A 72,089-nucleotide genomic window follows, 5' to 3' on the forward strand; every position below is an offset into this window, starting at 1 on the left:
AACCCATTAACTCCAGAAAGATCAATATTAGGATTCTGCTGAAGTTTCCTCCCAATAGCAAGGCGATACTCGCCTATCAAAGCAGAATAAAAAGCCTTCGTATCCAGTAAACGGATGTGAAGACCTTCAAACTCCGACCTTAGCTTATCCCTCTCCCCACCAACAAGGGTATTGATTCGAATAAGCTCCTCAATCTCTTGACTCAAGTCATTGGTTTTCTTCTCGATCACTTTAACTTGGCGATCGTTAATCGCATCCTGCGCCTTGAGTTGCGCCAAAAGGGAATCATGCTCTTCCATAGATGCCTTCAACTTTGCCCTCTCAGACTCGGAAGTCGCCAAAAGAGAAGATAGACGCTCGACCTCCTCCTCAGCACACTGTCGGCGGTCATTCAATACCAAAACAGATTGAAGAGCCTACAACACCAAAAATAGATCAGTAAGGAAACAACAGAATCAAACAATATTATATTCAAGAAAGAAAACACTTACAGAAAAACCATGAAAATAAGCCAGATCAGAAAGCTCCTGACCCGGCCTAGAACAAAACCATGTGACATCATCAGGAATCGCCAAAGTTCGGATATATTCCGCCAACACTCTAGGATTCAGCAAACTAGCGGGATCCTGACCTTCGACCCACTGCACCAAATCCGGGGCAGAAGAAGAGCTTCCAGAAAGACTCTCTCTCGATGGAGAACCATCGCCAACTCGACGTCTCTTCCTAGACGGAGAATCCAGGTTTCAACCCAAGGAAATCTCTCCCGAATCAGCAACAACCAGCCCATCTGAATCCACATCCCCAGCTCCCCCCGAGACGGTAAATGATGCTAGAGGGGGAGGTAGCGATGGAACCGCCTCGTCACCTACTGGATCAGCCAAGTCATCATCATCATCTACAACAATAACCTCATCACCCACAGGCAACGCTATCTCGACGGGAGCGATGGGAACATCAGCAGGAGCTACATCCACATCAACGTCGTCAGGAATAATGTTGGCGATGTGAGCGTCAGGACCGCCCATCGGAACGTCCAAATCTACTTGAAATCCGGAAAGGAAATCGTCAGAAGAAGAAGACATCCTACAAAAGAAACATCAAAAAGAACTTAAGCAAATTAATATACCTTGAATAAAGGAGTAGCAAAGATCCGCCAAGCCTCGAGGAGGATCCTCCAAAGGAAACCATCGATGCCGAAGATGACTATTAACCATGACATCTAGAACGGGACGCTGAATAGCACCATAGAAAGATATGTCGAAAGCAAGTTTTGACTCGGATAAACTTAAAGGAGACGGACAACTCTGAACTTGGTGAGAAGAAAAACCATCCGAAAAATGAAGAAAAGCAAATTTATGGTAAACAATAAAGAAACGCCTTCGCCAGCGACCGGTTAGGCAAGGAAGATAAATACGAGATCGCCCTTCTCTGCCAAGGGCGAAAACGAAGCAACCATCGCACTTCCTAAAGTCTACGAAATAATACAACACGTTGAGAGAAGGGGCACAACCCCGAAGCCTACACGCCTCCGAAAAGGCGAGCACTACTTTAATCGTACCGGGATAAAGTTGTCCCAGAGCAACCTTTAAATCCCTGCACACTTCTACTAAAAACGAGTCTAAAGGAAACCTAAGACCAGCAGCAAACTGCTCCTCGAAAAGAACCGCCCTACAAGAAGAACCCGGAGAATCGGAGGCAGCCATATCGGCACCGGGTAATATTACCCTATAATCGAAAGGAAAGCTATACTTAAAATAGATATCTAAGACTTCACTCCTACGAAGCTTTGATCTGGTAAAAGCCATAGTAGCGCATGCATCTTCCACTCGACTAAGAGGCATCCTAGAACAGGAAATCACAAATATAAATATAAAATAAAGATCAAACAAGAAATATATTGAAGAACACATTGAAGAACACATCGAAGAACACCAAGAACAGAAAAAGAATTTCTAGAACAATGATCATGAAGAACATATACAAGTAAGAAAACCGTATTAACATCCAAGTAACAAAAGGGAACATACCTGAAGATCTGGATAAAACAAGTCACGAAGAACCAAATAATCAGACAAAGAACGAAGAGGAAATAGTTGCAGAAATAAGAACAAATTCGAAAATCAAGTGAGAGGGAAAAGAAGAAATGCAAAGAGATTAAATATGAAGAGTTTTGAATAAGTCATTAATCATTAAATCACTAAATATCGACACGTGGCAACGCAGAATCTTACTAAAGAAGAAACGCCACCTACAAACATATGAAACGACTCGCCCGGAATACAAAGTGACTCGCCCGTATAAGAGGACTCAGCTCCAAAAGAGCTAAAATCCACTAAGGCATGAATACCAATTACTTCCGCTCACTTGCGGGGGGCTAATGATGGATACCGAATCCTATAGTAAATATAATGGAGCCGAGTCACAGGAGATCCATTCTCATGTGATACCGGACTCCCCCTGAAGATCCGAAGATATGAAGGAGACGCCGAATCCCTTAAGATTCGGTGATATGCCAATAAAGACCAAATCCCTAGAGATTCGGAGATATGCCAATAAAGACCGAATCCCACATGATCCGCCCAAAGCGCGTTAGGACCGGGATTCGGGTAATCGACTAAGAATGGAAGTATTGTCCTATTCGGACACAAACACTATATATGGAAGGATAAGCTCTACTTTAGGAAGATAAGACTATTTAGGAAGACGTTCCTAAATAGGACTCTTATCAGATTAAGGTAGATCTCGACAAATCAGGAGAATCCCTATGATATTGCCGAATCCCTACAAAGTAGGATTCACCTGCCTAATACGACTCTACAAGGTATATTCGACTACTATAAAAGGAGCACGAGGTATGCCTAAAATCACAATTACATTCATATACACAAAACGCTGCTCAAAGCTCTAAACTGGCTTTAGCATCGGAGAGTTAATCGGACAACCACCGTCCGGTTAGCTTCTACCTTATTTTGCAGGTCTTACTCACCGGTTCAGAAGGCAGACTCCATCATAAATGAATAATTTTTGTCTATACGAATAAAATATTTTTACAATTTATATATATATATATATATATATATATATATATATATATATATATATATATATATATATAATATCGGTTCTTCTCGATTCGGGACGGTTCGGTACAGTTCTCGGTACAGAAATTTACCTAAGATCCAAAATCGTATCAATTAAATTTTCGGTTCGGTCCGGTTTAAGAAAAATCAATAGTCAACGGATATTTTTTAGTTCTGAATATTTTTGAATCGGTTTTCGGATCGGATTCGGGAATCTCCAAAACTGTGCATACCCCTATTGGCCAACTTGAGGACTTCTTGGATGAGATTGTTGAAGGAAGAATGAAGTTTTTGGGTTTGGAAGATTAAATAAGAATTTTGGAAAGACTCACAATAGTATTTATGTATTTTTAGGTGTATATTAAGTTGTTTTTTAAATATTTTTTAGTGTACTTTAATTTGTTGTTTAAGTATATTTTAAATATATTTTTCTTGTTTTTAATGTTTCTTAGTGTTTATATGTGTAAATTTAGTTTTTTTGATGTATTTCGGCATTGTTAATCCCAAAAAAATAAACTTATAATAAATCAAAAGTAAATTTGGACGTAGTTGGTCTAGTTTCGGTTCAATTTTAGTTTACCGAATGCAAATTGAAAGTAAACTAGTTAAGAATTTTTGTTCAAAATAACATAAACGAAAAGCAAATGAAAAACAAATCAGTTTATTTGGTTTATTTTAGGTTTTTGAATTATGTATTTTTGAATATATTTATTTTTAGTATTTCAGATTTTTTTTTTCGTTAGAGTATTTTTATAAATATTTAATTTAAAACTTGTAACATAAAAATATAAAATTGGATTATTAAACACCGCCCCTTTTTACTAGGAACCGCCCTTTCTTTTTTACCAAAATACCCTTTTACCTATTTCTAATTTAAAAACTTATATTCAAATCCTCTCAACTCGCATTCAAACACGAAGAACGAATAACAAAATTTCGAGTGAAAATGTCGGAATCCAACCGAAAAAGAAACGAAAATTCTCTCGTAAGTTTGCGTTTAATTTTTTAAATTTTTTTTGAATTTTTTTAACTGGGGACGTCCCCGGTTTTTGCCTCCCCTATGGGAAGACGTTTTCTGGAAACATTTCCCCATAGGGGAGATGCAATTTCTGGGGACGTTCCCGGTTAAAAATATTCAAAAAAAATTATTTTGAGAAAATTTTTGAAATTTTATTACCCGTTTTTCATTATAGTTAGGTTGTAATCGTAATCGGAATCGGCCATTGCAATTTTAAAATTGTAATGAGATTGAAAGAAAAAAAAAAGTATGTTTTCAATTAAAAGGGCAAGAAGGTAATTAAAAGGGGCGGTACCTAGTAAAAAGAGGCGGTATATACTAAAATCCAATATAAAAAAAAAAGAAGGAAAACACAAAAAAGTCACACACGCAACGTAATGGACGTGCGTAGATGAGAAAGAAAGAGGGGAAAGGAAAGCTGAGAGAGCTGTGAAGCGGAAGCGAGTGAGAAGAGCGAGTGAACCCTAATTTTGAATTTTCCCCCAAAAAAACTTCTCAGACGCGCCCCTTCGTGCACTCGCCTTCCATTTTTTCTAACTTCCAAATGAGGTTTCTCACTCCCTTCTTATCCATCTTTAATTTTCTGTTTGCTGTTTGGTTTCCCAGAAAATCTAAGAAAAGAAAATATTTAAGAATGTGAACGGAAACGAGAAATTGAAATTTTTCTCTGTTTCCTTTTTCTTTTACGGAGACAGAGAAATGTTAGGTCTGTTTAGGGATTCCAAATGTTTTATTTAATGTAATTGCAAATTGTAGAATTGCTGTTGCATTACGATTTGAATTTCATTTTTCTTTTATTCAATGTAATTACAAATAATTGATTTTTTTCTTGTATATAATTTTTTCTACATCCAATTTTTTTTGCATCTAGTTTAGTTTAAATATGCACGGAATTAACTTGTTTTGCTTCAATTTCTTGCCAATTGTTCACTGTAACATTGTGAAGAGTTTCTAAGGAGGCAATGCTGGCTAATCTGACAGAATTGCTTTTAGAATGTATCAGTTAACATGCTTAAGTTTGTCTACAGCTATCTCAGTTTATATCCATTAGAGCGTCTCCAATGGTACTCTTTAAAATAAAGAGTATCTAATGTATAAAGATTAATTTCTTTTATACAAATCCAACAAAATCTTTACTTTACAATTATTTATTTTGACATTTTCCATATACATTAACTTATTGGTTTTGGTCTTTTTATGTAAATTTCTCTTATTTTCTTATTTTGGAAAAGCAAATAAATTCTACTCTCCGAAGATAAATGATTAGTTCTTATTGAAAAGTGAAATATTAACTTCATATGGAATACATATGGATTAGAGAGTTAAGTTTGGCTCAACTAACTCTTCGTATTAAATTTGTATAATAACGAGTTTATTGGACTCTTAATTTATTGTTAAGAAGAGAGTTTAACTTTTTAAAGAGTCCAACTTGGAGGTGCTCTTACTTGTAATGTAAATCCTAAAAGTCCATCGCTGGCTGCTTCACCTAGTTGTAGTAACAAAAGACACTGAGAAAGCTGTAATGAACCATGGGAGGGATTTAATGAGTTTGGCAATAACTTTTGAGTATTTGGTTTATAGGGTAAGCCATGTACATATTTTTATATTTAGTTATGGTTTAATATTATCCTTACGCAATGTTATGCCTTAAGTTCTCCCATTCTATCAAGACTTGCAATTTTGATCACTTTTATGATCAATGTTTCTTCACCATACATATTAGTGTATGAATTGTCTATGCGCATGTACGTGGACACAAGTGATTGGGTGTGCGTGCATGTGCATACCCATATTTATGCGGATTGCGGATATGTTGGTATGCTTGTCGAACAAGCAAAATCATGAGTTTGTATCTACTTATAAGCTGCTTAATTGCCAAGTTATAGAATGAGCCTTGAACTCTTTCTACTATATGACTGTGGAGTGGAACATATATGAATGAGAATTTTAAGAGAAGTACAGACAATTATTTGGACCTGCAGAATAAAGAGAGAAAAGGCGACCAATTAGAATGGTCAGCGATCAATGTGTGCCTTGGAGGGTTCATACAGCACTTGAAATACACATTGTCTTTCATATGTCTGCAGCGCAAATATTTTCTTGCTGCTTTTTATTTTCTGCCATCAATATATTTAAAACTAGGGTATTCAACAAGTTTCTTGGAAGTGACGCTTTGCCTTTTCAGCTTTTCAGGTGGTTTAACTGAAAGCATTCTGTAAAGGGTGAAAGTCTCACAATGGATATTGATCTTAGGTTACCTTCTGGTGAACATTATAAAGACAATGATGAACCAAATGGAATTGACAATATGTTGAACGAAGAAAAGCTTCATATTGGAGACCTAGGGAGTGGAAATATTGTTGATGTTGCAGAAGAGGTTCACTCAATGGAAGGTGGGGGCATGACTTCATCAATGGTAGAATTCAAAGAAGAAACAAGTCTTGAGCCACTTTCTGGTATGGAATTTGAATCGCATGGGGCAGCATATTCATTTTATCAAGAATATGCTCGTTCTATGGGATTCAATACAGCAATACAAAACAGCCGACGTTCAAAAACATCAAGGGAGTTCATTGATGCAAAGTTTGCTTGTTCTAGATATGGAACAAAGCGAGAGTATGACAAGTCCTATAACCGACCACGTGCCAGACAAAATAAGCAAGACTCTGAAAATGGAACTGGTCGCCGGTCATGTTTAAAGACAGACTGCAAAGCAAGCATGCATGTTAAGAGAAGGCCAGATGGAAAATGGGTTATTCATAGTTTTGTGAAGGAGCACAACCATGAGCTTTTACCTGCCCAAGCTGTGAGCGAACAAACAAGAAAGATGTATGCTGCAATGGCTAGACAATTTGCTGAATATAAAAATGTTGTTGGCCTCAAGAATGACCCGAGAAACCCATTTGATAAGGGTCGGAATTTGGCACTGGAAGCTGCTGATGCTAAGATATTACTTGATTTTTGCACACAGATGCAGAATTTGAATTCCAATTTCTTCTACGCCATAGAAGTGGGTGAGGATCAACGTCTAAAGACTTTATTTTGGGTCGATGCCAAAAGTAGACTGGACTATGTTAATTTCTGTGATGTTGTCTCCTTTGATACTACCTATGTTAGGAACAAATATAAAATGCCTCTTGCGCTTTTTGTTGGAGTGAACCAACACTATCAGTTCATGTTACTTGGATGTGCTCTGCTATCAGATGAAAGTGGAATGACTTATTCTTGGCTAATGCAGACATGGCATAGAGCAATGGGTGGGCAATCTCCCAAAGTTATTATCTCCGATCAAGATAAAGCTTTAAAATCTGTTATATCAGATGTCTTTCCAAATGCTTATCATCGTTTCTTTTTGTGGAGCATCTTGGGAAAGGTAACTGAAAACTTGAGTCAAGTAATTAAACAGCATGAAAATTTTATGGCCAAATTTGAAAAATGCATCTTTAGGTCATGGACAAATGATGAGTTTATGAAAAGATGGTTGAAGATTCTTGATAGATTTGAACTCAGAGAGAATGAATTGATGCAATCATTGTATGAAGATCATGAATTGTGGGTACCAATCTACATGAAGGATGCTATTTTGGCTGGAATGTCAACTGCGCAGCGATCTGAGAGTATAAACTCTTACTTTGATAAGTATGTACATAAGAAGACCACTGTACAAGAGTTTCTGAAACAGTATGAATCAATTCTACAAGACAGGTACGAAGAGGAAGGGAAAGCAGATTCCGATACTTGGAACAAACAACCAGCATTAAAATCTCCATCCCCTTTAGAAAAGAGTGTCTCTGGGGAATACACACATGCAGTATTTAAGAAATTTCAAGTTGAGGTCTTGGGTGTAGTTGCTTGCCACCCAAAAATGGAATCCCAAAATGAGACAAGTGTTAGTTTTAGAGTTCAAGACTTGGAAAAGCAGCAAGATTTCACTGTTGTATGGAATCAAATAAGGCCAGAAATTAATTGCATATGTCGATTATTTGAGTACAAGGGTTATCTCTGTCGACATGCTCTGGTTGTACTTCAGATGTGTCAACAGTCTGCTATTCCATCCCAGTATGTTCTAAAGCGGTGGACAAAAGATGTGAAGAGCAGACATTTTCTGGGGGAAGAATCTGAACAGGTACAATCTAGGGTGCAAAGGTACAATGATTTGTGTAAACGGGCATTGAAATTGAGTGAAGAGGGATCATTGTCTCAAGAGAGTTACAATATTGCATTTCATGCTCTTGAAGAGGCTTTTGGAAATTGTATCAGTGCAAATAATTCTAGCAAGACTCTTGCAGAAGCGGGTACCTCGGCTGCTCATGGTTTGCTCTGCATTGAAGAAGATAATCAGAGTAGGAGTTTGAACAAGACAATTAAGAAAAAAAATCCAACTAAGAAAAGAAAGGTCAGTTGTTAATAATACCTGGTTCAGATTTTTATGTGGATCTGATTTGTAGTTCATTTTTATGACAATTTCTCAATATGCAGGTGAACTCAGAGCAGGAGGTTACAGCTGTTGGGGCAGAAGACAACTTGCAACAAATGGTTCGTGTAATTTGTAGGGTGTTTTTATTCAAAATAATTTTATGTATTCTTACGCAAATTGTTTTGCTTTTGTGGTTATTACTGTTGTCATGATGGTTCTAGTACCACTCATTTTTGGTATTGAAGAATGCATAACTGATGTTTTCTAACTAGTGGCATTTCACTTGTAGGAGAAATTGAACTCAAGAACAGTAACATTAGATAGCTATTATGGAGCGCAACAAAGCGTGCCAGGGATGGTAGGATTTCCTCTGAATTTAAGTTACGTGCCTATGGCAATGCAGAATGATTTTGCCGATCCATTTGGCGTTTCATGTCTTTGCAGGTGCAACTGAACCTGATGGCTCCAACACGAGATAATTACTATGGGACTCAACAGACCATGCAGGGGCTGGTATGTCAAACAAAAGATTTAGTTTGCTAATATAGTGATGCAGTTTCATATGGTTTGCTTATTATGAAAATTGGGTTTCATATTTATAGGGACAGTTGAATTCGATAGCACCAAGCCATGATGGCTACTATAATGCACAGCAAAGCATCCATGGATTGGTACTTTTATCTTGATTGTGGTTTATACTTTATAGTTTCTGAGTAGTGCTGCGTGCAGGGTTTGAAATGACAATGCTTTTATGGTTGCAGGGGCAAATGGATTTCTTCCGTACACCAACGGGTTTTGCTTATGGAATTAGGGTAAGTTTGCCGGACATGGTTTCAACTTTTCTGATGTCGAAACGTAGTTTTCTTATGGAAGGATTTTTGTTTCTTTCTTACAGCAGGATGAACCCAATGTAAGAACTGCACAGCTGCATGACAATGCATCGAGACATGCATGAAGAGAACCTTGATCACTATGAAGGTAGGTCACTATGATAATTACCACCATCTCCTGAATCTAGGTCAAAATTACCGTTTTTAACTTTAAAATTCCACACGGAAAACAGTAATTCCGATTCTATTGAAATCGTATACATATGAAATAGGGATGAAAATGTTTTGGTTTGATTGTAGATAAGGAGGAAGAAGATTTGTTTTTGTGGTGCAGACTGAAGTGAAGAAAGCTGCTTTAGTGTTTGTAAAATAAGATAGCATAGGACTCAGAGTTTCACCGTTTAGTGAAATCCCTGCTTATATTATTGTAATAGTAAAATATTTTAGATGAATTGGGTCCTTCCATTTTAGCTAAACCAAACCTTATTTATACTAAAAATGGAGTTCCACGATGTAGATAATCTGATTTTCCCATATTCTTTCTGCAACAATTTTAATTTATTAGGATCAAACTGTGACTAAACCCAAGTGCAAATCTGATAGCTTAACAGCGATATTTTTTAAAAAAAACTTTTCTGCTTCTCTCTGTCGCGAGGTAAAAATATTATGGTACTGTTTTGAAGATATCATTTTAGAAATTCCCGGTTTTGTGGTTCGCGTTTTTCTAAACCTCCGAATCCCCTTGAACCGTGCACACTAAATACTGCTTTCTATCTACATCCAGAAGTATGATAGTCGGGATGAAAGTAACTATTTTAAAACATAGAAGTCAAATTAAAATTCACAGAAGATCGTTGGGTTACTTTAGGGTTATTTCATTTTTACATAGTAAATATTACAAACACTTGTAATAGATAAATTATACTAAAAATAAATGTAAATGTACAAGATTCTTTTTTAATCATTGAATTACACAATGTCTTTAAAACCGGACTGGAAAGCGAACCGGCTTCATTAGGGGTTCATGGTTGACCGGTTCAACCGAGTTGAATAGGATTTTTTTAATTTTAATAAATATAAATGATTTAAATTAAAAATGCTTAGTTTTATAAATGAAAAAATGAAAAAAATATTTATATAATTTTTTTAATATTTTACTATAGAAAATACAATTATAATAATCAATGTTTAGAAATATATAAAATAGTTACTCTCTATGAGGAAAAAGAATGATTTTTTTCATTTTAATAATAATAATTATTAGATTTAAAATTATATAGTCAAAATTTATAAATAAAAAATATAATGGTACATTTAATTAAAAAAATAATTATTAAATATGTGAAGTGTAATTACAATTAATAAATATTTAAGTGTAAATAAAATAATTTTATTGTATAAAAAATTGAATTTTTTTTTATAAAACAATAATAATTACTTTCAGTGGTCAAATTCAATAAATAAAAATATAGTAATATATTTAAATTTAAAATATATATTAAATTTTATTGTGTGGAATTTATTAATAATAATAAATATTTTAAGAATATATAGAATAGTTCATGTGTATAAGAGAAAGAAATTGTGCGAGTAAGAGAGAGAAAATGTTGTGTAAGAAAAAAAAAGTGTTGTGTAAGAGAGAAATAAATGTGTTGAAAAATTGACATATATGTAGGGACAACATAAATTTGTTTAGGACAAAAGATGACTTTTCAACTCATTTTTTCAAAAATCCGGATTCATCCAGCTCCTAAAATAGAAGCAGTTGATTGCACTTGAACAGAAAAGTGACAAACCCATGACATTATGTTTGGTTATGGGCCGACTAGCTTTGCACAAGTTGATCATGTCGTATATCCTGATGTCGGCCCATATCTTGCCGAAGTGAGGTTTGAGTATGTTTACCCAGTTTTGATACCCATGATGTTCTATTGGCTAGGTCCTGAGGTGGTGTTAACCCAAATTGAGGAATGGTGAGGAAGAGAAAAGCGTGGTGGGGCTTCGTCATGAAAAAGGGAAGCCAATTTGCACAACTGACTAGGCGAGGTGAGAATGGGGCCGACACATAATTGGTTCTCGTCGGCATCGACAATTACCTTGAAGTCGGTGTTTGGAACAGCAGCACGTGCTTCGGCGATCTTGGCAGTGACTTGAGCAGCGAGTTGGTAGTTGGGAGCATTCATAGTAGCTTTAAGAAGAAAATCGCCCGATTAGCAAAAGGAAAATAAGAAAGACGAAGAATAGAAGGCGATTACTTACCACAATTTTTGAGATTGCAAAAAGTTGCAAGAGATTGGAGAGAGAAAAAGCTCATAAATTTGCAAGAAGTTTTAGTAATGAAAAAGTGACTTGTGATTTTTCTTAAAAAACGAGTTTGAGGGTAACTAAAGAGTTCATGGGTTAATGTTTGACATCGTGGTTTAGTGGAGTGAAATCTCACAATGCTGATGCGGCATTTGGGGGTATCGATAGGTCAATTGATGCGCACACCTTAGGCTAGAAAGGGACCGGGCCGACCGAAACAAGCCCAGAAACAATATTTCAAAATTTAGTGTGGGCATTGTTTACACCGGCCGATAAGAAAGCTAATTGGATTAGGATGAGCTTAATTAGAGAATAAAAGCCCAATTAAAGCCTTCTCCTGCAACCTTTTTAAGCGGAAAACTTGACTTTGAGAAAGAAAGGACTCAAATTATAATATTAGTAAAGGCGCGTTAGCCTATGATTTAATTATTTGATCGAGCTAGAGTTAAAAGTAGATTAGGACTTTTTCTCTTAGAAATAAGTGTTGGACTTATATTAGAACTTTATTTTTGTAGAGTTATAAATATCTCAGACCATTATTATGTAGAGGATCAATTAATCAAAAAACAAGTACCGGACTTTTTATCCCGCAATCCCCATATTGTTTTAATTTAGGATAATTCTGATATTAATCTCGCTTGAGTTTCTTAACTATCAGATTAATCCTATTAGTTTATTCGGTTAATTCCTTTAACCAAAAAGCCCTGTAAATATCTTTTTGAAATTTGTTAAAACATCAAATCTCAAACCGACCTCATTTATAAATTTAAAAATTCGAGTCAAAGAATATTTCTGGGCCAACAATGACATTATGAGGTGTGACGATATCTTGAGTTGGTTTTGGAAGTATATATGGGGACTTATTTTCTCGTTGAAACTAATTAAAGTTTACTAGAATATTTATTAATTAAAATAATTAAAATATTATTAATTGATATTTTATTATTAATTACTATCGATGAAATATACTAATAATCAAATTTATTAATATTCAACGTTTTGATTTTTCTATCAAAATTTTATAAATTTGTCTCTTTTGATATGTAAAATAAGGACATAGCTATTTGATCCGAAAATTTTTGGACACAGATACACCGAAAGTAAATATAGAATTAAGAATTGCATAGGGATAGTTTTTTGGAGTGTTGATTTCTCCTTAATTCACAGTTGACTAGTTTTTCTGTTTAATTTTTCAAATTTTATTTGAATAAATTGATAGGAAAAAGAATTGAGAAAATAACAAGAAAACCAGAATAATGACTCAATATTTCACATTATACAATATTAGTTAATTTGTTTACTTTATTATAATTTTCTTTCATTAAATATCAGCTCCCACTATTACTTTTCAACCAGCACCACCTTACTCTCAAGTCAACACGTGTCTACAAATCACACATGTACCTTGCCCCATTAATTTTCATCTCCTTTTATTCTTTTTAGCAGCACCATCGCCTCATTCTGATTTTATCACCTGTATTATCATTATCACCACCGTCGTCGTGGTTATTTTTGTTGATACCTCCGCAGCCGCCGCGAAAAGGTGATTTTTTATTGAAGCCGCATGAGTCATCTTTATCGTTAATTGAAGGAATGAATAAAGAGAGGAGAGGGCTGTGTTTATAACACCCCGTATTTTTCTAACTCGTTCCGTTGAGCCTAAACGGTACTTTGAGTCCGTTTGAGTGGTTCGACCACTTAGATTCGCGTTCCGAAGGTTCCAAACCTTTTAAAATGTGTTTTAAGATGTATTAGAAGTAGTCTCGGAGTTTGAAACTTTTTCGATTTCAATTTCAAAATCTCAAATTTTCATCAGAGGCAGTAGCATTTCGCGGGCGCGACATGCCTGAATCGCGGGCCCGATTCATGTATAGCGGGCGCGATGGAGGAGTAGCGGGCGCGACGCGTGCACTGTTCAGTTCGATAATTTCTATTTAAACTCACCTTAACTCGACCTAAATCAGATTTTAAACACCTTAACTCGACCTAAATCAGATTTTAACCCTAATTCGGCTGAGGCTCTATCTTAGGTTATTCCTCCATCCTTTCCCTTCAATTTTCACTCTTTGGTAAGTGTTCTAACATTGGTTTCATGATTAAATCCATTAGTTTATATTTCGTGCTCAATCCTTTCCACTTTCTCAATCTCTAGGTTGATTTCGGATCTATATTTTCTGGATTTTGTTCAATTGGTTATTCTTAATCTTTTCCAAAAGGTTAATGGCTCTAAACCCTTGTTATGGTTTGTAGAGATTGCTAGTTGATGGGTTAATTCAATACTTTGGGTGGCTTGGTTGTATTTTCTGTGTTGCTATGAATTATAAATTCTGGAAATCTTAATTTGATGTTATATTAGTCTCTTGGATTTCATTTTTACTTTGGGTGGTTTGGTTTTGATGTTACAATTGATAGACTTATCGAATTGCTAAAGATTTTGGGTTATAAAACTGTTTTTGATTGTTGTTTAAAAATCTGGAAATTTCTTAAAACCTAATCTTAGGCTGTTTAGGCATCAAACGTACTTTGGGTGTATTGGGGGGATCTTGTGAATGGATTTAAGTATCATTTGATTAATACTTTTGAGATAAAATTCTGTTTTGATTTCAAACTAAAATATGGAAATCCTCTTTTAAAGATAAAAAAGGTTGTTTGCTAACAATAATCACATTGAGTGATTGGAGATAGCTATTTAAGGATCGAACATATGTTAAACGTGGTTTAATTGAATTATATCGTTGTTTTAGAAAGAATCATGTTGCTAGAAATTTTTACAAAGAAAAGATTTTAGTATTTGAAAAGGTTACCTTGGTATTAATTGATTTAAATATTTGATCAATGTTTTGGTTTTGTAAATGCCTACCTAGGATGGTTTTGAGTATGCTACTAAGGGCTGGAAATTGTTTATAAGATGGTTTAAAACTTGTTAAAAGAATGTTAGTTTATCTTAGGTTGTGGTTTGACTTGAATAAGTAATATAAGGCATACAAGGTGTTATATGTCAGGTGGGGTTTCAGTTGAACTATTTTAGCTTTAAGTTGATACTTGAAAGATGTTGAATCTTATTAATTCTATTCGAGGTGATATAATAAAATGTACTTGGGGTGCTACTAGCTAAGTGTTAGCAAGCTTATTGTTATGGCATTATTAAGTTACGGTGTGAGTTCTTATTTAAAATAACTTTGATTTCATTTAAGGTTCGATTTAAGACTTTGGTTTTAAACTTGGTTTATGGTTGGGTCGGGTTAGACGTGGTCTCCCGAATGTTGTGTTGAGCTATACTGCAGTAAGGCTAACACACTACTTTGGGAACTGTAATTGTTTTAAAAGGACTATATAAGTATTTAAGTACTTTGGTTTCGTTTTAAAAGATAAGAACTCACCTAAGCTGAACTTGCCTTATTTGTTAATTGGTTGTATGGATAATTGATTGTACTTTGGTTACCTTGTTTGATTTTTTGGTTGCGTTGTGAAATGCTAGTCCTATGTGGAGTCTAGTATTCTTGGAGTTAGGGGTTGTTCGGATTTTGACTTATATAATGTTTTAGAGCCGTCGACTGCTCGTGTTACGGAGTCTACGCAGGGTTAGCTGTTTGCCAAGATTCACGTGGATAAGCAAGCAGTGAGTTTATAGTGTTATTTACCGCTTTATTAAGTACCGCAAGTTATTTTAGTATATCAAATGTTTATGAACTGTTTTAAGGATTATGAATTTAGAATGGAACGAGCTACTCGATAAGCTTGTATCGAGACTGTGTGCACCATTAACTACTTTGGGATTGGCTGACCAATGTTTGGCCTACTTTGGGAATCGATGATGATTTGTTCCCATCTACTTTGGGTTAAATACTTTGGGATTTCATTTCAATACTGTTTTCCATAATCAAATATATATCTTAGTATAAAAGGATTTGTTTTAAGGGTTTTAAACTTAATTAATGTAAATAGCATTATGAACTCATCTCAGTATATCTGACCCTGTTGTTTTCCAAATTTTCCAGGCTTACGATTTTGAGAGCGTTGGTCATCTCCGATCTTTTGATTCCTCGGAGGTCTTTTTATGATATCAGACTAGTCAACTGTTTTACTTCTTAGACCGTAGTAGAACTAGTTGTCTCTATTATTGTACTTTGGTTTGTCGTAGTGGTACGACTTTTATATTAATATACTTTGGCATGTTACATTGGATTATTTATATATGAGGCATGTTTCATAGTTTCGAATTGCTATCAAGTAATTATATTAGAACTGTTATATAAGTTGTTAAACTTAGGCTAAAGTCTCGGTTGCCCCCGAGTATTGGTTTTCTTGCAGGTTTATATTGAATATATGGTTTTCCGCGAGGTTTTCTACGGGTTTTGGTACGACCATACCCATACCCTAGCGCCGTCGCGATCCATGAAATTGGATCGGGACAAAGTTGGTATCAGAGCTTTAGTTTCGAACTAAGGCCAAATTTTTGCATGTTATGTGTTTATCGCTTTAAGGCATGTTAAGTGTTATTATTCTGTCATAAGATCTACTGCGGAAATAGGATTCAAGTCTTGTTCGGATTTTGACTTATATAATGTTTTAGACCTGTCGACTTCTCGTGCTACAGAGTCTACGCAGGGTTAGCTGTTTGCCAAGATTCACGTGGATAAGCAAGAAGTGAGTTTATAATGTTATTTACCGCTTTATTAAGTACCGCAAGTTATTTTAGTATATCAAATGTTTATGAACTGTTTTAAGGATTATGGATCTGGATTGGAACGAGCTACTCGATAAGCTTGTATCGAGACTGTATGCACCGGTAAGTACTTTGGGATTGGCTGACCAATGTCTGGCCTACTTTGGGAATCGATGAGGATTTGTTCCCATCTACTTTGAGTTAAATACTTTGGGATTTCATTTCAATATTGTTTTCCATAATCAAATATATATCTTAGTAGAAAAGGATCTGTTTTAAGGGTTTTAAACTTAATAAATGTAAATAGCATTATAAACTCATCTCAGTATATCTGACCCCGTTGTTTTCTAAATTTTCCAGGCTTACGATTTTGAGAGCGTTGGTCATCTCCGATCTTCTGATTCCTCGGAGGTCTTTTTATGATATCAGACTAGTCAACTGTTTTACTTCTTAGACCGTAGTAGAACTAGTTGTCTATATTATTGTACTTTGATTTGTCGTAGTGGTACGACTTTTATATATTATACTTTGGCATGTTACATTGGATTATTTATATATGAGGCATGTTTCATAGTTTCAAATTGCTATCAAGTAATTATATTAGAACTGCTATATAAGTTGCTAGACTTAAGCTGAAGTCTCGGTTGCCCCCGAGCATTGGATTTCCTGCAGGTTTATATTGAATATAAGGTTTTTCGCGAGATTTTTACGGGTTTTGGTACGACCATACCCATACCCTAGCGCCGGTCGCGATCCATGAAATTGGGTCGTGACAGTGTTGGTGGTGGCGGAGAGAAAGTGTCGGGGAGATAAAGGAAGATTGTAGCAATGGTGGGTACTTTAATATTTGTGTTTCAAGCAAATAAAATTGAGAAAATTTTGTTCTTTTTGCTTTTTTATTGTTTGGTTTTTTAATTTCTTATGGGAATTGTTTCATTGTTTTTTTAGGTGAAGTATTCCAGAGAACCTGATAAACCCACCAAATGTGAGTGCATAACATTGCTAAATTTTGAATTTTCTATATCTTTTAATTCTTTGAGATTTTACTTGATTGAAAAAAAATAAAAATTTATTTTGATGACGTTTATGTATTTTATCTTGCAAAGTACATGGATGTGATATGCGAGTTCATTTTAAGGTAAATTTTGCAATTGTTATTCATGTAAATAGTTTAAGTGATTGTCAAGTTGCTGTGATCAATAATTATATAAATAATTTTTTAATTTATATAGATAATTTTTTAATATTTCAAACCAATAATTAAATAAAAAAAATTTATTTAAAAAAAATATGTAGTGCTATGTAATTATTGCACTGTTATGAACAGTGCATAACAGTGCACTGTTCATAACAATGCATAGCTGACCACGTGATGTCAGCGTGCGTCAGGTGATGCACGTTGACATCATCAACATTGCATTAATGTTAAAAAGGCGGTGCTGATGTAAAACAATTGAAATATGTGGTAAAGCATGTAAATGGAAGGCTTTTTTGTGGTAATTTTGTTGTCTTCTCAAAAGAATTTGGATTTGTAACTAGTGAAAAATACAGACTTTAGATCCGTATTATGGGAAACTTATAATGCAATACTTGCGTGCTAAACAGATACATGTGCCATAAAATGGGGAAACCTCATAACCTGGCTGTAATGGAGCGAAGCCGAATTTAGAAACATTCATGTTCGATTCAAATTTTAAATACTGAATTCTAGTACAGTTTCTTTTAAATTTATAATGTGTATGATCGACTTGGATTCAATTTGTATTTGTTCATCTAAATATAAAACAAGTCAAGTTCGAGCTCATTCATTTAAATGCGAAATACGCGGAAATTAAACTAAACTTTGTTTAGCACTTGAATAAGCGAACCCGAATCGAGTTCAAGCTTGAGTACAATTTACAAATCTACTCGCAAACTCATAATTGAGCTCATATGAGGTTTGCGTGAACATAACCACTAATTTCAAGCTCGGCTCATGTAAAAATGGCCAAATGTGCAGATTGGACCCTCACGTTAGGTTCGGTTTTGAATTTGGACCTTAATGATTTTTTTTTTTGATGGAGGTCCTTAACGTTATAAAAAAATTTCACATCAGACCCTCCGAACCTAAAATGCCACTTTGTCCATTTATAGATGTCCAAGTCATTGCCATGTGTCAAATTTAAATAAAAAACAATAAAATTTGTCTACCTCAACACTGACGTGGCAAAAAAACTCTAAAAAAAATTAAAAAAAATCATAATTCTATATCAATTTCATTAAAAAAATTACTAAAAATTAAATTATAATTATTATTTATTAGTTTTTTATTTACGATAAAAATTAAAATAAAAACCCTAATGCTACCCAAAATACCTAAATTTTAAGAACCCTAAAATTAAAATAAACCTCCACCGCCACTCATCCCTCAACCTCTCCACCTCTGTTCAAGTATTTTCACCCTTCAACCTTCACCTTTCTCATCCACAGCCAGCAGCAACGGCCGAAGACCTCCTCATTTCCAGTGAACGACGTAGTAGCTGTTGTGAATTTTGTTTTTAAGTGTTATTCTAAAAGTTCACAATCCCACATTGAAAGTTTAAAGACAAAAATGTGTTTATATGTGAAAATCCTTTATGGGCTTATAAGTGTGCTGGAGGGAAGGGAATGGGCTTGCCCCCCCCTCTTCGGAGTTGGACTTGAGTGTTGGTGGATGTTGTAAATCAAGTGGGCTTAATCCGAGGCTTGATTAAATTTTTTGTTACCCGAAATTAAAAATTATATTTTTAATCATATGTTTAAGCCTTATATGAGAAGGCCCATATTTTGACTAAGTAAAAATCTGTTTTGGTTAATGCCTAAAAAATCGGAACAAACTTAGACTAAGCAATTACAACACGTTTAATTAGCTACTGATTTGTTTAAACCTCCATGATCTATACTCTCATATTTTTAGCAACTAAAAAAATTTCTATCTGTTATTTAAATTTAAACTTGCTGGATTGGGATTGATCAATTGATCAGATATTAAATACTGCATCTTCTGCTCCTACTTCATTACGTAGAAGAGCTGTTGTATCCTGGAGTATACTTCGATATACTTTAAGGGCAGCGACATCACGCCTCAAGCTTTAAACACTCTGTTCATTCGATTAATTATACAACAATCTAAAAGTATATTGCTATGTCTACTGAGACGATGAATACGGGTGTTACTGGTGCTGACAAGACCGACGCTCCACCTACGATCGCCGTTCCTACTGGTGTCGTTCTGCCGACCTTAATGGCTGCCGTTCCATAAGCCAAACCCTTTCTAGACATCTCAAAGATGCAAGTCTTTGACGGTGAAAACTTTCGGCGGGCAGGAGCGAATCTTTACTGTTCTCGACATGCACGACGTTGCCTCTGCATTAACCGAGGCAAAACCACTTCGTACTGCTGTCAAGGAATCTGAAACATGGCTTTATGCCAATAAGGTTTGTCGACACACAATAATCAGTACATTATCTAATGAACTTTTTGACGTTTATTGTGCGTACAAGGAAGCAAAACAGATATGGGAATCCATGATCAGCAAGTACACGGTTGAGGATGTTGGCAAACAGAAGTTTGTAATTGGAAACTTTTACAAATGGACGATGGCCGAGGACAAGGAAGTGATTGCTCAGATTAATGAATACCACAAACTGCTAGAGGATCTTAAAGGCGAATCGATTACACTCCCTGAGGAATTCGTTGCTGAAATTTTGATTGAGAAACTGTCTCAATCATGGAATGACTATAAGCAGAATCTGAAACATAAGCACAAACAGCTTACTTTGCAGGAACTGATAACCCACATCATCATTGAGGAGACGAACCGAAAGGAGATTAAAGCTGCCCGAAATAAGGCACTAACAGCAAGGGAAAAAGTGGTGCAAATCAAGGGGAACTTCAAGAGGTATGATCAAAAACCCCTGTAATTGTTAATTCCGATTACATGCCCAAGGTTGCTAACTCCACTGCTTTTAAGAAAAAGTGTACCTGTTTTGTGTGTGGAAAGCTAGGTCACTTTGCAGCTCAATGCAGGAAAAGAATGAGAAATGGCAATCCTCCTAAGCCAAATGCGAATTTGGTCGAAGGAGATGACATAGTTGCTGAGTCATTTCTGAACTGAATCTGGTGGCTGATGCGAGAAACTGGGTGGTAGACTCTGGTGCTACTAGGCATATCTGTGCAAGCAGAGATACTTTTTCCTCCTACAAACCAGTAGGGGATGTAGAAGAACATGTGTTCCTTGGTGATTCCCGAACAACCCCTGTTCTTGGAAAAGGAAAGGTTCTTCTCAAACTCACATCAGGGAAGACATTGGCTCTGAATGAAGTACTTCATGTACAAAATATTAGGGCTAATTTGTTGTCTGTTGCACTAATGGGTAAGGGTGGAGTTAAGGTGTCATTTGAGTTTGACTAGATTGTAATGACAAAAAATAATGTCTTTGTGGGAAGGGGTTATAGTAATCAGGGTTTGTTTGTTTTGAATGTTGCTGAAATAATGAAAGAGACTGCATCTTCTTTTGCTTATTTGATTGACTCTATTGATTTATGGCATGCTAGATTAGGACATGTGAATGCTAGCTATATAAAGAAAATGCAATCAATTGGAATAATTTCTGGCATTAATAAAACAAATTTGGATAAATGTCAAATATGTGCTAAAGCTAAATCAATAAAGAAAACCTGTCATTCTATTGTTAGAAAATCTGAACTACTTAGTTTAATACACACTGATTTAGGAGACCTAAAACAGACCATGACTAGAGTTGGTAAAAAATATTATGTGACCTTTATAGATGACTGTTCTAGGTATGCTAGAGTATATTTGCTAAGAAATAAAGATGAAGCATTTAATATGTTTTTAATTTATAAGGCTGAAGTTGAAAACCAACTTAATAAAAAGATAAAAAGAATTAGATCTGATAGAGGAGGTGAACACACAACATTTAATGACTATTGTGAAAAAGAAGGAATAATACATGAAGTAACCCCTTCACATTTCCCTGAATCTAATGGCGTAACAGAAAGGAAAAATAGAACCCTAAAAGAATTGATGAATGCACTTAGTTAGTTCTTCTACTAGTGATAACTTGTGGGGTGAAGCAATATTAACTGCCTGTCATTTACAGATTAGAATACCATATAAGAAAACTGGTAAAACACCTTATGAACTGTGGAAAGGTTATAAACCTAACCTGAAATATTTAAAAGTGTGGGGGTGTCTAGCTAAAGTAATGTTGCCTGACCCTAAAAAAAGAAAAATAGGTTCTAAAACCTCTGACTGTATGTTTATTGGGTATGCTGAACATAGTGCTGCATATAGGTTTCTTGTATTGAAAAGTGATGTTCTTGATTGCAATACAATTGTTGAAACTAAGAATGCTGAATTTTTTGAGAGTGTGTATCCACTAAAAACTGAGTCAATTTCTCATATGCCCACTGTTAATGAAAATGAAAATATAGCAGTGAACTCTACGGAGGAGTTAAGACGGAGCAAAAGACAAAGAATTGAAAATTCTTTTGCAAATGATTTTTATACATATTTGGTTGATAAAGAACCTTTAACTTTTAATGAAGCTGTTTCTTCTTCTGAGTCTGTTTTCTGGAAAGAAGCTATTAAAACCGAAATTGATTCAATTAATCAAAATAATACTTGGGTTTTAGTTGATTTGCCTCCTGGCGCAAAACCCATTGGCATTAAATGGATTTTCAAAAGAAAAATGAATTCTGATGGTTCAATTGAAAAATATAAAGCTAGATTGGTTGCAAAAGGCTTTTCTTAAAAACCAAATATTGATTATTTTGACACTTTTGTCCCTGTAACTAGAATTGCTTCAATTAGAGTTTTAATTGCCTTAGCTTCAATTCATAAACTTTTTATTCATCAAATGGATGTTAAAACTGCGTTTCTAATTGGTGAGTTAGAAGTAGAAATTTATATGACTCAACTAGAGGGTTGTGTTGTTTCAAAACAAAAGAACAAAGTTTGTAAACTTTTAAAATCATTATATGGTTTGAAACAAGCTCCCAAATAATGGCATGAGAAATTTGACCAAGTACTGATTAGTGATGGGTTTTCCTCTACTGATGTCGATAAATGTGTTTATACTAAAGTAATTGAAAATGAGTCTGTCATCATTTGATTGTATGTGGATGATATGCTTATCGTTGGTACATGACTTGGTATAATACATGAGACATAGTCTTTTCTTGCTTCTCAATTTGATATGAAAGATATGGGTGAAGCAAATGTGATTTTGGGTGTTAAAATCATAAAAAATGGTGATAGTATTATGCTATCATAATGGAATTATGTTGAAAAACTTCTTAAGAAGTTTGGACATTTTGATGTCACACCTGTGAATACTCCTTATGATGCTAACACTCAATTAATGAAAAATAGAGGAGATCATATGGCTCAAACTGAGTATGCTCAGGTTATTGGGAGTCTGATGCGTCTGATGAATTTCTCTCGACCTCACATAGCTTATGCTGTGTGCAGATTGAGTAGATATACTCATAATCCCAACCGTGATCATTGGAATAGCATTGTCAGACTAATGAAATATTTGAGAGGACCCATGAATTATGGTATCCTATACAGTGGATTTTCCGCTGTACTAGAAGGGTACAGTGATGCTAACTAGATCTCTTATTCAGATGAGAAAAAATCCACTAGTGGTTATGTGTTTACACTTGAAGGAGGAGCGATTGCTTGGTGATCATCTAAGAAAATGTTAATTGCCAAATCTACTATGGAGTCCGAGTTTATAGCTCTGGAATTAGCTGGCAATGAGGCTGAGTGGTTGAAAAACTTCTTAGTCAGTATTCCTTTTGGGAATAAAACCAACTCCTTCAGTGTCTATGCATTGTGATTGCCAAGCGGCAATTGCCATTGCGAAGAATAAAGCTTACAATGGTAAAAACTGACATTTATGTCTAAGACATGATGTGGTAAAGCAATTGCAAAAGGATGGAATTATGTCCGTTGACTATGTGAAGTCAGAGCTGAATTTGGCCGATCCTCTGACTAAACCTTTGGGAAGGAAAATGATCCTTGAAACATCGAGGGGAATGGGACTTGAGCCAATTTGAGTATTAACCGTGATGGTAGCCCGACTTCTGTGATTGGATATCCCATGAATTTGGTTCATACGGGTAATACTAGTATTAAATTTTGATTTAGTTTATTCCTATGGTGTGTGTTGTGTTGGAAGCAAATATTGTGAGGTTGATTTTGTAACTCTTAATGATTTCATAGTCCTTAAGGATAGTTTATATTTAGTTGCTATATAAACTTGATGAAATCACCTATATGAGTGTGGAGTGGGGCCGCTCCTATATAACTTGTGGCTAAGTCATTAGAGCACTCATGAATAAATAGGTACGCGCACGGCCTAAATGCGCACAACCGCGTTGAGTAACAGTTTGTGAAAGTATAATGTGATTGTTGAGAATTATAACTTACAAATGGAATTCATGGTTCATAGAAGTTTAAAACTTCACTAGGTTTACCGTTGGTTATACCTCTTCTTTCAGGTTTTGGTTCATAGTCCAAAAGACACCGAAACTGATGCATATATATTTAAATAGAGAATCTAGTCTAGCAATTTTTTTTTAAAATAAGTGGGGGATTGTTGTGAATTTTGTTTTTAAGTGTTATTTCAAAAGTGCACAATCCCACATTGGAAGTTTAAAGAGACAAAAATGTGTTTATATGTGAAAACCCTTTATGAGCTTATAAATGTGTTGGAGAGAAGGGAATGGGCTCGCGCTGCCCCCCCGTCCCCCCGCCTCGGAGTTGGACTTGGGTGTGGGTGGATGTTGCAAATCAAGTGGGCTTAATCCGAGACTTGATTAAATTTTTTGTTACCCGAAATTTAAAATTATATTTTTAATCATATTTTTAAGCCTTATAGGAGAAGGCCCATATTTTGATTAAGTAAAATGTGTTTTGGTTAATGCCTAAAAAATCGGAACAAACTTTGACTAAGCAATTACAACACGTTTAATTAGCTACTGATTTGTTTAAACCTCCATTATCTTTACTCTCATATTTTTAGAAACTAAAAAGATTTTATATCTGTTATTTAAATTTAAACTTGCTAGATTAGGGTTGATCAATTTATCAGATACTAAATACTGCTTCTCCTGCTCCTACTTCATTACGTAGAAGAGTTGTTGTATCCTGGAGTATACTTCGATATACTTTTAGGGCAGTGACATCACGCCTCAAGCTTTAAACACTCTGTTCATTCGATTAATTATACAACAATCTAAAAGTATATTGCTATGTCTACTGAGACGATGAATACGGGTGTTACTAGTGCTGACAAGACCGACGCTCCACCTACGGTCGCCGTTCCTACTGGTGTCGTTCTACCGACCTTAATGGCTGCCGTTCCATACGCCAAACCCTTTCCAGACATCTTAAAGATGCAAGTCTTTGACGGTGAAAACTTTCGGCGGGCAGGAGCGGATTTTTACTGTTCTCGACATGCACGACGTTGCCTCTGCATTAACCGAGGCAAAACCACTTCGTGCTCCTGTCAAGGAATCCGAAACATGGCTTTATGCCAATAAGGTTTGTCGACACACAATAATCAGTACATTATCTAATGAAATTTTTGACCTTTATTGTGCGTACAAGGAAGCAAAACAGATATAGGAGTCCATGATCAGCAAGTACACGGTTGAGGATGTTGGCAAACAGAAGTTTGTAATTGGAAACTTTTACAAATGAACGATGGCCGAGGACAAGGAAATGATTGCTCAGATTAATGAATACCACAAACTGCTAGAGGATATTAAAGGCGAATCGATTACGCTCCCTGAGGAATTCATTGCTGGAATTTTGATTGAGAAACTGCCTCAATCATGGAATGACTATAAGCAGAATCTAAAACATAAGCACAAACAACTTACTTTGCAGGAACTGATCACTCACATCATCATTGAGGAGACGAACCGAAAGGAGATTAAAGCTGCCCGAAATAAGGCACTAACACCAAGGGAAAACGTGGTGCAAAACAAGGGGAACTTCAAGAGGTATGATCAAAAACCCCTGTAATTGTTAATTCCGATTACATGCCCAAGGTTGCTAACTCCACTGCTTTTAAGAAAAAGTGTGCCTGTTTTGTGTATGGAAAGCCAGGTCACTTTGCAGCTCAATGCAGGAAAAGAATGAGAAATGGCAATCCTCCTAAGCCAAATGTGAATTCGGTCGAAGGAGATGACGTAGTTGCTGCAGTCATTTCTGAACTGAATCTGGTGGCTGATGCGAGAAACTGGGTGGTAGACTCTGGTGCTACTACGCATATCTGTGCAAGAAGAGATGCTTTTTCCTCCTACAAACCAGTAGGGGATGTAAAAGAACATGTGTTCCTTGGTGATTCCCGAACAATCCCTGTTCTTGGAAAAGGAAAGGTTCTTCTCAAACTCACATCAGGGAAGACATTGGCTCTGAATGAAGTACTTCATGTACCAAATATTAGAGCTAATTTTTTGTCTGTTGCACTAATGGGTAAGGGTGGAGTTAAAGTGTCATTTGAGTTTGACTAGATTGTAATGACAACAAATAATGTCTTTGTGGGAAGGGGTTATTGTAATCAGGGTTTGTTTGTTTTGAATGTTGCTGAAATAATGAAAGAGACTACATCTTCTTTTGCTTATTTGATTGACTCTATTGATTTATGGCATGCTAGATTAGGACATGTGAATGCTAGCTATATAAAGAAAATACAATCAATTGGAATAATTTCTGGCATTAATAAAACAAATTTGGATAAATGTCAAATATGTGCTGAAGCTAAATCAATAAAGAAAACCTGTCATTCTATTGTTAGAGAATCTGAACTACTTAATTTAATACACACTGATTTAGGAGACCTAAAACAGACCATGACTAGAGGTGGTAAAAAATATTATGTGACCTTTATAGATGACTGTTCTAGGTATGCTAGAGTATATTTGCTAAGAAATAAAGATGAAGCATTTAATATGTTTTTAATTTATAAGGCTGAAGTTGAAAACCAACTTAATAAAAAGATAAAAAGAATTAGATCTGATAGAGGAGGTGAACACACAACATTTAATGACTATTGTGAAAAAGAAGGAATAATACATGAAGTAACCCCTTCACATTTCCCTGAATCTAATGGCGTAACAGAAAGGAAAAATAGAACCCTAAAAGAAATGATGAATGCACTTAGTTAGTTCTTCTGCTAGTGATAACTTGTGGGGTGAAGCAATATTAACTGCCTGTCATTTACAGATTAGAATACCATATAAGAAAACTGGTAAAACACCTTATGAACTGTGGAAAGGTTATAAACCTAACCTGAAATATTTAAAAGTGTGGGGGTGTCTAGCTAAAGTAATGTTGCCTGACCCTAAAAAAAGAAAAATAGGTTCTAAAACCTCTGATTGTATGTTTATTGGGTATGCTGAACATAGTGCTGCATATAGGTTTCTTGTATTGAAAAGTGATGTTCTTGATTGCAATACAATTGTTGAAACTAAGAATGCTGAATTTTTTGAGAGTGTGTATCCACTAAAAACTGAGTCAATTTCTCATATGCCCACTGTTAATGAAAATGAAAATATTGCAGTGAACTCTACTGAGGAGTTAAGACGGAGCAAAAGACAAAGAATTGAAAATTCTTTTGGAAATGATTTTTATACATATTTGGTTGATAATGAACCTTTAACTTTTAATGAAGTTGTTTCTTCTTCTGAGTCTGTTTTCTGGAAAGAAGCTATTAAAACTGAAATTGATTCAATTAATCAAAATAATACTTGGGTTTTAGTTGATTTGCCTCCTGGCGCAAAACCCATTGGCATTAAATGGATTTTCAAAAGAAAAATGAATCCCGATGGTTCAATTGAAAAATATAAAACTAGATTGGTTGCAAAAGGCTTTTCTCAAAAACCAAACATTGATTATTTTGACACTTTTGTCCCTGTAACTAGAATTGCTTCAATTAGAGTTTTAATTGCCTTAGCTTCAATTCATAAACTTTTTATTCATCAAATGGATGTTAAAACTGCGTTTCTAAATGAGGAGTTAGAAGTAGAAATTTATATGACTCAACTAGAGGGTTGTGTTGTTTCAAAACAAAAGAACAAAGTTTGTAAACTTTTAAAATCATTATATGGTTTGAAACAAGCTCCTAAACAATGGCATGAGAAATTTGACCAAGTTCTGATTAATGATGGGTTTTCCTCTACTGATTTCGATAAATGTGTTTATACTAAAGTAATTGAAAGTGAGTCTGTCATCATTTGATTGTATGTGGATGATATGCTTATCTTTGGTACATGCCTTGGTATAATACATGAGACATAGTCTTTTCTTGCTTCTCAATTTGATATGAAAGATATGGGTGAAACAAATGTGATTTTGGGTGTTAAAATCATAAGAAATGGTGATAGTATTATGCTATCACAAGGGAATTATGTTGAGAAATTTCTTAAGAAGTTTGGACATTTTGATGTCACACCTGTGAATACTCCTTATGATGCTAACACTCAATTAATGAAAAATAGAGGAGATCATATGGCTCAAACTGAGTATGCTCAGGTTATTGGGAGTCTGATGCATCTGATGAATTTCTCTCGACCTCACATAGCTTATGTTGTGTGCAGATTGAAATTGTTTTAACACGGGGAATAAAAACATTTAAATACTAGAATCATGAGGTATTTTTGTTAATTTTTTCTTATTGAGGTAGAATTTATAAATATTTATTTATTAAAGTAAATATGTAGTCTTCTCATTTTATAATGTGTATGATCGGTTTGCATTCAATTTGTATTTGTTCATCTAAATATAAAAGGTTAAACTCATTTTAAGGTTCTTAAACTTTCATTTTTTGGTTCATTAAGTCGTTCAACTTTTTTTTTTGCTTTCTCAAATTCTTAAATTTCATTTTTTAGTTTATCAGGTCCCTCAACTTCTATTTGACTTTATCAGGCCCTTAAAACTTTTATTTTTTGGTTCATTAGGTCCTGAAACGAAAATTCATTTAAGGACCCAATGAACCAAAAAATAAACAATTAGGGACTTGAGAAATATAAATAAAAGTTGAAGGACCTGATGAACCAAAAAATGAAAATTTAAGGACCCAAAGAAGTCAAATAGAAGTTAAGGGACCTAATGAACCAAAAATGTATAGTTTAAGGACCTCAAAATAGGTTTAGCCAATATAAAACAAGTCAAGTTCTAGCTCATTCATTTAAGGCTTAATCACTCAAAAGACCCCATCTATAATTATTTTTTCAATTGCACCCAGATGTAGGAAAATCCTCTCAAAACCCCTCCACCTTTAGATTCTTTTTCAATTGTACTCCATAGTATTAAATTGACCTCTTTTGACATGAAAAAAATTTAAAATAATCTTTTATTTTAAATTTATATTCTAATTAAACACTAATATTATTAATAATGTAAAAACTCATTCTTTCTAAAATTATATCCATAATTTTTTAAAATCAAAACTATAAAAAATTTCAATTTAGGGTACAATTGAAAAAAAAAACTAAAGGTGGGGGGATTTTGAGAGGATTTTCCTATGTTAGGGTGCAATTGAAATGAAATATAAAGGTGGGAGGGTTTTGAGAGAGTTTTCCAACGTCAGGATGCAATTGAAAAAAAGTTTAAAGGTGGAGGGCTTTTAAGTGATTAGGCCTTCATTTATATACTAAATACGTACGCGGAACTCAAACTCAACTTGTTTAGCACTTGAATAAGCGAACCCTAATCAAGTTCAAGCTCGAGTACAATTTAGCATCTAAACGAACTAATACGAATTGAGCTAGGACTCGATTCATCTTTTAAAAATTAAAAATTTAAAAATCTACTTAAGAAAAAATATAAATAAATTAATAATTATAACTTATTAATTGATAAGTCAACTTATGAGCTAATAATTAAATTTATATACGAGCCAACTCGTGAACCTATAATTGAGCTTATATACGAATCCTATTTATCAAACTCTTATATGAACTTATTTGAGAAATAATATACATTAAATTAATACTAATTATTAATTAATAAGACATCTTATGACTTGAATCCTTAATCAAGCTTATATACGAGCTAACTCGTAAACATGTAATCGAATATATATATACAAATTCACTCGCAAACTCTTAATTGAGCTCATATATGAGGTTTTTGTGAGCATAACCACTAATTTCAAGCTCGGCTCGTTTAAAAATCTATTTTGTAAATGATGAAATCTATTAACATCTTTACAACAAAATATCTTTCTACAATCCCAATAATCACATTCTCAAGTTCTCTCACTCCAATGGTGATTGCTTAAGGAATAATAAGCAAACCATAAGCTAATGCCAACTTTCACAATGAAAACTAACTTTCTCCTTGGCTTCTTCTTCAACATCGACAATCATTAATGCCATGCTTCCTCCAACATAACAGGTCTCCTTCATTTTCCTCTCCAACTCCTTGAGCAAACTCACAACTTCATGTCCTATTTCACATGATAGATTGCCAGCATAGAACACATAACTTGAATCCTTAATCTCAACCCAGCTGCACCCAGGTTCCTTGCAAGCACCTGTTCGCTTCATTTCAGACCGAATACAACGAGAATTTTCCCACTTCCCGACTGATGCATAAGCATTTGACAATGTGACATATGCACCAGCTACTTGTTGATTAGATTCAATTAGCCACGTGCTAGCTTCAACAGCTATATCAACTCGTCCTTTAAGCCTACTCGCGGAAAGAAGTGTGCTCCACAATAGAGCACCTTCATTCAAGTTTACCCTAATAGATTTTGCTAACTGGTAAGCTTCGTCCAGACGTCCACATCGACTAAGCATGTCAACAATACAAGTGTAATGCTTTGCATCAGGCATTATCCCATGTTTCTCATGCATAGAGTTTAGGTGTTCTAGCCCTTGATCCACAAATCCTGAGTGGCTACATGCATGCAATACCCCAAGAAAAGTGACATTATTTGGTTTTATTCTTCTATCAAGCATCTCTTCAAAGAGCTGGAGTGATAATTTCCCAAGTCCATACTTTGCAGCACCCATAATAATTGATGTATATGAGATGACAGAAGGTTTCGGAATTCGCATAAAAACCTTATGCGAATAACTAAAACACCCACCATTAGCATACATGTCGACAAGTGCACTTGAAACAACATCATTTACCTCATACCTACGACGAATAACTGCTCCATGAGCAACTTTTCCTGAAACAAGCTTCCCCAAGCTTGCACAAGCATTGATCACGCTAGTCAACATGAAATGATTACTTCTTCCTTGCATGGATTTAGAACCAAATTCTCTAAAAACTTCTAGTGCTTCATGCCCTCTTGCATTCTGTGCATATGCCGCAATCATCGAAGTCCACGAAACAACATTTCTGCAACTCATCAAATCAAAGACCCGCCTAGCTCCATCGACATCATTGCATTTCCCATACATATCAACCAACGAAGAGCAGACCACAAGATTTCCTTGACAGCCAAAAATCTCCACATGGGCATGCATTTTCTTTCCAGTTTTGAGGTCTGCAAGCATCGAACACGCGTTAGTTACTGTTGCCAAAGTGAAATAATTTGGCAAAACAGAACTCTCAGGCATCCTATTGTATAACCAAATTGCAAATTTGGGTTGACCCATATCCACATATGCAGCCATGAGCGAAGTAAATGATACCACGTTTGGTTCAGACATTTCATCGAACAGCTTGTGGGCATACGAAGTATTTTGGAGTCTTTTGTAGGAATTGATGAGATGATTGGTGGTAAGAATATCATTTAAATGACCGGATTTTAACAAAGAGGCGTGCGTTGAAGTTGCAAAACTGGAACTGTTGCAGTTTCGAAGCTTTCCTGTTAAATTGGCATGGCTATGATAATTTGACCGTTTGTTTTGGCGGGATAGAAATAAAAGAAAGGACCTCCGTTGCATCAAAACTTTAAGTTATAATTCCATGATAAAATTTAAATATTTATTTTCTGAAAATAGCTAAAATTTATAAAAATATTATGAAATAGTTTATGAAAATGGTATAAAATTTTAAGATAATGTTATAAAAACTTTATGAAAATTTGATGAAAGTGTTATGATACATTTTCACTACAACAATTTCATATTCATGTCATGCAACTTCTATGAAAAAGAATATGTTATAATATTTTCATGAAACTGCTATGATAAATTTCTCGACAATTTATTTAATGAAATTTTTATGAAAACAAGTATGTCATTTTCTATGAAATTGTTATAAAAATTGCTAAAAACATCAATTATACAAATTTTTAAAACATTTCTATGATAGACGGTTTTGACACAAACTTTTTACAAAGTTTGTAACATCCATTTTCATTACAAGTCCATCACAAATTTGTGAAAGATGTAATCCGTCATAAATTTGTGACGGAAGCGTCCGTCAAAATTATGTGACAGAAATGGACACATCTGTCACAAATTTAATTTTTTCCAAAAATTATTCTTAAAAACAATTATTGAAATAGTTTTTTTTAAATTAGTCTTAATTAAATTGTTAAAATATTTTTTAACTTTATATTTTTGTTCAATTTTTAAAAAAAAAATAAAATACTTTTTTATTGTTTAAAATATTTTCTATAATTTACTTTCAAAAGAAATTAACATATATTTTTTTTTATAAATAACTTTCTAAATAAAATAAGTTTTGAAATTTTGATTTTTAAAATAATTATTTTTTTAAAAGTATTTTGAAAAGAATAGTTATTTTAAAACTAAATTTAAAAAGATTATAATTTTTTAAAAAATAAATTTATAAAAAATATTTATGGCGCCCGTTTAAAAATTATGATAATAGTAAATAATTATGGAAATTTCCTGAAATATATGTTTTGATAACTTATTTACACCTTTACCTGTCAAGTTTTGATTTTTCTTTTTTTTACCTGTTTTCATTTATGAAAAATACCTTTTTATTTTTTTAATTTCAAAAATACCTTTTTTTCGGTTTCCAATTTTGGTTTTTGGTTTTTTCGGTTTGGTCGATCAAACCGAACAAACCGACAGTTTTTTAATATAGTATAAGATTAGTGTAAGATTAGTATATATATAGTGTATATATAGTGTTAATTTTTAATTTTTATAGATTTTTTTCCTAAATATTTTTTATATAGTATAACAGTAATATATATATATATATAGTGTTTTTATGGTGTTTATATAGCGTAAGATTAGTGTATATATAGTGTATAAGTAGTGTATATATAGGGTATAAGTAGTGTATATATAGTGTATTTATAGCATTTTTTAGTGTTTTTTGTGGTTTACACCATGAAACACTGCAAATACACCATAAACACTGCAAATACACCATAGACACTGTAAATGCACCATAAATATACTAAAAAGGGGCAGAAATACACTATATATACACCAAAAATACACTAAAACGTAAATATATTATAAAATTACTACAAATGCACCATAAATCATTTTTTTTTTACAAAATCAGTAGTAATAAACAAATTTATGAATAAGAAAAGATAAAATAAATAATTATATGAATAATAAAACAATTTTATAAACAAAAAAATTATAGATTTACAATAATTTATTTACAAAATATTTAAATCATTATAAAAAATCTAAAAAATTACACAAATCTAAAAACGAGTTGAGAAATCCATAGTGCGAACGGATAAGACGAACGGACTAGCGCGAACGGAAAAGACGAACGGAAAACGAGCGGAAACGACGAGAAATCCATCGGAAGTAGACGAACGGAAGCACGACCGGAAAGACAAACGAAAAAGACGAACGGAAAAGTAATCGGAAGAGATAAGCTGAAAATCAAATGGAAAAAAAAGAAGAAAAGAAGAGAGAACTTTGAAAGAGAAGAGAGAGAATAGAGAGAAAAAAAAAGTGGCTATGTAAAAGTTTAACCTAAAATGAGATAAGCCTTCTTTATATAGTAGGTATTTTTGATAAATAAATTAGCTTATTAGGTAATGTAGGATAAGAGGAAAAGATATGCCAAAATGGTGTAAATAATTTACCAAAAACAGATATTTTGAAAATAATCCTTAAATAATTTGAATTATATATATATACTCTTTTTTAGTAGGATTTTTGCACTCCTTCTATTAATTTTCACACTCTAATATGTTTTATATAGACTATTTCATCCTCACATTTTCTTGCTTATTTCATCTTTCTCCAACCCAAATTATTTTTGAGAAAATTACGTGGTGTGCGCATTTTTTTCAAAAAATTGCATAATTACTCTCCCAACTTTTAGGTTTTCAAGTGTATTCTTTTTCTAACTTTTTCTTTTCATTTTTACGCTTTTTGTTCACGTCGTTCTCTCACCGTCTTCGTGCTCTTTTCTTCGCCTGATTATATTGTTTTTTTTCGCCTAACTAGTTTTTTCGACTGAATCTTCCTCTCTAAAATACGTGCTCTTATTTGTTCATTCAAAGTTTTGCTTCAATCTCTAATATAAAGGTAAAAAAAACAGAATTTAGGTATTTCAATTTGTTTTTTCAAATGTTTGTTTCTGGATTTTTCTTTTATTTGGGTATTTTAATTTATGGGTTCTCTTCGTGTTTCTTAATTATTGTGTAAAATCACTAAAAAGAACTAATTCTAATTAGTTTTCTATGTTCATAATTGAATAAAGGATCAATTTACCCTCTGAACTTAGCATGAAGTATCAAATAAGCCCCATCTCGCAAGACCAGATCAAATCACCCCAGAACTTTACAAAACCGGATCAAACACCTCCCTCAACCACTATTGCCTACTTTCACTCCTCGTTTCAAACACTCTCTCCATGGTTAAAAGTCTAAAATAATCTTTATCTCTTTTTTTTTTTTCAATTATTCAAATTAATATCTTAAGTTTTCCATTTTTATTAAAAAAAAATAAAATATAAAATAATTAACCTCCCACCGTATACCATCTACCCACCGAATAGGACCGACAACCTCCGCCCAAATGACCGATCACCTCCGCCGGAATTTTTTTCCGGCAGAAATTTCTTCTTCGTTCTTCGTTGAAGAACATATCACAGGGGGATCTGTTCAGTGAAGAACAGATCCCTAGGATCCCAAGGATCCCTGAGATCTAACCTTCGTCTTCTTCATGAAGACGAAGATCTGTTCATCGTCTTCTTCATGAAGACGATGAACAACTTTTGTTTATCTTCCATGGAAGACGAACAGAGGTTTGTTTTCAGGTAGATTTTGGTTCACCTGAAAACGAATCCCATTGGAACATAATTTTTTTATTTTTTGTTTTATTATAAAAATCACCTTTACATTAGATAAGATTTTTAGAATACTAACACAACCAGCCAGGATACATAATAACGCAGACACTGGCTGAAGATCAGTCATAATTAGTCGGACCACCTGGAGACAATCCAGCTCGACCAAAACCTTGCTACGTCGACGATCCTTAATCCATGACAACGCTTCCTTCAATGCTCAAGCTTCTACCACCACCGGGGCCAATTGCTCCTCCTTCGTGTTGGACATAGCCGTAATCCAATTACCCTTGTCATCTCTCTCAATAGCAGCACACCCCGTATTTGGGATTTTGGGGAAGCAGGCTGCATCGATATTGATCTTAGACCATCCTACCCGGGGCTTCTCCCAGCTGACTGAGCCTCCTTAAAAACTCTTCGCTTAAAACCCTGATCATAGGAGCTTTCTGGATATATTGCCATTGACGTAACACCTTGCCAGCTCTATTGACCATACACCTTGGGTACTCTTTTTTACCGTTCCACAACAACTTGTTTCTAGCCGTCCTAACACTCCAAATAATCATAATGCACAGAAAGCTCTTCTCCCCATTACCAACTCCCTCTAGCCACCCAAAAAAATCAATCAAGGAAGAGAACGGCCTCACAATTTGGGAGATACCAACAAACTGCCAACAACTGGAAATAAAAAGCACAGTAAATAAACAAGTGGGGAACAGACTCAAAGCCATTGTTGCACAATAAACACGCACTCGAGACATCACATCTTTTGGCTCTTAATCCATCCGTTGTAGGCAGCCAATTTTTCATAGCTCTCCACAAGAGCAATTTGCAGTTTCCTTGCACATTCAACCCTCAAAGCCATTTCCAAAACCTCTCATCGCCCCCTCCTACAACACAAAGATCCACTATAGCAATTTTATACGCATTTTTAACGCTGAAAGTACCTATCAACTTTGGTTCCCAGACCAATCTATCTTCAACATCATCTTTAATTAGTGGGACTTTATATATGAAGCTCATGTCTCTCTCGGAGAAGAGATGCTCCAGTTTTTCTTTATCCCACCGATGCTCCAGTTTTTCTTTATCCCACCTTTTTATACCGTTGGACCAGTCTAAAAGAGTGTTAACATGCACAAATTTGACCTCTTCCCTCAGCGTTGTTTCCACCATGCCCCTGTCTTCATTAGCAAGCCAAGGGTTTATGCCGATTTGGACCAAATTACCATTTCCAATATGTTATCTGGTCCATTTTCTCACAATATCTTGGGCTTCCATTAGACTTCTCCACGCATAGCTAGCCCCCAAGAAATCAGAATCGTGGAAGTACTTAACTTTAAAAATCTTACTAACAAGCGAATGGGGGGTATTTAAGGACCGCCACCCCTGCTTACTCAACATAGCCAAGTTGAAGTCCCTAAGATTCTTGAAACCCAAGCCGCCTAACATTTTTAGTACACACAAATTTTCCTAATCGCTCCGATTGATCCCTCTCCTGTCTTTGCTTCTCCTCGCACCCCCGCCAAAAGGAGTTGAGCATGCGCTCGGTTTCCTTGCAGACAGAGCTGGTAATAAGGAACACGTTAAAGTAATAATTAGGGATGGCTTGGAGAACCTTCTTTATAATCAAATCCCTTCTTGCCGAGGAAAGAAAGAGATGTTTCAAACTTTGAATGTGATTCCACATGCGGTTCTTAATCATACCAAACACTGCCCCCTTATTACGGCCAATCATAAACGGAAGCCCCAACTACAACCCTTCAGAATACATATCCTCCACTCCCAACTGAGACCTGATACCAGCTGCACAATCTGGGGCCACGTTTTTACTAAAGAAGATAGAAGATTTGCTGAAGTTAACAACCTGGCCTGAATATTCTTCATAAATCCTTAATGTCTCTTTAACATGGGCAGCCTCTTCCTCCTCTACCTTAAAAAATAACAGGCAATCATCCGCAAAGAAAAAGTGTGTAATAGTCTGGGCTCTTCTATAGATTTTGACTCCATGAATAGACTCCGCTCTCTCTTTTTCATGAAGCAGCTGACTAAGCCCTTGTGTGCATAAGATGAATAGATAAAGAGATACTGGATCTCCTTGTCTATTTTTACGGCTAGGCACAATCGGCCCCATCTCAATCCCCTCATGAACCACAACATACCGGATCGTGGATACACACCTCAAAATATTCTTCCACAAATATATCTTCAAAGCCAAACACACAGAACATTTTTCTCACAAAAGCCCACTTGATTATGTCGTACGCCTTTGATATATTAATTTTAAGCGCTACAAAGCCCTCTCTACCCTGAGACTTTTCTCTTCAGAAAATGCATAGTCTCGAACGCAATAAGAACATTATCATTTATAAGTCTATTAACGAATGCGCTTTGGATATCCGAGATAACTACTGGCAAGAACTTCTTTAATTTGTTTGCCATGATCTTCGACATTACTTTATAGAAAACGTTACACAAGGATATTGGGCGAAAGTTGCTCATCGTTGTTGGATTCCTCTTCTTAGGAATAAGGGTTATGATGGTATCGTTCATTCCTTCGTAGAGAATACCATCATGGAAAAACTTGTTAGCTGCCACCACCAAGTCCCCTTTATCTATAACCTAATAATTATGATAAAAGGTTGGAGTCAACCCATCCGGACTAGGGGCTCTGTCCCTTTGCATACTAAACACCGCACTCTGCACCCCTGCTTCTGTCACCGGGTCCATGAGATGATCCCCAAAGCTCACTTTGTTAACATTGGCTAGACAAGGGATGCTCATCTCCCGCTCAGTAGATGATTTAAACAGCTCTTGAAAGTATTCAATAACATGCTCCTCCAGCCCTTCACCCCACGATACCCAGTAATTCTCACTCTTTTGAAGCTTATCGATTTTATTAGATTTCCTCCTGTTAGATGCAACTTTATGGAAAAACCTGGTGTTCTATCGCCCGATTTGTGCCAAAAGTTTTTAGATCTCTGTCTCCAGTACATCCTCTCCTGGTCTTGCACTTGAATCAACTCCGTAACTGAACTTTTGAACTCTTAATCCCCATTTGTATCCGTCCTCCACCTTAAGCAATCTATTTTGCTTTTCAACGTTTTAATGCGCATATGAAAGTGTCTTGCTTTGTCTCTGCCCCACTGCTCCAACACTGAGTATACATTCTCAATATTACCTTTTAAACCAGTTGAGAAGCTGGAATTCCACCCCTCCTCCATCACAAACGTTCGGCTTCATTGACCCAAAGATCTTCAAACTTAAACCAATAGTTCCTTCTTCTCGCAATTGGATTAAAAAAATTCACCTTAATAGGAAGATGATCTGAAACTTCACAATTAATAACCGACACTTTAGCATCAGGGAAGTTTCGGCACCGCTGCTCGCAACCAAGAGACCTATTGAGTCTTTCCTGCACCTAGTTCGCCATTCCTCGCCCTCTCTCTCCCGGGTCCAAGGGTACCCATCCATCCCCAAATCAATCAAACTTGTGGCATTGATGGTATCACAAAAATCTTCTAGCAACTACCTCGGGTGCGGAACTCTACCACTCTTCTCTCTTGGGTCAATGAGGTCATTAAAATCTTAAAGACAACACCACGGGACCTGAGAATCAATAGCTAGAGATTTAAGGATTTGCCATGACTCTCTCTTCTTTCTTCTATCTGGATCACCGTAGTAACCCGCCAAACCTCCTTTCTTGAGCTCAACATAAACATCGATTAAAAACTTAAAAAACCCTCGCAGGTGAACCGATTTCATATCCTTCTATAACAACGCGAAGCCCCCACTATGGCCCACACAATCCACCACAGATGAACCGTTGAAATCCAATTATTTTTAATTACCTCCAACTTTGGCCTAGTACACTAGTCTCTACAAGGAACACCAATTAGGCCTAACTTCTCTATTTAGCCCAATAAGGGCTTGAACTGTTCGTGGATTGAGTTCCAAGCTAGTAAACTCATTGATATTAGCAGGCATGGTCCATACCGGAGCGCGCCCCACATACATTTTTTGGCATCCTTAAGAAAATTGAACTTCTCAAAAAAGAAAGTTTAACTCTACCTACTTGTAAACCTTTATAGCTTCTTACACGGAACAATCCTTCACCCTCGACAACTGCAAAGGCTCAAAGGATGCTTTGATTCACAACTGAGGAATCCTCGTCTTCTTCTAACAATTCTAAAAAAGATGAAGCTGGATTGAATCTCCCTTATCATTTATGATTGCTAGTATTTCACTATGCGCTATTATGAATCTCTTTAGTTATAACAATATTAATGAACTAACTCTTGCTACATATTCAAAATTAGAACTCTTCATTAAACATTTGTTAATGTGACTTACTTTATTTGTTGGCGCTGCTTTCCTTAAAAGAAAAAGAATGATTATCTCAAACGCGAGGTTTATAATATAAAACATGCAGTACGACTAGGACTATAAAGAACCGAGTGCTTGTTCGGCTCGATTTAATGAAATTTTTTAGTTAAATCTTTAATATTATTATTACTCTCTCCGTCCGCAATTGATAGGCTGATTTGAGTTTACACACAGATTAAGAATTTTAGTTATTTTAGTTAAAATTAGATTTATTTCCTAAACTACCCTTATTAAATAGACAGTTTATTTTTTGGTAATTCCCACAATCATTACCGAAACAAACAATTCCAGTGTTATTAAATACAAGACTCCCTAATTAAGGCATATGATTTTGACGTAATGTAAATTGCAGTAAAAAGGTGTCCATTTTGTTACTTATTTTGACTGTAAAATAATTGACAAAGACAATTAACTATGGCTCTTGAGATTGGAATAATCAACCATTATAATCAATGTTATCATCAAAATCTAAAATAAATTTTATTTAGTTGACTAAGTAATAATTTCAGTGAGGATATTTTAGACAATTACTAAGTTACCCAACTTGTAAAAAGGGAAATCAACCTATAATTTGGGACATCTAAAATAGAAAATCAGCTTATCAATTGCGGACGGAGGGAGTATTAATCATTTCAGTTCATCTGTGTTCGTATTCTAAACAACATAGCTCAAACTTCAATTTTCAATTCGTTTATTTAAACGAGCCGAACATAAACATAGTTGTGTTCTATTTTTTTGGTTCACAAATTACTCGTATATAAACTCGTTTAATTGTTCGTGAATAAGCTCGTATATAAAACAATTAAAAATTCATAATTGGCTCATATATAAGCTCAATAAACATTCACGAACCAGCATATATATTAACAATTCTCAAACAAGCTCGTAGTTAATTATATATAAAATATTCTACTCCCTCTGTCCCATTTAAAAAGGGACAAATGAGTTTTACACAAAAATTAATAAAATAAGACAATATTTTATTTTATCATGTCTATCCCTATTAATTAGTATAATTTTTCCTAATAATAGAATAAATGTATTGTAAATTAAGTTGCATTTAATGCATATTGAAATAACTAAAGGGATAAAAGTGGAAGTTCAATATAAATTGGCACAGAAAACACAATACGTCCTTTTTAGATGGGACAAATAAAAATAAAATATGTCCCTTTTTAAACGGGACAGAGGGAGTATTATTTTATTAAAACAACATTGGTATATAAAAAGAAAATGTTTAATTATTTGTGTTCGTTCATTTAATTACAAGCTCGTTTAAACAACACCGAGCATGACCTCATCTCAGCTCAGTTAGTTTACATCCCTAAGTTTACTAAATCAAAATTAATCCCTTTTGAAAGAATAAGATGAGACTAAATAAGGACAATAAAAAATAAAATACAATTGAAATAAATTAAAAGTAAAATGCTTTTAGTTTTTTAATAATGTGCAATTTTCTCTATATGGTCAGGTAGTCAATTTAAAAATTAACGGAAATCAAAATTCATAGAATCTGCACCTGCAATATTAACGATTTCAAGATATTGAATATCACAATGCGTAGCAAAATGCAATGGAAGGTGCAACTCAACTATTATTTATAGAGACAGCTTCACCTGTATTTTTTTTTTTTAGAATTTGTCTTGCAGTATTCTGATCTAACTAAATTTTTCTCCTATACCGACGCATTAAAGGGCAGAAAGAAACCATGAATTATTGATACAAAGCTGTTGCTTTACTTAAACCCTCAAAAGTGTAGATAAGATAAAATTGACAGAAAAGAATCATATTCAAGTTCCGAATTTATTGGTTCTTGAACAAGCTTGATGGAACCTGAAAGAAGAAATATCATAATAACAGCAAAATAAAATTTCAGGATTTGATTTATCAATATTATTAAAAAAAAGCTTAAAAGTTAATGAATGAATCCTCAAAAAGCTACCATTAAAATCGAACATTGAGCCGGTAAACTAAGAGGAGATTTTTCATCTAAGAAAAAGATTAGGACATACCTTTAGATGATGCGGCATGATCTTAATATCAAAGGGTGCATGGAGCCATGCTTCAGGTGGGTAAAGCAAAAAGTTCTCAGGCTTGCTAGTATAGACATCAGCATACTGGTGGATGTGATACGCAAAAGCAGATTCTTGACCTGTGTCTGTCAGGAAAGTGGCTCCAAACGATTTGTTAAACATTTCCTTCATCACCTGCCGTGCCTTGTGCCTCTCCACATTTAGCTCCTCAAAAAGCATGCGGTATCTTTTGCTTCCCTTACCGTCACCTACAGTTGAATGCAATTTTCCAAGCAGTTCTTGTATAATATGAAATTTTGCCTGCCCAGTGCACCCAAAAATGAAGTCATAATGCGAGTCAAATGTGAATTGTGAAGAAAGATGAATGAGATGACAAACCTGCTCAAAACGATAACTGTCGTCATTTTGTATACGTATTTCATTCTGCAGTACAAAATGCCCAGAGTAAGCAAACACTGAGAAAGGCTTCAATTTAAATACTTGTGACATAGGTGAGGTTTTGCATGTAGAGGAGAAATTGAGAAAAGTATCTTAGAGACACATTCATGGTCATAATCTTGCTAAAGAAATTCTATGAAGTATGTCTCTATTGGCTGATTGAATATTTATCTTCCCGAAAGAATTTTCAAGAGGAACATGCTCATTATCTGTTACTTTAATGTGATAATTATAGACTATATATAATTCTAACAGTGATATAGGTTACTATATAACATCTCATGCTAAGCTTATTTTTCGAAGTTGCTTCCACAGAGCACCGGAAACCTTATTTTAATGAACTGCGACAGTTACAGCAAAATTTTCAATTACTAATTTTATCCTCAAGTTATCTGAAATTCGCATGGGGTATAAATAGCTTCAGTTCGATCTTGCATAAGGAGATGTCCAAAATGATTATTGATAAAATCTAGGGAGAGTAATGAAAATACAGATTCAGAAATAGCAATGAAAACATTAGTTTTGTTCAAGTGGAGAGCATAATCAATGGCATGTTGAAGACGAAGCTATATGCTGAACTGAGATCCCACAAGCCAAGTGTATCAATAAGTTAAAGGGCTTTCTGAAAGCCACATTCGAGAGGTTTTAATTTAGGGTAAAGGGTCATCCCGATGCTTAAACTTATGGGCTGGCCTCATAAAAGTTAAACTCAGCCTATTTGTAAGACCAATTACATCCGCTCATGCATTTTCATAGTGCATGAAAAGCACCTGAAGATATTTTTGTTTAATATCTCATACCAATTTCAACATGAAAAACCTTATGTCAGTTCCAACATGTTTATAACTAATATCTTTACGGTTGCTTTTACAGGCTCTAATAATACATGAGTGGATGTAATGGGACTTATTTTGTATACTTATGACTAAATTGTCAAAATAGACCAAGTTTAATTTGTATGAACCCGTCCCATAAGTTCTAGAACCGGGATGACCCTTTACTCTTTTAATTTATGACCAATGCAAAATGTGGTGAATGAAAAGAAAAGAAAGAGAATATTAAACTCATTGCAAGAGATTTATATAATCTAAGCCTGGTCAACCTACAAGACATAAAATAACAGCACTAGTACTGGACTAAACGAGTTTCTAGCTCCAGTGAAGAATTAAAACCTAACTGAGGAAAGAGAGAAGCAAAAAGAGAGATGGATAAGCATCACATCCCCATTAGGGAGACGAACCGTTGCAATATTCATGAAATCTCTAAAATTTGGTTATTAAAAACTTTTATGGTGCTAAGTGATTCTAAATAAACAGTTTAGAGACAGTTTAAAAGCACTATGGTAAGACATACCTCTAGTTCATGGATGATAGCAGCAGTGCGCCAACCAGCCTTTGAAGGCCCCCTCAGGTCACTGAACAGGTGATCACCAAAGTATATCACCTGAATATATAATGAAGAAACAATACGCTCATCGATACAAACAAAAAGGCAATCTCCAAAGAAAAAAAAAACACAGGCATTTAAAAACATTCACATTTAATTGGATCAACTACCATGTAAAAGCTACATATATAACGTTACAGTGAAAGGCCGAAAGCTAATAAAAAAATATTAAGAAAAAGTATAATAGACCAATGCATTTTACCTTTACAACAAAATTGTGCATAGTTTTCGTTAGACCAGTAAGTTTCAAATATTTTCCAAAAGATATCCTTTTTGCAAGAGGAAAAAATTTATATAGTTTCCAATGGTTTCTCAAAGAGAGATCGGAGAAGAAGATTTAGCATTAAACTGATTTTCAGTGCATAACCTTAAATGTGGCATAATAGAAAAAGACATATTATTAGCCAAATGAACATTTTCTCATTCACTTAAAGTTTCAGGATATCTTTACCTTTAAACTATTTAATTTGTAAAATAAAATGCAAAATGTGTTTCATCAAAACTTTGCAACTAGCATTCCAAACAAACAAGATCATCAAAGAGAAAAATTATTTATTAAAAAAACATAGAAGTTATAGCGAAAAAACAATAGCTTCAAATTTATCTAGTTTTATTTAAAAAGATCAATCAGATAATCTATTATGTACATATACTGTGAAGATCAGCCCAAGAAAAAGACTTATATATCATAGGTATAAATTTATATAAGGGCACCCTTATCCTGAACAGGGAAACAACAAAATAAACAAGAAAATATGTGTACCTCTGGACCATTCCACTTTGTGATCTGAAGAAAGGATTTGAGGCATCCATGGTAATAAATTTTATTAGGAACAAACTCATCCACCTTCATAAATTCTAGGGTGTCCTTTTCTGTGTCATAACAGCTTCCAAAAGACAATCACCAAACTACATGTTAGTATAGAACATAATCCCTTGTAAAACAGCATAAGGACATGTTAGAAAAGACATGTAGTGGAAGTAAAAGGATTATTTTGGTTTAGATGAAGTATAAGAAAACTCTAACAATTTACTTATTTCTAAAACATCTCAATTCCAGCAAATGTGGCAACAGATACATTTATCTTAATTGATACAACATAAGGAAACAAATATCGTTCCTATTGTACAGTTCGTCAATGTAAATTCTAGAAACTTGAACTACAACTTAGATAATGGCTGGAAATCATACATTGCGTTGCACTAATAGTTGAATGTGCCAGTAATCTTAATACAGAATGCTTATATCAAATTATTCAATGACCTTACTAAGTAAAAGTATTCATAAGGTGGGTGACAACAAGAATGCCTAAAGGAAGAAAATAGTTGCGAAAAGATGATTCTTCTTCACAAGGAGCTTGGACCATGTCAAATAACCAATTCACTAAGAGCTCAAGATGTTGGGTGAGGCTCCAACAATAGTATTATCTTAACACACCCCGCACACAACTTTCCATTGGGCTTGAAGCATGAACAAACAAACACACAAGTCCAGCTCTTCTTGTACTCAAATATTTTTAATTGATCAAATGAGGGTTACCGATAATCAAACTTTAGACTTTTCGATCATAGAAACTTTGATACCATGTCAAATAACCAATTGATATTGAAACTTAGGCTGCAATTAAGAGCAGGGGTATAAACTTATCATATCTACCTGTTTAAACCTCGAATGATAAGAAGACTAAACAGGGCTCAAAATACAAATGAGAAATTCAGGACTCTAAACACAAACAGCAAATTTAGGACTCAAAATAACAATAAAAGATTTAGAAAGATCAAGTACTCTTACCCTTGTGATCATCATTATCAACCCAAGTGATCAACAATCACTAACAGACCTGAGCCACAATAACTTCCATTTCCTAGAACAAATTCCTAAAGGCATGATCTTCCTCCCCACCATACTTAAGGCTATAAAAGTTTGGTCAAAAAGCAATCATTTTCATGAAACCTGTTTTGTTTCTCTTCTTAGCTTTCCATGCAGATGCTACATACAGTCTGACCTATGGAAATAAATAGCCTGTAAATTAAATCTGCATGCCATATGTTTATGCAAACGAACTATCTAACTTCTCAACAATCCACAACCAATAGTCCATGATTGACATTAATATCATGGTGTGAAACAGTAAGTCAGCCACATTTCACCTATTCAAGCAAGCAATTGCTCTAAACACTTTGCATTCCTCAAAGAAAATTACTCCAATGCACTTCATTTGATTAAGCCAATCTTATTGATTTTATCAATCGCTTCACTATTCAAAATTCCGTACACTTAAAGTTTTCCATATTTGGGCTTAATAAGGTAATTTAATACAGGTGGGCCACCAATGAACAAGCTGTACCCTGCAGTTATATGAACTAGACAGCTTGTACAGCTGAAGCTGCATTCTTAACAGCCTGCAAAAAGAATTAGTTGGTCGACTAGAGGTACCACCCACATCTTTTTGTTTGTTATGGATGTCTTAATTAGCTAGTTTTAGCACCAATTATTCTTCGAACCCCCTAAATCAATAAGAAAATTATAAACATGAATTTGATTTATTCAAATCATTAATTAACAGTTACAGTAATCTATCTTTTAAAAAGGAAAGTCACTCATCATCTACGAAACACAACTAATGGCTAAATTTTAGTCACATAAAATAGATATTTTCACTTTTAGTTCCTGCATTTTTTTCTCTTTCACTCCAGAAATCTAGCACAAGTTTATTGAAGATAACAGTATCTCGTGATGTATGCCAATACAAAAATTGCTCGTAACCAATTTGATGGTTCTGATATTTTCATTTTTCAGGTCGAGTTTTTGTCCCTCTAACAAAGCCCTTAGAAGATACTGAAAGAAAAAGCAAAGAAGTGTATGAGGGCAATCCTTAGTATTGATCTTAGTAGCCGTAATCTAGCAAACACAAGAAATTTCATGGACTGAAGATACCAACCGGAATGGATGCTCAGATGTATAGAACTCTGGCTTATTGGCTTTAGCAATTACAACATCAAAAAGTTCCTTCCATGAGTCTCTGCAACCCACAGAATCCTAGAGAAAAAGACAAAAGAAGTTATAAAAATACCATATCAATTTAGAGACCTGGGATCAATTGTAAAAATGGGACTGTTTATAGGGCAATAGTCGCGAGCGGCAATAAATTAACAGAACAGACAGATAACCAACTAAATGACTTCCCACACCATTTCAAACTTCATAAATTTCTGAAATAGACCCTGCCATGAATGCAACGAAAAAAATATTAATCTAGAACATTTCCTCTCCATGTCTTTCTTGTGGATCATGGAATAATCTTAAACTGGTTTTCCTTTTCTCCATATGCATACAAAATGATGATCATCTTTGGACACACATCATTACATTCCCAAATATTCTATGAGTAAAATTAAGAGATTCTTCTGCAAGGGAAACTCAGAGAAAGTTTCCGTTGCAGAAACATGGAATAAGCACCCGACTGTCGAAATTGTAAGCCAAAATGCATGCACATAGGAATTAAAGAAAAATCACATGGTTGCATGCGCACAAGCACAGGGACAAAATCAGGAGGTATCCTTTTTTTTCTTTTTCTCTTCATTCAGTATCTTGTACCTTCTACATGCTGGTACAAATTGGCTACTTCTTAAAACAATTATGCCAACTCAATCCTTAAAAATTGCATATCACATACTTGCAAGATCCTCTTCAATAATTGTAAATTCGATCGATAACTACCTTCCCAATTAAGACGCGGGTAACACATATTTAACATAAAACAATAAACAAATTCATAGCTGAAAAATGTACAATTTAACTAAAACCGGTATTTACATGCATAACACATACTTGCATAACACATACTTGCAAGATCCTCTTCAATAATTGTAAATACAATTGATAACTACCTTCTCAATTAAGACGCGAGTAACACATATTTAACATAAAAAAATAAACAGATTCATAGCTGAAAAATGTACAATTTAACTAAAACCGGTAATTACATGCAGTTTTTCTTACAATAAATTGTATTTACAAGACAACTAGAAGTTAAAAGAAGAAAGTAACTTGAAAAGTATCTGATGCAACCAGTCCCATGTATCTAGGCATTCAATAAAAAAATTGGATTAACCTACCTCCAACAGAAATTGCATGCCGCCATTCACAAAATAAAATGGAGAGTTGGTCAACAAAAAAAGCTTCTTCCCTTTCTCTTTCAGGGTCCTAAGAAAGCGAAGTAATTGATCCTGATAATCCACCAACTTATCAGCTTAAGGATAGGTCAGAGACTGAGAGGAGAAAAACCAACTATACTTAGTTCTATAAATAAATAAACCAATTGCAAGCCATCAAACAGCTAGAATAAATGCTACATGAGTTTAATGCTTGAACAAAGAAAAAAATACAACTATTCTTTTAATATTTAATATTACAATTAACTAGTAAAATATATCAAAAAGTCATGATGTGAAATAAATGTACCTTTACATTGTCAAACTATGTTGCTCATTCATATAAATTATATCATAAACAAAGCAGACGGTTGGGCAAATTCATAAAAAAGTGAATCGCCAAAGAAGCTTTGAAGATCATGCTTAGTAGACAATTTGAGTTAAGTTTTAGTTTGAGTTAGTTCTAGCCTAGCGTTCAAGATTTTCATTTTGTTTTCAAAAATTGATTCTCTGTGCTTTTTATATCAATATTACATAGCAAAAAGTACCTAAATAAAAAAAATTGTATGCCAACTTTTGTGCAATGGAAGTTACTCATGGTGTTTTGGCAAGGGAAATCTGTTTGAAACGAAAAAAATTTATTGATTCAATCATCACCTTTTATTATTATATGATTTCCCAGCATGGGACATGAAATCAATATTCTAACCCCACTTTAGCAATAAATAAAATCATCAGTTGAATATCACAAAATATAAACAAATATACAAAATATAAAACCAGCATGCAATACAAATGAAAATAGGTAGCATGCAGTTAGAACGTACAATACAAATAAAAAAATTGCATGTAGTCAGAGCATACATTTTTTACAAGATATTTATGTGGATCGAGAAGAATTCCTCTGTGAGCCAACCCACTTCGATGAACATGCTGGATTGCAAGATTTACATCTTGATATATGTATGAGGCATCAAATTCCAGCTTAGCATCAACAAAATGCTGTACTACGTCTGCAATAAGGCATGCCTGCAAAAGCAAATTATATAATACAACCCAATTATTTATAGATCTAAGGAATATTGCAACTTATAGAGAAAGATTGTATGGAAGTTTGTTCCACCAAAAAAAAATCAAGTATCCAGTGTAAGGTAATGAACATAGTGTATTAAATGTCATCAAGGGATTGATTGCCATATTGCAATTGTTCTTTTATAGTTTTTTTCAACCAAGTTCCTAGAGTCCCACAATGCAAGTCAAAGCCTAATTTCTCATCATTATAAAAAAAAAACATAATAATAAAAAACATCTGAGTTTTACAAAAAATATTTGAAATCAATCATGAACTTTAGAATGTATCTATTTAGTAGAGATACTATAAAAATTTGTTAAGTTATATTTTGAATGGCATCTCGTGAGTTTTACTTTGGTGGCCTGTTGATACACCGACTGACATTTAATAACTAAGTGACCATTAATCCCTCACTTTCCTTTACATTGTCATCCACTTTCTTTTATAGTTTTTTTCCTTTACATTGTCATCCACTTTCTTTTAAGACAAGCATGCATCATATGATCATCGTCGTTATGGGCAGTTCTCTTGCAGCTATAGAACTTGAACTCCACATGCAAATGAAGTCTAAAGTACTTGATAGACAAAACTGCTTCTCAATATCTTGTAACCTATTCTTTTGACAAGAGATGCTATGATGCTATGAGAAATTTATGCTCATTAGATTGCCATTTACTAAACAAAGGGCCAACAACATCCTGGATTCATAACATCAAAAGCCTAACCTGGCCTATCAATAATTCATAGGACTCGCAGAGCTCCCTTGCCACAATCTTCTCCGCTAGAAAACTGTCTACCTCAATCACCTCCGATACGGTCTTCCAAGCATCCAATATTATGCCATCTTTTCTCCTCTAAAACAGTCACTGAATCCTAATCCCTACTGGCGAAGCAAAATCTAAAATTGGAAACCTATCAAATATTCTCTGCTCCTATCAGTTTCTGTATAATTAAAACCTTACGATGATGAAATCCATTCCGAATAAATATGCAGTTGATGTTAGATCTAGATTCTGTTACAACTACCATTAAGTTCGGATGTAGCATATGTTCACCTACCTAACCAACCCACCAAGTTAGCAACATAAGGGCCACGACCCCGCACCCCCCCTCTCCCTCCCTCCTTCCTCACAGACTTGCATCATGCAATTATAAAATGCTAGCAACTTCATTATCACGTGATAATTAAAATTGTTTTCCTACTTGTTGATGTCTAAAGTTGGTGCTGTCAATAAATTTGTATCTTAATGTATCATAGTGGGAAACGACATGTGGCAGGAAACAAATTTGAGAAACTAACCTCACTAAAGCAAAAGAAATCCATCAAACCAACAAGCCCACGTGCTTGGTCGCGACCAATATGTCGAGTGCCATATATCTGGTTTATTTCCTTCAGATTAAGCTGTGACAAGAACAATATAAAAAAATATTACTTTAATTAAACACATAAATAAAAAATTGTCAGCTAGACAACACAATATTACACTTCTGGTAAAAGGGTAAATGAGGTATGTAACATCCAAGGAAACGGCTAAAGTGAGGTATCAAAATCATAAAGTTTGATGTCAATAAAAAATAGTAACGATGGATGCTAGGGATAATCTTACAGTATGAAAATGTCACTATAAACAAGAAAGAAGTGGAACAGAACAGAATACCTTACGGCGGCCATAGTAGCATCCATCGAGCTCAATTGACCCGAAAAAATCCAACTTGAGAAGACAGCCATGCTTCCTGTCATAGTAGAGGCCTCTAATGGGAAAAGTTGGATCATATTGAAAATTGATACAAATTTCAGGATACCTAAACTGAAAGGAAACAAAAAGTTACGATTTGAACAGAACGAATAACAAATGAAGAACATAGGTAGGTTTGAAGTAACCTCATTAACCATATGCTCCTTCGCAAGATCATAAATCAAATTCTGTAAATGAGAGGAGTAGTGTGCCAGAGTATAGTCATAATCAAACCCATAAACCTGGATTGTATCCAGCCTCACGTTCTTATTAACATAAATACCTAATTCATTCAATAACAACAACAGTTATACAATAATAACTTGACAGAAACAATTCAAAGAAAAGATTTGAAGAACCTTCAGGATTCATTTTGGGCATTCCTTGGAGGGCATGGGGAACCTTGAGAAAATTCTGTTTGGCGGCATTGAATTCAAAGCGAATTCTGGATAACTCATCGCTATCCAAATCTGAGTTTCCATGACTGCCTTCTTCTTCTGATTTCAAGACTGCTGTGTCCGTTGAGGTGTGGAACGCAGCGTTAAAGCAACGAGAGGTTCGAGATGAGTTTACATGGAGGAATGAGCGCAGAGTTCGAGAGGGAAGCATTAGGGTTTTAAGTTGGATATGACTTCAATTCCAATAATCAAATTGGAAATTACTTGGAGTAGTGCTGCATTTGTGGCCATCAAAGTCCGCCAAAATCTTGATTGGCAAAATGTAAAAAGAAAAAAGTAAGGCATAATTCATTTAAAAGTCCCTATATTTTTTCGAATTTTGATTGTTTTAGGGCTTTTTACACAAACAACCTACTTTGCCAATTTCTTAGGGACGATGACAAAAGTACCTAATATTTTAAAAATATTTACAAAAGTACCTGTAAACTTTTTTTATTTACAAAAATATGACTGATTTAAAATTAATTACAAAAGTATCAAAAAATGAAAATTAATTACAAAAGTACGATTTGTATAATGTCGGTATAATTATGGTATAATTTTGGAATATTAAAACTATAAATCAGATAATTTAAAAAGAATATTTGGTTTATTATTGGTATAATTTCAGTATATTTTTGGTATATTGATTATAAATTTTTATATATATTTTCTAGTTGATAACATGTATTTTTTTTATGTGTATTTTTCACTATAGTTGGTAATGAACTAGAAAATTTGTATACTCTTGGTATAATTTTGGTATATTATTAATTTAATTTTCAGTATCCGATTTGATGTAATTTTGGTAAATTTTTATTTAATATTAATAAAATCTCAGTATGTATAATGTTGGTATAATTTTGGTACAATGTTGATATAATGTTAGTTTATTAGTATACTAACATTATACCCACAGTATACACCGTATGTTTGATATTTTTTTTTATTTTTTTATACTTTTGTAAATATTATTAATATTTTTGTAAATAAAAAAGTCAACATATACTTTTGTAATTATTTTCATTTTTTTTGGTAAATGGTGTAATTTCCTCAATTTCTTATCTTTTATACGGGTCCAAGTTTGCCTTTTCTAAACTACCATGTGCGCCCTATTTTATTACTTTCATACGGATTCTATATATTAAACCCTAATAGCATGAAAATCATAACTTAATTTATTTTCTCTCTCCTCATCATTAAATTCTCTCTTCCTCTCAGCTCATCTTTCTCTCTTCCTCTCAGCTCATCTTTCTCTCTTCCTCTCAGCTTATTGTTTCCCCTCAGCTCAGATTTAAACAAATTAATCTGTTAACATACATCGTTATTCTACCTCAGTTTCTGATCGCGAACTGATTTTGATAAACTTCATCAGCTATCTCCATCAATTCGGCATCTACATCTTCAAATTACGAAGAAGCAACACCTAGATCTTAATTTCAAGCGAAACAGTTAAGATAATTCAAGTTCAGATTTAATTTCTTGTTGTTGACTTTAATTTTCTTAAATTTACAGTTTAGTTAGATTACTCAACAGAATATCATTAATAAGTAAAAAATTTAGTATAAAAAAAATATATTGCAGTTTTCATGTTGATTTTGTTTTCATGTTGATTTTGTTTCAGGAATGGATAGTATTGCAGTTTTTGTTCAGTACAATGGTTTTTGGAATGATAAGCTGAAATACACAGATTTTGCTGTTAAAGGACTTCTAATTCCAACAGATTGTAGCATGCAACATCTTGAAGAATTACTAGCCAAACAGCTACAAATAGATTTAGAAGACACAAATATGCAAATCAAGTATCAGGTATTTTAATACTTATAAATTTACAAATACTTGTTAATATTTATATTGACAAAATATAATTAGTATAAAATTAATATATTTTGGTTGACATGTTGTTGACTTTCTGTTGATAAGTTGTTGACATCTTGTTGTTTTAATTGTACAAGAATTATAATAATTTTTTTCTAATGTTGACATCTTGTTGATGTGATGTTGATATGTTGTTGATTTTTTCATAAGCAATTCTTTTTTTTAAACTATTATCTAGGTCAAAGAAGACTATCCACCAATAATAATACAAGATGATGATGCTTTATATTTCTACTTTAAGATGAAAGGAAAATCAACAGATCCAACGCACTTCCCACTCTGCATTGAAATTAAACAAAAAATAAGAGATCTATCATTGTATGTATCATCGTCGAGATCAACACACCAGAATGTCAACAGAAACTCAACAGTCTGTGAACTCCAAGAGAATTCAACAAATGTTGATAATTCCAATTCAGTTTCAAATATATTTCAGTATGCAATGGACATGGGAAATCTGTTAGATGAGGATCAAGAAGTGCAGAGTCCTTACATAGAAAGTACGATCATTAATGAAATAAAGGCGACAGAAATTGAAGAAGGTCAGAAATACAAAGACAAGAACACACTAAAGACTATATTAAGCATTTACGCGATCAACAATCATTTTCAGTTCAGATCTTACAAGTCGTGCAAAATTGGGTACATAGCAATATGCAATGATTCTGGCTGTGAATGGAAATTGAGAGCGTCGAGAAATAAAAAATCAAGTGTATTCATTGTTCGAAAATTTAACAATGTACACACTTGCAAAGTTGGGGAAAGAATGGCCGATAAAAGGCAGGCAACATATGATTTGGTTGGAAACTTCATAAAGGATAAGTACTCAAACTTCAAGACTGTTTACACGCCTGCCGATATTATTAGAGATATGAAGAAGGAATATGGAGTCGAACTAAGCTACCAAACAGCATGGAGATCAAAAGAGAGGGGATTAGAGCTCACGAGAGGACATCCAGCTGATTCATACAAATTGCTGCCTTCTTATCTACACGCGCTGAAAACAACAAATCCCGGGTCTGTTGCTGAATTAGAAACAAGAGAAGACAGATTTCTTTATGTTTTCATATCGTTGAATGCATCAATTAAAGGATGGGGTTTTTGCAAGCCGATAATTGTAGTCGATGGCACGTTCCTCAAAGCAGCTTATGGAGGAACTCTTCTAACGGCAGCGACTCAAGATGCAGCAAATAAGATTTTTCCTCTTGCATTTTGTGTGGTAGATTCTGAAAACGATGCTTCGTGGGAATGGTTCTTTAATAAACTTAGAGAAACATTTGGCGTGAGGGAAGGAATGTGCATTATCTCGGATCGACATGACAGTATTAAAAAAGCAATTGAAAACGTATTCCCGGAAGCACATCATGGGATTTGTACATACCATCTTTTCAACAATGTCAAAGCAAGATATAGAAGAGCGAAAGGTGAAATCAGAGAACAATTTTTTGGGGCAGCCAAAGCTTACACGATTGAGCAGTTTGAAAAACACATGGCTGAACTTGACAAATTTGACCCCAAGATAAGGGAGTACCTCACTGAAGTGGGTTTCAAAAAATGGACGACAGTCCATTCCACCAGCAATAGGTATTCAACAATGACTTCAAACATTGCAGAATCTTTAAATGCAACAAATATAGCTGCAAGAGAACTGCCCATAACGACGATGCTCGAATTTCTACGTTCGCTTGTGCAAAAGTGGACTCATGCAAATAGAAACTGTGCAAGATCATCAAAAACAGATATGACAAAAGTGGCAGAGGATATATTGAATGAAAGCTACATTCGATCTCTGAATCTGACGGTAAACCCATTTTCAAAACTATTGTGTTGTTGACCTGTTGTTGATTTCCTGTTGCTTTCCTGTTGATGTGGATGACCAAAATCGGATTCCTAACTCAATTCTTTTTTCTCGTGTTGTTGACCTGTTGTTGATTTCCTGTTGCTTTCCTGTTGATGTGGATGACCAAAAATTAGATTCCTAACTCAATTCTTTTTTCTCGTGTTGTTGACCTGTTGTTGATTTCCTGTTGCTTTCCTGTTGATGTGGATGACCAAAAATTGGTTTTCTAACTCAATTCTTTTTTCTCAGGTAAGCCCTACAAATGACAATATATATACTATCACTAAAACAAAAACTCCCTTCTCGGTCAATTTGGACACACAGACATGCTGCTGCCGAAGATTTCAAACAGACAAAATACCGTGTCCGCACGCAGTTGCTGTAATCAGGAAATACAACAAAGATCCTTTGTTCTATTGTTCAAAGTACTACATGAAGGAGACGTATGTCAACACGTACATTCACACTGTGTATCCAATGACGAATAAGTCAACATGGAATACACCTCAAGAAGTAAAAGATAAAATCGTGCTGCCTCCAGAATCAAGAACAAAATCGGGGAGACCGAAGAAGAAACGCATAGTGGCAGGACATGAAAAAAGGTCAAAGAATACATGCACGGTTTGCAAGAAGAAGGGGTCACAATAAAAAAACATGCAAACGATCACTATAATTACAGACAGATTTATTTCTTTCAAATTAAATTGTTGTGTTTGAATTTCATATTATTTTTTTAATTAGGAATTTGACTAAAATTTTCTTTTTTATGTTGATATAATGTTGATATGTTGTTTACATGGTGTTGATGGAAAATTGATTTTTAAACTTTTTAAGAAAACGTTTAATTAGTGTTAAAATGCTGTGTTGATATCCTGATGACATTCTGTTGATTTGACTTCTATAAACTAATATTTCATTTTACGAATTTTATGGATAAGTGAGCATTCATTGTTGATATCATGTTGCCAACATGTTGATTTGGTGTTGATGAAAAGTTGCTATTGAAGCTTTTTTAGAAAAAATAAAATTAGTGTTAAAATGCTGTGTTGATAGACTGATGATATTCTGTTGATATGACTTTTATAAACTAATATTTACTTTAATGTTGATGTCATGTTGCCAAAATGTTGACTTCATGTTGATATCATGTTGATATGATTGTATTATTTATTTTAAAGAACACTAAAATTACAACAAAATTCAAAGTAACTGAATCAAATAAGAGAAATTATCAGTAAACTGTTCAAACAATATGAAAAAACAACAAGAATAATTCACATACCAAACATATTTAAAAACAAACAAAATAACTGAAAATAAACCAAAAGGCAAGAATTTCCAAAATATTAACACCAACTAAGAGACATTATTCCTCCTCAGTTCTCTTCGAAGCTGGACGGTTCCTTCAACGTCACTTTTATAATCAGTTTCTAGCTTCCACTTCGCATAAGAAATCAAGCCTTGACAAAGTCGATTCCGGTACCTTTCCATCTCATCCATTGAAAATGACGAAGTAATCGGCTTGCCATGAATTAGATACTCCGCGAACAAACAAGTAAAAGCACCACAATCACTGCAATATTTAAAAAGCAAACTTAACAAAACAGAAAAAAGATATTAAAATCAAATGAAAACATAAAGGAAAACATAATAGAAACAGTTACCTCTTAATTTGAACTGGCACTTCAGCAACATTTTCATAAGAGAAAGGAGAATATCTGCTGTCGAAACTAGAAGATAAGGCAAATGATACAGAATCATTCCTAGACGAATAGAAGTTCATTTGTTTCAAAAAAACAGGAAGATAGTGCGTAAAAGCTCCTATCATTTTTTCAATATTTGCTTCAATCTTCTCAGTCTTGTAGGAATTGTAGACATACACCTTGCATTCTTCAAAATTAACCCGCACGAGAAACCAATGATTCGGGTCTAAGATGATTACGGGACATAGAAGCTCATTCACCTCCAACCAACTCTTATTATATCGACAGCCTCCTCCCTTATAGTATTCAAGAATGGTGTTTCCAGACGTGACTTTGAATTCAGCACAACCAGACGCAACGTACGAAAAATATTCTGCTACTAAAATCTGACTGAAAATGGAATCTGTAGTACAAAACTTCATCTTGTTGTCAAACAGCAATTTAATCTTCTTCCTCAAGTAGTAAAAGATAACATCGATATGCTGTAACGTACAGAAAAAAGTATAAGAAAATAGTAAACAATAATAAATGTCAACATAAAATTAAAACACTTACAGAAGTAGATAGTTCTCCACCACAGAAATTCAAAGTGTGAAAAAAAATCTTTTTCGTAATTAAATCACCGCCAATATCGAAAGGAGGAGTAATTACAGCATATTTTCCAGTTAGCGAACTACAAAACATACAAAAAAAACAGTCAACAAATGTTGATGCAAATCTATAAAATAAGAAACAGCAATAATATAGTTTTATTACCAAGTTTTCTTATTCCATCCTTGCTCAATCCAGTTAAAAGTATCGAGGGCTCTAAATGCATCAAGTTCAGTGTACTCAATATCAAGCAAGGGACAAGGAGCTTCATTATAAGGCAATACAATCCTGTCTACAATAAATAAGGAAACAAAATAAAAAAAATAAAAACATATTCTAAATACAAACATACTAATGATCAATTTCATAATAATAAATGTATGCTTATGTTGACAAGATATTGATATCCTGTTGACATTAATGATTACAACTGTTTCACAAAAAGTTGATTTATGTTTGCATCATGTTGACATAATGTTGACATCTTGTTGACATCAATGATGCAGGATGATATCATCATCAACAAATTAATAAAAAATGACAATTTAACAATCACCTAAAGAATATCAATTCATCAAAAACACAAATTACATAAATATTTACCAGTATGACCAGATCCTTGACTTGAAGAAGCAAGATCACGGCTCCTACAATGAGACGCAACTTGTTCGTCCAACTGAGTTAACTGGGAATCCGTTAAAAAAACATCTTCTCCCTTCAATTTTTTTAACAAGTATAAACAGTTAAGGACAATAATATAGTACACATTAAATACAATGAAAAACCACAAATACCTCATTCATGTTCAAATTTGTATCAACATCAACCCCGGAAACATCGTCCGTAGCTTCTTCAATCTTCCTTTCACCACCTTTCACAGATTTATCTTCTTCTTTCTGATTAGCATTATCCAAAGCAGAAAGATTTTCAGCCTCATTAAGATCATTATCTTTATTCTGATTATCGTCATCATTTTCCGACGAAGAATCACTTTTATGACCACGATCATCCTTATCGTCAACACGCTAAAAACACAAAACATATATCAACACAACAATTTCAAAAATAAAAGAATGTATATAAACAAAATAAAGAAAGTTAAAAACTGTACCTCAATAATTTCCGACTTTTCAATATAACGGTCCATTTTGGTGACCAAATCTTTCAGAACAGCTTGTATTTCAATCATACCATTATCAATATCATCATGATAGGATTTCAGATCCTTCTTGATCTCAGACTGCTGAAGAATAACACTTTTCAGCTGCTTTTCAATATTCCCAACCCTCTTTGACAGACTGTTGATATGCTGTTGATTTTATGTTGATGCGGAAGACAAAGAATGGTCATTCGCATCATTAACAGCAGCAAGATCATCACCGTCAGCGGTATGAGCTTTCTGGATACTGCCCTTCTTCTTTTCAGAGGCAAAAAAGTCATTCAGCATTAAAACTCTTTTCTCATCCGCAGAAGGGACAATTCTTTCAAACTTAAGCTACATTTAATAACATAAAAAAAATCAACAAATATAAAAGAAAAAAAAACAAAAAACAATCAAAATACAAATAATAAAAACAAAAAAATACCTTTGATCCATGATTATAAAAATCAGTTTCCAAATCGATCACGGCAGGAGTTTTGCTTGAAGTCCAATTCAAGCATCTTGGCACTTTGTTACCAACAAGCATGCATATCTTACCGTCAATAGCAGGGAAACACTCGTAAAATAAATACTGCAAAATAATAGGAAACCCAAGCAATCTGCAATACCCTTCTTTTTTGGTCTTCTTCAAAAGGTCCTTGGTCTTCAAACTGTTAAGGGTATAAGAAAAGATTTCCTTACCCCACGGGTAACAATTATAGTCCTCAAAAGCAATTACATCCAAATGATGACCATCGACAAGATTAGAATCAAGCGCATACAGAAAATAAATCTCCAGCACATACAAAAAAGCAATTCTGACAGCATCTTCATCAGACTGCCATCGCTTCGACAGTAAACACTCAATGACAGACTGCCTATTAACCTTCGTCTTCCCGAAAAAATACTTATCAACAAACGAATTGCCTGAATCTTCAAAGCCAACCTTCTGAATTTCACCGGTACAATTCAGTCCCGTTAAAACTGCAAACTCTTCAATGCTGAATCTGACTTTATACTCACCAACACCAAACCACATCTCATTCTGTTTTGGATGAATAAGCTGCCTCGCTAACAGAGAATGTATAACCTGCCCTTGAAACAAACATGGGGGTATTTCCAAAACAAAGCCGAAACATGTTTGCTTGAACAATTCCAGCTGTCCTTCCGACAAATTGCTTCTCAACTGATCAACAACATTATACTTCAGACAATGGTCAACCCTTGTGGTAGGAATGTCTCCAAGTTTCCAACGAGAAGACCAAATCTATTGGAAAAAATAAAAATTAAATTAGACAAAATTTGTGAAAATATAAATTCAATCAATAAACATAATAACAACAGCCTAAAAATTTAAATATAGACTATATTAACATAAATGTCAACAGCACATAAACATGGAATCAACACCATGTCAACACAAGGTCAGCAAAAAACAGTAATGGCATAAACTTAATGAGTACAAGTTTCAAACAAAACAAACACAAGTGAAAATAATATAAAGAGCAAGTCTAAACATATATTTAAAATAAAATTTAAAATTATAACTTAGAGATATGAAGTTGAAATAAAATTTCAAAAAACACAAAAATACAGTACCTTGATGGAACCATCATCCAACACCTTTTCAGATTCAGTGGTTTCAGTATAAGATTTTTTCTTTGAAGAACCAGAGGTTGACCTAGTCTTAGGTGCCTGTTCAAGTCAACACAAATCAACACAATATAAACAACACATCAACAACAAATCAACACATCAACAAGAAATAAAATTTCAAAAAACACAAAAATGAAATACCTTGATGGAAACATCATCCACCACCTTTTCAGATTCAGAGGTTTCAGTAGAAATTTGTTTCTTTCCAGAACTAGAAGTTGCCCTAGTCTTATAAGCCTGTATATATCAATAATATGTCAACGTTATATCAACAACATGTCAACAGTAAAAATGCAAACATTTAAAAAAAACAAATGAACAGAAAACATAACTACAAGTTTTTAAAAATAACTATATAAAATACAATTAAATGAACAATACATTCATGGATTTTTCCTCCAGAACTTCTTCATTTTCAGAAGTTTCAATAGAAGCTTTTCTTTTCGTACTAGCGGCACTCATAACATTTTTCTTTTTTGTCGGTGATTTCTGCAAAAGACAGTTCATACACAATTACAAAAACACAATAAGGCAAAATTATATTCAACCAAAAACAAACAACAACAATAAAAAAATAAACATAAATTAATACCTCCACAGTTTTATCAGCCACACTTTCGTCGTTAATCGATTCAAATGACACTTTTCTTTTTGCACCACTTGTAGACTTCTTTATTACATTTTTCTCCGGAACAACAGATTCTGCAACACGGCTATCTTCTTTGCTTTTTTCAAATGAAACACGCTTCGTTGGTTTCTTAACATTGTACGATGCCTTCAATTTCGCGAGTTCAGCAGCAATAGAAGAATCTTCAGAAATCTTTGTACGTTTTGACAATCGAATAGCTGGCTTCAATGCAGTTTCATCTTTATCTTGTAAATCAGTTGCAGCGGCTTTCGGATCTTCACTATTTTTAACAGCAGCAGCAAGTTTAAGCCTACTTTCGATTATCATTGACTTCGTCAACGTAGGTTTCGGAGATCTTGAAAGCATGCTCAAACCTTCCTTTGTGATCTCCAACACGTTAGGCTGCTCTACAGTGTCCTTTTCTTCAACAACAGGAATTCCAATCGATGGAACCTCTTCCCTAATTTCAGCGGATTCTGTCACTTTCGACGACTCCACTGGTTGAGCCGTTTCAACAGAAGAAACATCCTCGACATGCCTAGATTCCGCTACTTCGACTTTATTATCATGATTCGAAGTTTCAGAATCAGTTTCAGCCGAAGAATGGCTTGAGTTCGGTCTATGGCGAACAGATTTAAGCCCCATATCAACAAATAATCAACACAAACCTGAATTTACAAATTCAAACACAATGAATCATTACAAAACTAAACAAAATATTTCAATAAAAGCAACAATCACATAAACATTAACATATCCAAAAAGAACTAAATCAATTTACAAACAAAATCACAATAAAAATTACAAAACTGAAACATAAATCAAACTAAAATTTCCAACACAAATCAACATGTACAAAGCCTAAATCGAATCAAAAACAAAAAAAATCAACACACAATCATCTGTTGACCTAATAAATTCAAAATTAAATTGAAAACCTAAAACATGTACAAAACCTAAATCAAGTTAAACACAAATAAATCAACACAAAATCAAAAGCAAAATCAAATTTCAAATTTCAAATATCAAATAAATATAACAAGAAGAACAGTAACAGAAATCGTGAAAATAAAAACAAAAAATGATATCAGATTAACATAAACAAAGTTAAAAACAACAAAAAATAACACAAAATCATAAGATAAATGAACTTTACAATGTTAAATCACACATGCATGTAAAGAATAACAACTGTAATTAAATTTTTTTTTTTTTAAAAGAAAGATAACTTACTATTATATAGGCAAGAGCGGTTGAGATAATGATGAAATACCGATGAAAAGGAGAGAAGTAAGAGAATTCGTGCAGTAATGGAGATAAGGAAGAGCAAAATCGTGGAGATGAGGAGCGAAAATGGCGGAGAAGAATGAAGAAACCGCCAAACTGAGAAAGAAAATGAAAAAACGTAAAAAAGAAAGAATTTTAAAATAAAAGGTTAGGTTTAATAAGAATGATGGTGTGAAAAGTAAATATATGGATTGGGCTGTATAAAAGTAAAGTCTAGCCCAAATCCTGTATTTTATATAAAAAGCCCATTGTTTTATGGCAAAACCCATGAAAAAGCCCTTCTACTTTACCGATTTTGTTCGAGAGGTCATTGTCCCAAAGTTTGTCACGTCTGGATCCTTATACTTGTCAATAATCCAATTTTTACGCCCTTGTTTGGACGAAATTTGGCAAGTGTATCTCACTTGCCGTTAACTAACCAAACTGTCGTTAATTTCAAAAAAATTGAGGAATTATTTTATATAAAAGTACTATCTAATAGAAAACAGTAAAATAAAAATAATTTTAATGGCAAAATACTTCCTCCTCTTTTAACAATCGATGTTTGTTTTTTCTGGGTATTCCTCACTACCACTTAAATGGTTGTTCGTTTTTTAGTTTGTTTTCTCTGAGTATTGTATTACAAGCAACAACAACTCCTCTCCACTATCCCAAAATTGTTAAGACAAGCTGAACCCGCTATTATTATGGCTACCGGTATCAGAACTACACCGGTGAACTTTTCAACTTTGAATGTTTCTTTAAGAAGCAGCGGATCTACCTTTTCTGCCCCGCCGTCAAAATCTGCTCCTCAATTGTTTCATAGGGCTTTGGATTAAGCTCATCGTCATCCTCCTCATTATGATCAAGAAGGGTTCGGTCACGACGATTTGTTTGGCTTTCATCATCATCAGCAACATCGACGTCTCTTAACAGTAGATCAAATAACGGAGGCGCTTATACTTAACATTCATTATGGGTTTCTGATTAGATGGTTTTTTTTTAGATTTTCAGTTCATATCATCAAAATAGACGTATGATTTTATTGCTCAGATATTATATTGGGTTGTTGTTCAGTTTGAAATTTAATTTATGCTGTTCTTGAAAGTTTCCTTGTTTTTGTTCAATTTTGTGTTGATGGTGCTTTGGTTAATTTGAATCATAGTCTCTGTTTTTATTTGATGATCATCTTTTTGGTTGGGTTTAATTTATGTTAGTTTCAAGATTCTGATTAAGTTTAAATTTCTGTTAATTGATTGTGGGTTTCAGATTTTTAATTGATTTAATTGTTCTTCTTGGTGAAAATGCGAGCAGCTGAGGGAGAATTGTTTCCCTGGAAGAAATTTCAAGTAAGAAAATTTTGCAGGTCTTGAGGTAGAAGATGATGTGAAAAATAGAGTTAAAGGTCCTTATAATTTATAAGTATTTTTATATTAATTATGAGTGTAAAAAGTTGAGAAGTTATTTTATATATTACTCATTTGTACTCTCTATAATGGCAAGTGAGATACATCTGTTAAATTCCGTCCATATAAGGGCATAAAAATTGAATTATTAGCAAGTACAGGGACATAGACATGACAAACTTTGAGACAAGGGCCTCTCGAATAAAATCAGTAAAGTAGAGGGGCACCCGCATGGGTTTTGCCTTGTTTTATCTCTAACCTACTTTCTTTCATTACTTGGCTCGTATACTTTAAAATCTGGCTATATTTAGTCCTCGATGGATGGAAGGTGGAGAGTAATGTTCAAACGTTAAGATAAGAAAGAGACGCAAATATAACTTTTTTCTCTCTCCTCCTTCCTCTGAATGCATGTTTTAGAAAACAGTTATCACTGTGCTAAAACTCACATTCTTGCTCGATGGCGAGGAAGAAGCCGCAGAAAAAGGTTCGTTCTCCGGCGAATCAAGCTCAGACAAAGTCTGATGAGATGGTTAATGGATTGGATTTTGATTTGGATCATAGTTCTAATGTTTCTCTTGAACAATTGGGATTTGTTCGAGGAAATGAGGAGAGCTTAGATTTTGATTCAAACCCTATCGCAATAGATAATGATGTGGAAGTGATTGAAGAAATGGCAACTAAGGTAGGGATTTCAACTAATGAGGTTCATGAGGAGGTTAATTCCATGGGGTACTAAAAATTGGAGCTCCCTGTTCACAGATAATAGGATCAGAACTGCGGGATGTGAATTGAAGTATATTCCTCCCTCTGTAAGGGATGGGGAGAGATTTGTCAGCTTCCATTCTAGAGAAACTGTTAATGAAGAGAGTAAATGGAAGAATGCTCTAGGTGGTTGCGTTTTGGGTATGTTTCCTAAATTTGAGAGGATACCCTCCTTTGTTAAGAACAGATGGGGTAACTCAGGCCTTCTCATTGTGATTAGGATCAATGCATCCATGTTCCTATTTGAGTTTAAAAGTGAAGATGATTGTAAGAGGATCTGAGGTTCAGGACCATGCATGTTTGATCAGAAACCTCTTTTGCTCAAAAAGTGGCATCCTAGAATGAGTATGACCCCTTTGAGATAAAATTTGTCCCAATTTGGATCCAACTCCCTGGTCTTCCTTGGGAATTCTGGTCCCCTGAAATTCTTAGCAGAATTGGCAGTTTCTGTGGATCTCCTTTGTTTTGTGACCAATGTACCATCAATAAGACAAGATTGGGATATGCTAGAATCTTGATTGAAATGGAAGTACTAGGTTTATTCCCAGATTCTGTAGACCCGATGGATGAGAATGGGAGGTGTTTCAAGCAGAGAATTGTGTATGAATGGAAGCCTTTGTTTTGTGAGAAGTGTAAAAGGATGGGTCATTCTAAAAAATTCTGTAGAGTGATCCAGGGGACAAATGGGAAAGTGGAAAATGAGAAAAAAGAAGGAAATGATAATGAAGACTCTGAGAATGAAGTTCTCATGAAGGACGCTGAGGTTACTGAGATCCAACATAGTGTTGCAAAAAAACAGAGAGAGCAGGAAAATTGAGGTATCCCTTAATCCCTATAATACTCTTGTGATTGGTAGTGAGAAAGTAGAGATTAATGATGTTAATAAAAGAAATAGTATGAACATCGCCGGTGGCATTTCTGAAAAAAGATTGAGGGATAGTGTGACTGGAGAGGGTAATATGAGGTCTGAAGTAATTGGTGATGGTAGTCTGAGGCTTGGAGTCATTGGTGAGGGTAGATTGAGGTCTGCTAAACCAACAAACAAAAAGTCTGGATGATAGGGTGCTGGAATATAAGAGGGGTTAACACAACCCTCAAACAATCAGAAGTTATAAATCTGATTAATAGTAATAAGTTATATGTGTGTGGTCTAATGGAAACTAGAGTCAGTAATAATAATTTTGAGAAAATTTGGAGTATTATGAAAAAGAGATTGCCTAGTTGGGATGTTGTCCATAATTACAATGTTTCTAATATGGGGAGGATGTGGATTTTATACAATAAGGAAGTAGTGTATATTACTTCTCTTATGAAGCACAATCAATTCACTCATTGCAAGTTATCCTTGGGTGATTTGAATGTGGATTGTACTGTGGTTTATGGCTCTTACATCTCTGAGCAGAGGTTGGAGCTTAAGGATAAGTTGAAGCCTATTGGTGAGACAATGACTGAGAAATGGGTCATAATGGGAGACTTTAATGCTATAATGTCAAATACAGATAGAATTGGTGGTATAGATATTGACACTTAGGCTGGTTTAGATTTTAAGAACTGGTCTGTGCAAGCTAATGTGATTGAGTTAAAGCATCAAGGTAATACCTTCACTTGGTATGATAATCAAAGAGGAGATAAGAGGATCTGGAGGAAACTAGATTGGTGTTTTGTGAATGAGTTTTGGATGAGTAACTGGATGAAGTCTTACTGTAAAGCAGTGGATGCATGTATCTCTGACCATTGCCCCTTAGTGATCATCTTGGGAATCTAGTTAATGATAGGAAAAGTCCTTTTAGATTTTTTTTAATTTTTGGTGTAATCATCCTGGATACCATGAGATTGTCAGCAGCTCCTGGAATGCTAGAAGAATGGATTCTAAAATGTATCAAGTGTATCAAAAGTTGAAATATCTCAGGACTGAATTGAGAAGTCTGAAACAAAAAGGATTTTAGTGAGATTACTGTCAAAGTTAATCAAACTAAAGTGTTACTTGGTGATCTTCAAGCTGAGTTGATCAAAGATCCTTTTAATGAAATCCTGCATGATGAGGAGAGAGCCATCAGTATCCATCTTCACAAGATCATGACTTGGGAAGAAAGCATCCTTAGGCAAGAATCAAGGGCTTTGTGGATCGAGTGGGGGGACCATAATTCAAGGTTTTTTCATAGGAGCTTGTTACAAAGACAATCAAGGAAGAAGATCCTTTCTCTTAAGTTGCGTGATGGGAGCTTTTGCACTGAAGCTGACAAAATTAAAGAGTTAATTGTAAAGCATTTTGAAGATTTAATTGGCTTAAAGAATCCTAATAGAGCCCTTGCATATGCTACCCTTATTGGAGAAGGTGTAATCTTGGATGATTTGGATACATCTGCTTTGGATTTGGAAGTGTCAGCTGAAGAGGTTAAGTCTGCTATCTTCTCCATTAATAATGACAAGGCCCCAGGTCCTGATAGGTTCAGCAGTGCCTTTTTTTAAGCATTCCTGGAATGTTGTGGGAGAAGATGTCAGCAATGCTATTCTTGAGTTTTTTTCCTCTGCTAAAATGCTTAAGCAAGCTAATTCAACTATAATCACTTTGATCCCCAAAGTTGACTGTCCTGAGACAATAGGAGACTACAGACCCATTGCATGCTGCAATGTTATATACAAAGGGATCTCAAAGATCATAGCCAGAAGAATTAGCAAAGTGCTTAAAAAAATCATTAACCCTTGTCAGTCTGCTTTTGTTGCAGGCAAGAATATAGCAGATAATATCCTTTTGGCTCATGAAGTGGTCAGGAATTACCATAGAGGCAAAGGAAACAATTGTGCCCTGAAAGTGGACATTCAGAAGGCTTATGATTCCCTTGAATGGGATTTTATTGAGGAGGTAATGAATGGGTTCAGATTTCCAACCAGATTTATTAAGCTCTATGGAGTGCATAAGGTCTTCTATGTTTTCAGGTCATGGTTAATGGAGAAATTCTGGGATATTTCCCTGGTGGGAGGGGTCTCAGACAGGGGGACCCAATCTCTCCCCTCTTATTTGTTATGTGCATGGAATATTTCACTAGGATGATGAAAAGGAATAATAGGGAGGGATCTGGTTTCAGTTATCATAAAGGCTGTAAAGTGATTGATTTGAACCACTTGTGCTTTGCTGATGACATGTTCATCTTCTGCCATGGAGATAGCAAGTCCATTCAGATTGTGGATGACACCCTGAAGACCTTCTCAAATGTCTCAGGTCTGGCTCATAACCACAACAAAAGTACTATTTTTTCCAATGGTGTCAGCTCAGCTAATAAGAATGATCTGCTTAGGATTATTAGGTTTCAGGAAGGCAATTTCCCAGTGAAATATCTAGGGTTACCTCTTATCTCCACTAGACTCTCAAAAACTCATTGTAATTCTCTCATTCAAAGAATAACAAACAAATTTAATAGCTGGTCTTCTAAGATTTTATCTTATGCTAGTCGTTTGCAGCTAATAAACTCTGTTCTTTTGAGTATGCAAAGTTATTGGTGTGCTATCTTCCTTCTTCCTAAAGCTGTGATTAAGGGTGTTGAAGCCATTTGTAGGAATTTCCTTTGGAGCAGTGGTAATAATAATAGGAAGCATGGTCTTGTGAACTGGAGCAATGTGTGTATTTATAAAAATGCTGGAGGGCTAGGCATTAAATCAGTGCTGATTTGGAATACTGCAGCCTTAGTTAAGCATATCTGGGGCCTGGTAACTGAGAAAGCTTCTCTGTGGGCCAAGTGGGTCTCAGCTAATAAGTTGAAGAGATTAAGTTTTTGGGGGATAGAGAAGCCTCATGACTGCTCTTGGATTTGGAGGAAAATTTTGATGATCAGAGATAAAGTAAAACACCTATTTTCTTATGTTTTTGGCAATGGGAATTCATTCTCCTTTTGGTTTGATTCTTGGGTGAATGGAATGTCTATTAAAGACAAATTTCCAGATGTCAACCTAGCTGATGCTGATATTCCTAAGAAGGCCAAAGTTTCAGATGTTTGAATAAATAACAAATGGGCTCTTCCTGACCCAATGGATGATCAAACTCAGCATGCTTGGGACTTCTTGACTAATAATTTCAAAGTAAGACCTCAGGTTACAGATGTGATTAATTGGAATGGGAAAAAGAGTGATAAATTCTCTATAAACAGTGCCTAGAAGAGTTTAAGTCCTGTGTAGAACAAGGTAACTTGGTATTCAGTTATCTGGTTCAATCCCTATGCATTCTTTTATTACTTGACTGACTTTAAAAGGGAGGTTAAATTCTAAGGATAAGTTGATGAAGTGGGGAGTCATTCAATCTAATATTTTTCCTCTGTGTAACACTCATCCTGAAGCTATAGATCACTTGTTCTTTGATTGTAGTTTCTCCTCGAGTGTGTGGGATAGAACTCTGATAAGATGAGCTGGAGAAAGGAGATCAGCTACCTCTCAAGAAGAGTTAGGGGTAGATCAGTTTTGGCTAAAGCTAGAAGGCTTTGGTTTAATGCAACAATGTATCATATTTGGAAGGCAAAGAATGATGTTGTCTTTAACAGCAAAGTGCAGAATATTGATCAAGTAATGTCCAGGATTAATTTTGATGTTAGAGCTAAACTCAATTGAGTGTTGTAGTCTGTAGTTTAGTTGTGCCCCTAGCTTGTGTGCAGGGTGTGTTTTGCTTAGGCCTGCTGGCTTGTTGAGCCTAATGGCTTCTGTTTTGCCCTTTTTGGTTGTATCTCTGGCCTTTTTTAGCCATAAATTTTCTGCTTTTGGTTGATTGACCAAAAAAAAATATTCAAACGTTGTTAGAGCTAACGCTACCAAATAAAAATAAAACATACAGTACAAATAGACCCTTGAACTCTTTAAGAAAGAATACTTACCTCTTAGACCATGTTTGATTCATGGAATTGAATAGCACGAAATGGAATAGTTATTCTATAACTTTTAAAGAGGAGTAGTTATGAGCGGAGCGGGATTCGGGGGCTGCTCCTTCAGATTTATGGCTGATTTCGGATCTGGTTAGGTTTTAACAAATGAAGCCGCCACCTATCTAAAATAGGAAATGCTTTTTCTACTGTAATACCCCGTACTTTTTAAAGTATTAAAGTTATTTTACGTGTCCTAATTTGGATAATTAAAGTTGAGAAGTTCAAATAAAATTAAAATATTAAGGACTAAGAACGAAGTGGGTATATTTTATTTATCACGAAATAATAATTAAATTTAAAAATTATTATTCATTAAAACAAGTACGAACAGGACTAAAAAAAACTTGTAAATTAAAATAAAATAATTTATATGTCCTGAGCAAATATTTTTAAGGTTAATATTTGCGAAGTAAATTTAAGAAGCTATCGTCAAAATTTCATGGAATTTGGACGTAGTTTATTTTATCAAGTAGAACTGAACGGGACCTTAAATATCGATAAGAATTTATATTAAATAAAGTGTAAGTCCCGATCTAGTAATTTTTATGTCAAAGTCCGCAAAATAATTTTAAAAATTTATCATCAAAGTTTCGTAAATTTATGAAACTGTTTTAAAATTGATTGCAGACGATAATTAAGAAATTGGGTTAAAGTACGTGATTGAACTGTTTGAGCCAAAGTGAAAATTGGCCAAGCTATATAAACCCTATTTGCATTAAGAATTTGATTATAGAACCAAAATCTTTATTTCTTTCATCTTCTCAACACGCCGAGGAGCAATACTAAGCTAGGGTTAGGATTTTCGATGTCTAATTTTTGTTTTTAACTTCGAATCCTTCGTTAAGCAGCGTATAATCAAGGACTAAGCTTGTATTTGAATTCGGCTATATACTTTTTGGCATATATATGTTTAAACTATACGATCTGTACCGTTTTATCGAATTCGATCTGTTTATAACGTTTTCTTTGCGTAATTGAAGTTATACCTAGATGTTTTGATGAATTTGAGTGTCAGAATGGTAAACTGGCTTGTTTCAGAGTCAGAATTAAGGTTTAGAGCGGCTGGGATCGTACCCTAGGTAAGGTTACGATGAGCCCAAGGGAGGCATGACATGCTCCCTTCATTTTGAAGGGAGGCACGACGTGTTCCTTCCATTTTGAAGAGAGGTACGACGCGCCCAAGGGAGGCACGACGTGATCCCTTCATTTTGAAGGGAGGCACGTCGTGTTAAGGAGGGGAAGGACATGCCCCTCCAAATTTCGAAGGGCACGACGTGCCGAGGTTCAACACGACGTGCCCTGGTCTGAGAAGTAAGTGTCGGACTTCGATAACGCGAAAAAAGGACGTCAAAACATATCAAAAGTGTTTAGGGTTATAAAAAGGGTTATGATTCATAAGATGATTGGTTTATCCAATAGAGTCCTAATCAAGATATGGTTTGATTAAAGATAAGAAAGGAAAGAGATATTACAATGTACGTTGAGAGTTATACGATACGGGCATGAGGTGTTATGTTACAAGTAATATGCTAGGTCTTGAGTGTTACTCTAGAATGATAATTCCATAAATCAATACATGTTATGTTATTGATAGACGCAATGAGCTTTCAAGCCGACAAGTCAGAGTATACGAGGGTTTGACTGAAATACCAGATTTATAGATTCTGGAAAGCAGTTTCTGTGAGTTTACAATTATTTTAGCGTATTATTATTAAACGTTCTTTATTATATCATTATTATAATAACAACATCACATATCATCTGATATTATTTATATGTTTACTATATCATATCTTGTATAGTAATACTATGAAAACTAATATAGTGATCTGAAGAAACGAGCTACCTATTGGGCGTCAATAAGACTGTGTGATCACCGGTGTCAAACTAGGTCGTAAGTGTTTGTCTTTGATTATATTTGTGACTGGTAAAGGAGGATATCATATGTTAGTTACGAGCTAACTCGGTAGAGAATCTCTTGGGACCTGTATCTAATGAGTAACTCAATTGAGAATCTCGGGACTCACAACTTGGGATTAAGTAGTGGTATTGGTAACTAGGTTGAATGTTCTCGGGACCGTACCATATGGATTAATTGTCTAAAACGGTTTGAATACGAAATTAGTACAATGGTTTATGTTATACTTTGCGATTAGGATTTCGATCGGATCTAATATTCGGATTATGTATATAATTATTTTATGAATATGTGATCTTATGTGTATAATACCATTAGTAACTTGTGAACTCGCCCAGTGTTGACTGACCCCTAATGTTTTCCACCTTTCAGTTTCATAGTGTTATAAAGTGGTTGAGCTTCCATATTTTGTCCAGGAAGTCTCAGTTTAAATATTTATGGAAAGCTATTGTTCCTATCTAGAGCTGTAGTAGTCAATAGTGGTAGCCCAGTTTGTTTCAAACGGTTTTATATGTTATGTCTTAACTCTAATATGATAATATATTTATATACAGTTTTGAGAAATGCGCTTGATAACCGTTTGAACGTTTTACCAATAAGTATATGTTGTATTGGTATGTTTGACGTGAGGTACATTTATGCAACAGGGTATTATCTTTTAATTGAGATTTTTGTAAAAGACCCTAGTTTTTATGTCTAACAAAATAATATTCAAATATATGTTATTTGCTATCATTATGTTTGAAATTTAAGTTTTTTGAGAAGGTATTTTATATGTTATTATAATTTGAAAAGCAAGAAGTTTATAAAGATTTTAGGCTTGCTACGGGTTTCAGAGCTACCACTCTCATTCCCTAGCGCCAGTCCCAACTCATGGATTTGGGTCGTGACATCTATCGACTAGACAACCTCACACGCTTATGGGTGAGATCATCATGCATGGGACCAAAACACCGGCTTTGATGGACACTATCAAAACTCTTATAATTAGCTTATCGATTGCATTCATTTATTGGACATGTCCGGTATATCTCATCTTAATCGTAAATGCAGTCCACAGGATAATGGTGTTGGAAATAAAAAGTCTGGAAGTTGGTAAATGTAAAGTTGGAAATCATGTGAGTCGCGCATATGACTCTGGACTAGCGTGTGAGGCAGGTAGCAAGTACTCCTAAACAAGCATATAATCCTATGATTTTTATCATGTAGCAGACAAAGGTGAGTCTTAGTCATTTTGCATGCACAAAGCCTAAACCGGATGTATATGTGATATTAATTTTAATTAGGTCATCTTGAATGCCTATACAACCACTAATTGCTTTTTTCATGACAGTCTTATGATTTCTAAGTGTTTTATTGGATTTGTTGGTTTTGGAGTTAAATTGACGTGGTTAAGTTATTAAGCCTGTTAATATTAAATATGGACATGCTTTGGAAAGTGAATAAACAATGCAAATAAACACAAATACAGTTGATATACATGCAATGTTAAGAATACTTAACCTCAAAGAACTAGAGTGTATGGCATTCTTCTATCGTATGGCTGTCTGTGTGATCGGAATCTAGATTCGGCATACATAAGTTATTTTTCTGGTCGATACGAGTCCACTGGTTCAAACCGGGGTCGATTCCGAGTTCAAATGAACCCGAAATTGCTTCTAGAAACTTATGGTCTCTAGCGGGCTTGAGCTTCAAGGCCCAGCTATTGTGGCATAATATAAAAATGGCTTTGCAGCCTGATACAAATTAGGTCTGGCCCATTGCAACATAGGATATGATACTAAAACTAAATACAAAAACGTGGTCTCAAACAGTGCCCAATTTCGAGCTCAAACGAGTCCAAAAATACAAAAATACAACTTAAAACAGGATTCGAAGGTCTGGAGGGAGTCTAGGGTGAGGAACCATGGCGCCACTTTGAATCCTTTATATAGAAAGAGCAACTTCAAGTCCTTTAGTGGACCATTTCAACACTCTTAAGAAACCTATTATGCTACGTGTCATACATAAATTATAAGTGATGCCACCATTCAACACATATTTTGCATATGTATGAACATATAAAGGTTTCGTGTGCTTCGACTAACTCTTAGTCTAAGTACATA

General features: G+C 34.4%; 6 protein-coding genes across 10 annotated transcripts; 4 read left to right on the plus strand and 2 right to left on the minus strand.

The window, feature by feature from the left end:
- Positions 1-4,461: 4,461 nt before the first annotated feature.
- LOC126680799 (protein FAR-RED ELONGATED HYPOCOTYL 3) lies at positions 4,462-9,879 on the plus strand. 5 transcript variants are annotated; one of them, XM_050375990.2, is made up of 9 exons: positions 4,462-4,647; positions 6,284-8,494; positions 8,578-8,634; positions 8,805-8,873; positions 8,960-9,028; positions 9,118-9,186; positions 9,277-9,327; positions 9,411-9,493; positions 9,646-9,879. In XM_050375990.2, the coding sequence occupies exons 2-8, from the start codon at positions 6,335-6,337 to the stop codon at positions 9,468-9,470; spliced, it is 2,535 nt and encodes an 844-aa protein (XP_050231947.1). In that variant the 5' UTR covers positions 4,462-4,647; positions 6,284-6,334; the 3' UTR covers positions 9,471-9,493; positions 9,646-9,879. The 5 variants fall into 5 exon arrangements, with proteins under 5 accessions (XP_050231947.1, XP_050231951.1, XP_050231950.1 ...); XM_050375994.2 differs by having other exon boundaries at positions 9,414-9,493; XM_050375993.2 differs by having other exon boundaries at positions 6,292-8,494.
- Positions 9,880-19,493: 9,614 nt separating this feature from the next.
- LOC126681848 (uncharacterized) lies at positions 19,494-20,746 on the plus strand. The gene is made up of 4 exons (XM_050377402.1): positions 19,494-19,586; positions 19,660-19,770; positions 19,837-20,234; positions 20,470-20,746. Exons 1-4 carry the CDS (start codon positions 19,494-19,496, stop codon positions 20,744-20,746), a joined length of 879 nt encoding a protein of 292 aa, XP_050233359.1.
- Positions 20,747-22,217: 1,471 nt separating this feature from the next.
- LOC126681849 (secreted RxLR effector protein 161-like) lies at positions 22,218-22,976 on the plus strand. The gene is made up of 2 exons (XM_050377403.1): positions 22,218-22,313; positions 22,662-22,976. The coding sequence occupies exons 1-2, from the start codon at positions 22,218-22,220 to the stop codon at positions 22,974-22,976; spliced, it is 411 nt and encodes a 136-aa protein (XP_050233360.1).
- A 6,419-nt stretch (positions 22,977-29,395) lies between these two features.
- On the minus strand, positions 29,396-31,388 carry LOC126680154 (pentatricopeptide repeat-containing protein At4g15720-like). The gene is given in 2 exon segments (XM_050375209.2): positions 29,396-29,697; positions 29,700-31,388. Coding segments are annotated over 2 exon segments (1,740 nt in total). The 5' UTR covers positions 31,288-31,388; the 3' UTR covers positions 29,396-29,545.
- Positions 31,389-40,477: 9,089 nt separating this feature from the next.
- On the minus strand, positions 40,478-50,561 carry LOC126682140 (uncharacterized). Its single transcript, XM_050377720.2, has 12 exons — positions 50,214-50,561; positions 50,001-50,137; positions 49,777-49,926; positions 49,419-49,520; positions 47,911-48,075; positions 47,011-47,121; positions 45,834-45,931; positions 43,655-43,778; positions 42,799-42,888; positions 41,386-41,430; positions 40,987-41,307; positions 40,478-40,807 (listed from the first exon to the last, which is right to left on the minus strand). Exons 1-12 carry the CDS (start codon positions 50,461-50,463, stop codon positions 40,778-40,780), a joined length of 1,623 nt encoding a protein of 540 aa, XP_050233677.1. The 5' UTR covers positions 50,464-50,561; the 3' UTR covers positions 40,478-40,777.
- A 1,849-nt stretch (positions 50,562-52,410) lies between these two features.
- Positions 52,411-54,657, plus strand: LOC126681850 (uncharacterized). Its single transcript, XM_050377404.1, has 3 exons — positions 52,411-53,970; positions 54,144-54,230; positions 54,334-54,657. The coding sequence occupies exons 1-3, from the start codon at positions 52,411-52,413 to the stop codon at positions 54,655-54,657; spliced, it is 1,971 nt and encodes a 656-aa protein (XP_050233361.1).
- Positions 54,658-72,089: the final 17,432 nt, after the last annotated feature.

This window comes from Mercurialis annua, linkage group LG5 (assembly GCF_937616625.2).
Source record: "Mercurialis annua linkage group LG5, ddMerAnnu1.2, whole genome shotgun sequence".
Lineage (NCBI taxonomy): Eukaryota > Viridiplantae > Streptophyta > Magnoliopsida > Malpighiales > Euphorbiaceae > Mercurialis > Mercurialis annua.

Excerpts from the sequence above, each read along its gene's own strand:
- LOC126680799 (XM_050375990.2), top strand. The coding sequence starts at position 6,335 with ATGGATATTGATCTTAGGTTACCTTCTGGTGAACATTATAAAGACAAT. Across the intron at positions 8,495-8,577 it reads ATCCAACTAAGAAAAGAAAG|GTGAACTCAGAGCAGGAGGT; the intron begins GTCAGTTGTTAA and ends CTCAATATGCAG. Across the intron at positions 8,874-8,959 it reads AACAAAGCGTGCCAGGGATG|GTGCAACTGAACCTGATGGC; the intron begins GTAGGATTTCCT and ends ATGTCTTTGCAG.
- LOC126681848 (XM_050377402.1), top strand. The coding sequence starts at position 19,494 with ATGAATACGGGTGTTACTGGTGCTGACAAGACCGACGCTCCACCTACG. Across the intron at positions 19,771-19,836 it reads CATGGCTTTATGCCAATAAG|GAAGCAAAACAGATATGGGA; the intron begins GTTTGTCGACAC and ends TGTGCGTACAAG. Across the intron at positions 20,235-20,469 it reads ATCAAGGGGAACTTCAAGAG|AAACTGGGTGGTAGACTCTG; the intron begins GTATGATCAAAA and ends GGCTGATGCGAG.
- LOC126681849 (XM_050377403.1), top strand. The coding sequence starts at position 22,218 with ATGGATGTTAAAACTGCGTTTCTAATTGGTGAGTTAGAAGTAGAAATT. Across the intron at positions 22,314-22,661 it reads TTTCAAAACAAAAGAACAAA|AAGTTTGGACATTTTGATGT; the intron begins GTTTGTAAACTT and ends AAACTTCTTAAG.
- LOC126682140 (XM_050377720.2), bottom strand. The coding sequence starts at position 50,463 with ATGCTTCCCTCTCGAACTCTGCGCTCATTCCTCCATGTAAACTCATCT. Across the intron at positions 50,138-50,213 it reads GCCCAAAATGAATCCTGAAG|GTATTTATGTTAATAAGAAC; the intron begins GTTCTTCAAATC and ends TGAATGAATTAG. Across the intron at positions 45,932-47,010 it reads GCATGCAATTTCTGTTGGAG|GATTCTGTGGGTTGCAGAGA; the intron begins GTAGGTTAATCC and ends CTTTTTCTCTAG.
- LOC126681850 (XM_050377404.1), top strand. The coding sequence starts at position 52,411 with ATGAAAGGAAAATCAACAGATCCAACGCACTTCCCACTCTGCATTGAA. Across the intron at positions 53,971-54,143 it reads TTCGATCTCTGAATCTGACG|ATTCCTAACTCAATTCTTTT; the intron begins GTAAACCCATTT and ends ACCAAAAATTAG. Across the intron at positions 54,231-54,333 it reads ATGTGGATGACCAAAAATTG|ACATGCTGCTGCCGAAGATT; the intron begins GTTTTCTAACTC and ends TTGGACACACAG.